This window comes from Phycodurus eques, chromosome 1, assembly GCF_024500275.1.
Source record: "Phycodurus eques isolate BA_2022a chromosome 1, UOR_Pequ_1.1, whole genome shotgun sequence".
In the NCBI taxonomy this organism is placed as follows: domain Eukaryota; kingdom Metazoa; phylum Chordata; class Actinopteri; order Syngnathiformes; family Syngnathidae; genus Phycodurus; species Phycodurus eques.
The window spans coordinates 26,330,977-26,403,065 of record NC_084525.1 but is presented as its reverse complement, the minus strand read 5'-3'; the positions used below and the strand labels follow the sequence as shown (position 1 = coordinate 26,403,065).

General features: G+C 42.7%; 2 protein-coding genes and 1 long non-coding RNA gene across 3 annotated transcripts in view; all 3 read right to left on the bottom strand.

Moving 5' to 3' along the window:
• sdcbp2 (syndecan binding protein (syntenin) 2) overlaps positions 1-9,605 on the bottom strand; it is a 19,684-nt gene extending 10,079 nt beyond the window's left edge. The window contains exons 1-3 of the mRNA XM_061685407.1: positions 9,445-9,605; positions 1,481-1,532; positions 1-22 (exon numbers count right to left, since the gene is read on the bottom strand). The exon at positions 1-22 is cut by the window's left edge and continues 105 nt beyond it. Of these exons, the coding sequence (XP_061541391.1) occupies positions 1-22; positions 1,481-1,531 (73 nt within the window). The 5' untranslated portion in view covers position 1,532; positions 9,445-9,605. The remainder of the gene's footprint in view (positions 23-1,480; positions 1,533-9,444) is intronic.
• A 6,223-nt stretch (positions 9,606-15,828) lies between these two features.
• On the bottom strand, positions 15,829-36,616 carry nsfl1c (NSFL1 (p97) cofactor (p47)). The gene is made up of 9 exons (XM_061685394.1): positions 36,502-36,616; positions 32,916-33,016; positions 31,855-31,932; positions 28,340-28,505; positions 28,157-28,252; positions 27,078-27,187; positions 26,827-26,964; positions 16,882-17,052; positions 15,829-16,739 (listed from the first exon to the last, which is right to left on the bottom strand). Exons 1-9 carry the CDS (start codon positions 36,601-36,603, stop codon positions 16,577-16,579), a joined length of 1,125 nt encoding a protein of 374 aa, XP_061541378.1. The 5' UTR covers positions 36,604-36,616; the 3' UTR covers positions 15,829-16,576.
• Positions 36,617-51,694: 15,078 nt separating this feature from the next.
• On the bottom strand, positions 51,695-53,577 carry LOC133412700 (uncharacterized). The gene is made up of 2 exons (XR_009769798.1): positions 53,342-53,577; positions 51,695-51,902 (listed from the first exon to the last, which is right to left on the bottom strand). It is a non-coding gene; the product is annotated as an uncharacterized LOC133412700 (long non-coding RNA).
• Positions 53,578-72,089: the final 18,512 nt, after the last annotated feature.

Below are 72,089 nucleotides of genomic sequence, written 5' to 3'. Positions count from 1 at the left end.
TCTGGGCGAACTGGGCCTGGGCCTGCGCGGCAATCAGAGTGAGCATTTAAGTGAAGGAATCCATCTGACCTTTGAGTTGATACTGTCGCTGTCCAATGTAGTGGTGTCACGATACCAAAATTCTGACTTTGATACTATCCAGTACTGCAACGATACCATGGCAAAAATAAAACACATCAGTAAAAGCGGTGGAATGAAAATTGACAAAACTAAAATTTCAAATACGATTAGAATACTAGAATAATCTGAAAAAAATAATGTAATAAAGTAATTACCCCAATCATTTTTGAAAAATAATGTAATAAAGTAATTACCCCAATCATTTTCTAAAAAACAATTAGATCTATGCCTGCATTATCATATAAATAATATAACAAGTGTGTGTGTGTGTGGGGCGCCACAGTGGCCGACTCGTTAGCACATCTGCCTCACAGTTCTGAGATCCTGGGTTCTAATCCGGCCTCGGCTGTGTAGAGTCTCCGGGTACTACGGTTTCCTCCCAGATTCCAAAAACATGCATAGTAGGTTAATTGCAGACTAAATTGCCTGGAGATAAACCCTAAAAATGTTTCAAATGCCTATATTAGTAGTTAACCACAAATATACCCCAAACACTTTTATCACTTTATAATTTCACACTCACCTAAAAAATTACCCTTTAAAGGAAATGGCCTAGAGCTAAGCACATACAAAGACAAAATATTAATTTTGCCATGAAAGGAAAATGGTATATTTTTTGTTAAAGTTTTGGGAAATAGGTGTGTTTTTATCCAATAGTTTTAGTTGTGTTCTACAGAAGAAGAAAAAATTGTGTATGAGTTTGTGAATGGCAAATCAAGTACCTAATTATCCAAGGTTGTCAGGACTTTTTTTTTTTTTTTAAACAGTCAGGGTGATCAGCTGATGTCTTTGCCCTTTAGAAAACAATGTGAACAGAGGATGATGGAGTTTGTTGGATTGCTATATTAACCATGCAATACACTATGAACAAAACAGGTTTTCACTCGGTGTTAAGCTCCACAGTGTCAATAGAGGAGGTATTCTAATCTATCTAAATGGTGGCGCTAAGGAGTTCATGGAGGTCGCATTATATTAAAAGTCTAAATAATCACATGATTGGCTTCAGACAGTAAGGCTATATATACAAAACAATTATGGGTCAATTAGATTCAGTGCAATGTGCAGAGAGATGGGGAAATGAGAGTCGGAAAGCAGGAAAACTGTGAGGACCTCTTAAAAACAAAAAACAAGTTGTACATTATTAAAGAGGCTTGAGTGCACATTATTGGCTTCAACCTGATGTCTGCATCAGAAGATTCACATTAGGACTGCTTGGCAAGCACAGAGCATGACATTGAGCCATCTACTGGAATCATCGTTCAGTCACGTTTTAGAGTAACAAATATTCAGCATAACCCTTTTAGTCCATTTTTACTCAGGTCACACACAAAACAAGATAACATGAGGCTGCACATCTTACCGTCATCACCTTGTCAACCTTTAGGTCCTCCAGGGATGGATACAGAGACATCCTGTGTGGGGAAAACACAGTACAGGTGACATGCTATGGTAAAACAAAGAAGCAAGAGAACAAACCAGATGTAACCGTTTAATGACTCTTTGATGTAACAAAGAGTAGGAATAAAGTAACAATACTGTGACATTGCATTGTTTTCTGTCAAGGTACAGAAAAAAAAAAAAAAAAAATATATATATATATATATATATATATATATATATAGACTGTTGCTGTCTGATTTGTGCACTTAAGGAGAGGTAAGACTGTCCTAATACAAACCATACTTAGACAACCAAGTAAAACATGTTTTTAACAATTGGCTGGCACTGGTACTCAATAATGTTTATTCTGTTAACAAAGTTCAAAGAATAATGACAACCTTTTGTTGCCTTAATAACCCAAATGGAGATAACACTTATACTGTTCAGGTTTGCGCAGAGCTGGAGCCTATCCCACCTGACTTCAAGCAAAAGGCGACATTGGATAATGAACGTAATGTTTTGAGCAAATAGTTTATGACAATTGCTGGACTGGTTGAAGAACACAGATTAAATTCAAAATCAGGTAAGTAAATTAAGCGATCAACTCTGAATTCTAGTATTTTTGAAATGTTAATTGGCCTCTTTTAATTATGTTACACATTTGTTTAACGTGTAAAGAAATGACAAGATCAATGTTTAATCACCAGTATGGAAAAACTATCATCAAATGTTGTTACTTTATAGTTAGTTATATTACCTAACTCAAAGTGCAGCATTACATAAACTGATGGATTGATGATCTACAGCTATAAATATGACATTAGTCCAAGATACAGAAATCACATACAGTATCTCAAATTATCTCAGATGATGCAATTCCTACCCTCACCTATGGTCACGAGCTGTGTGTCTTGACCGAAAGAACAAGATCCCGGATACAAGCGGCCGAAATGAGTTTCCTCCGCAGGATGTCCGGGCTCTCCCTTAGAGATAGGGTGAGAAGCTCGGTCACCTGGGAGGGGCTCACAGTAGAGCTGCTGCTCCTCAACATTGAGAGGAGCCAGATGAGGTGGCTGGGGCATCTGATTAGGATCTCGCCACCCTTTGCAAAATGGTCATTGAACCGGACTATTGCGAGATTAGTCATTCGAACTGCTCTAAGTACTACAAATTAGTACAACTACAAATTCCTTGTGTTTTTTGGACATACTTTGCAAATAAAGATGATTTTGATGATTCTGCCCGACGCCTCCCTGGTGAGGTGTTACGGGCACGTCCCACCGGGAGAATACCTCGGGGACGACACAAGACACACTGGAGAGAATAATGTCTCACAGCTGGCCTCGGAACACCCCGGGATGCCCTCGGAAGACCTGGATGAAGGGTCTGGGGAGAGGGAAATCTGGGCATCACTGCTAAAGCGACTGCCCCCGTAACCCGACCTCGGATAAGCGGAAGAAAAATGGATGTATGGAAGGATGATGCAATTTAGCATTGGGAAAGTGTCAGTGTATGAACATCAATGTGCTGTACATACAGTGGGGCAAAAAAGTATTTTGTCAGCCACCAATTGAGCAAGTTCTCCCACTTAAAAAGATGGGAGGCCTGTAATTTTCATCATAGGTATACCTCACCTATGAGAGATAAAATGAGAAAACAAAAAAAAATTCTGAAAATCACCGGCTGATTTTTAAACAATTTATTAGAAAATTATGGTGGGAAATTAGTATTTTGTTAAAAACAAAAGTTCATCTCAACACTTTATTATATACCCTTTGTTGGCAATGACAGAGGTCAAACGCTTTCTGTCAATCTTCACAAGGTTTTCACACACTGTTGCTGGTATTTTGGCCCATTCCTCCATGCAGATCTCTTCTAGAGCAGTGATGTTTTGGGGCTGGCAACACAGAGTTTCAACTCCCTCCAAAGATTTTCTATGGGATTGAGATCTGGAGACTGGCTAGGCTACTCCAGGGGCCTCATGTACAAAAGGTGCGTACGCAAAAAAACGTGGAGTATATTATTTTTCAACGGCAAAGTTCAGAAGTATCAAGAGTGAAATGACCGTGGAAATGTGCAGTCATGGCAACTTTATGCCTGGCGTACGCATGTTTCTACACCATTTGCTGCTTTGGCGACACTTAGGGGTGATGCTGGGAAACTGTTATAATAAATCTGCACATCAGAGACACATGAACAATTAATACCCGGCAACATTTGATCTCAACAATGTAAAAGAGGCAAGGACTGAGAATTTGTTAACTAGTGTATTTAATGAATCACTGATATTTCTGAGGACACCTATTAATTGATCCAGGCTATCATTTATGCTGCCTGTTGCCCTCACAATCATTTCTTGTGATTCCACTGGGGGAAAAAAAATTAACAAAAACGGGTCCTTTGAATTTACTTTATGTGAACATTTACATCGGTTGCACGTGATTAAAATGTGTTAAAATTACATTGAGGAGAAAACGGGTAAATTATGTAATTTTTAACACATTTTAATCATGTGCAACCGATGTACATGTTCACATTAAAGTAAATTCAAAGGACTATCAGTGTGCACGGGTGAGGACACGGCTCGTCGGGCGGGCAGCGGCAGCCTGTTGTTGGAGCGTCAGAGACGCTGGGGATGCCGGAGGAGAGGGCAAGAACGGTGGACGAATCCTCCGCGTCTGTGACACTATATAGACACCGGGGAATGTTGACGAATCCCCTGAACATGTGCGCTCATTTCCACGTTGATTGGGATGTACGAAGGAAATGTGCTTGGATTCATGCGTACGCACAGATTCATACATCTGGATATTTTTGTGCGCATGACGTTTTCTGGATTTGAGCGTACGCCATGTTTCAATAGGGAATCCACGCAAGTCTTTGTACATGTGGCCCCAGGACCTTGAAATGCTTCTTATGAAGACACTCCTTCTTTTCCCGGGCGGTGTGTTTAGGATCATTGTTATGCTGAAAGACCCAGCCACGTTTCATCTTCCATGCCTTTGCTGATGGAGGAGGTTTTCACTCAAAATCTCCCGATACATGGCCCAATTAATTATTTCCTTTACACGGACGGATCAGTCGTTCTGGTCCCTTTACAGAAAAACAGCCCCAAAGCATGATGTTTCCACCCCCATGCTTCACAGTAGGTATGGTGTTCATTGGATGCAACTCATCATTCTTTCTCCTCCAAACACAAGTTGAGATTTTACCAAAAAGTTCTATTTTGGTTTCATCTGAACATATGACATTCTCCCAATCCTCTACTGGATCATCCAAATGCTCTCTACCAAACTTCAGACGGGCCTAGACATGTACTGGCTTAAGCAGGGGCACACGTCTGGCACTGCAGGATTTGAGTCACTGGCGGTGTAGTGTGTTACTGATGGTAGCCTTTGTTACTTTGGTCCCAGCTCTCTGCAGGTCATTCCCTAGGTCCCCCCATGTGGTTCTGGGATTGTTGCTCACCGTTCTTTTGATCATTTTGACCCCACAGGTTGAGATCTTGCGAGGAGCCATCGTGCTCTCTACCAAACTTCAGACGGGCCTAGACATGTACTGGCTTAAGCAGGGGCACACGTCTGGCACTGCAGGATTTGAGTCACTGGCGGTGTAGTGTGTTACTGATGGTAGCCTTTGTTACTTTGGTCCCAGCTCTCTGCAGGTCATTCCCTAGGTCCCCCCATGTGGTTCTGGGATTGTTGCTCACCGTTCTTTTGATCATTTTGACCCCACAGGTTGAGATCTTGCGAGGAGCCACAGATCGATGGAGATTATCAGTGGTCTTGTATGTCTTCCATTTTTTAACAAATGCTCCCACAGTTGATTTCTTCGCACCAAGCTGCAGATTCAGTCTTCCCAGCCTGGTGCAGGTCTACAATTGTGTTTCTGGTGTCCTTTGACAGCTCTTTGGTCTTGGCCGTAGTGGAGTTTGTCGTGTGACTGAGGTTGTGGACAGGTGTCTTTTATACTGATGAGTTCAAACAGATGCCATTAATACAGGTAACGAGTGGAGTACAGAGAAGCCTTTTAAAGAAGAAGTTACAGGTCTGGGAGAGCCAGAAATCTTGTTTGTAGGTGACCAAATACTTATTTTCCACCACACTTTGCTAATAAATTCCTTAAAAATCAGACAATGTGATTTTCTTGATTTTTTTCCCCTCATAGGTGAGGTATACCTATGATGAAAATGACAGGTCTCTCCCATCTTTTTAAGTGCGAGAACTTGCACAATTGGTGGCTGACTAAATACTTTTTTGCCCCACTGTACACGTTAAAGTGAATGTCAGCTGTCATGTTATCTAAAATGGCTCCAACATTAGAAGAACAAAATTTTAATTTGTGTGTCACATGTTTGAAAATAAGTTGTTGAGAAAGCAATAAACAACACATTGAAGCAATTGTATTTGAATTCTGTCAAAATGTCAGCTTATGGAGAAGAATGTAGGAACAATGGTGACGGGGCAAACACGCAACATAAAAAAAGCACCCATGTGTACGAAAGAGGAAATGAAAGCCGACAGTCAGCTGACTGACATTAAATGCAGTACAACAGGCACGTATTGTAGCAACAAGTAGTGGTAACGTGGGTCCCCCTTCCCATGTGCTCACCACCTGTGGGAGAGGCCATAGGGGTTGGGTGTAGTGTGAGCTGGGCGGTGGCCGAAGGCGGGAACCTTGGCGATCCGATCCCTGGCTACAGAAGCATGGACGTGGAATGTAACCTCTCTGGCAGGGAAGGAGCCCGAGCTGGTGTGTGAGGTCGAGAAGTTCCGACTAGATATAGTCGTGCTCGCCCCCACACACAGCTTGTGCTCTGGTACCAGGCCTCTTGAGAGGGGTTGGAGTCTCTTCCACTCTGGAGATGCCCACGGTGAGAGGCGCCGAGCAGGTGTGGGTATACTTATTGCCCCCCGGCTCGGCGCCTGTACGTTGGGGTTCACCCCAGTGGACGAGAGGATAGCCTCCCTCCGCCTACGGGTGGGGGGGACGGGTCCTGACTGAACTGCTGTTTGGTACAAACAGGCACAAACAACAGAGTACCCACTCTTTTTGGAGTACTTAGATGGGGTACTGGAGAGCTCTCCCGCGGAGGACTCCATCGTTCTGCTAGGGGGCCTCAATGCTCACCTGGGCAATGACAGTGAGACCTGGAAGGGCGTGATTGGGAAGAACGCCCCCCCGATCAGAAGAGTGGTGTTCTGTTATTGGATTTCTGTGCTCACTCTGACTGTGCACGGCAGTAAGTCGGACAAAAGCCAGACAAAAAAAAGCAAGCATCACTAATTCCTCACCATCAAAGCATCACAATCACAAAATTTGATGTGACAAAATCACTCCTCCGGGGAACAACAAAACAAGAGTGGGAGAAATGGAGAGATTTTATTTTCATGTTCATTTCAAATGAATTATGTCACTTTAACCATATAGTGCAAATCCAGCCTACTGTATGCTGTATGCCCATGTATAAGCAGCATACTTATCGCATTGTAATATAATTATAAACCCATATCAACCACCCATCCATACTGAGCACAAATATCCCCACCACTATGTCATTTTCTTTGCTACCTGCTTACGTCCTCCTGACTTTTGACACCCAATAAATGTGCATTGAGTTCCTATAAGTGCATCATTTTGACCACAATCACCAGTGTCTGACATGTAGCACTCACAGACTCTACTCACTTTTGTCCTCTTAAACACTACACCATTGTGTTGGCCGACACAGCGGCCCATTTGAGGACAGCTCGCTGTTTATTTTCCGGGAGCCATGTTATATTTGTTAACATTAAATCCACCTCCATTAAGAATGAGTGTGTCAGCAACATACGGGAAAATGCATTTTGGCTGCTTGTTTTTATGATTACATAATACATACACTCCTTGTATTACCAAGCAATATTAGTTGAATGCTTCAGGATGACCACCTATCTTTGAGTATGCATTAAAACACACATGGATATGAAGCATACAACAAAAATACACATTTATCCTGATTATTAATAGGAGTATTAAACAGTAGTCCATGAATTTTTGTATGTCTTTATATGCTAGTATTACCACTACTTGTACAAGTATCATTAAGAGCATTGTTCTCACAGCCTCATGAATGTATCCTTCATCTCTGCCTCTCTAGATAGACAGCCCATTCCGAGGCCATCTGGTATTGATGAAAACATACTTTTTTCCTCAAATAGTTGCGAGCTGCGGCGGGAGTTTATCAGTCCATTTGCTGAGAATACTAGGCTTTCTTTTTAGGGATGCCTTTATTTACACTAAGGCTTGGTTATGGTGGAGCTGGACAAGCTGATGTCCACTGATTGCTCATCAGAGAATTCCAACATCTGTACTACAATGAGAACGGAACGTGTAACTGCCTCACATTAAGTTTCGACTTCCATCTAGAGGCACAACATTACTTCCCTGTTTGAGATTAAAGACATTTATTTTGTTGTGTCTTACTGTAGTGTGTGTGTGTGTGTGTGTGTGTGTGTGTGTGTTTGCTTCTACTTTGTTGAATTCACTGGTGAGTTACACCCCATCCTCACGCTATGTCATGCTACGGTCTATTTGAGGAGGGAAATTTAAGTGGACAACACACCCAGCGATTTATTAACTACACTGCATCTATCAGAACGTAGGGGTACACAGTATATGTTCTTTTATGTCCTTTTGCCTAGTGTCCACAAAATTGAAACATATTTGAGGTGATCACGTTTTTTTGCTGTTGTTTTTTTTTTTTTTTTTTTGTACATCCCAGGTGATAATTTGCAAAATCTTTCAGCATTCGGAGAAATAAACAGGTGTCAATTACTGTTTTTCAGGCAACGACAAACAAATAAAACACACACAAAAACTTCTTTAAATATTCTCGAAGGATTTTAGCATGTGTACAAGTAACTAACTGTACATTTCTCACTAATTTGTCAGGGGTCCGGATTTTGAGCAAGCGTTTAATGCAGGAGAACCTGCAGAGTATAGGCCATTTACAGCTCGGTGTGCATTTGATCCAGGAACTAAAACTAAAATTGATTGATCGTTGCACCATTTTTGTTCTTAAAATTGTGTACATATGTACTTTACAAAAACCGAAATGGCACCTTGTAGGAACAGCAAGAAAGGGGAAGATAGCTCTCAACCTGCTCCATCTAGGAATATGCCTTAAGATAACTTTTTGGCCTCTACAGCAATAAACCGGATTGGGTCAGGGGGAAACAACATGAAATTTAGCAAAAGAGAAGGTTTTGCATTACCGTTTCACCACAAGAAAAATGCTAAAAGAAGCTTAACGTGTCCAACCCCAAACATACTGTGGGTCGTTACAAAACTGAGGCCTTCTTAGAGCTTTGCTGGGGGAAAAACAGGTGGGGGAGAATAGAGTTGTGACTGTAATTCGGGAAAAAAATAAACCATGCCAGAGTCAGTGACGCTATTTTGCAAACTATTTTACACATTAATTTACATCCACAGGATGTCAAGGACTCGGTAAACGAGGAGCCAGCGTTGATGTGACAATCCAAAACCTAAACAGGAAGTCTTTAGGTTCATAAGAAATACTGTCTGCATACATGGCAGCAATTTCTTTAAAGCAACCAAATGGCAATAAAGGCGTTTAAGGTTTATTAGGGTTTGGGTTACGTCATGGGGAAGAATAGTCATATGATAACAAGTTACGACATCTTTCAACTGCAAATCAAGTGTAGCGAACATTTAATGACTTTATTTTAGTACATTCGTTAAACTGCAAACGCCGCGGGTATGTTATAATGTGGCAAGGGTTAAGGTCAGTACGTTTGCCTACAAAAAATCGCACGTCTTTCTTTGTTCCTAAATAGTGACGCACAAACATAGCAGCTAGCATTTACCGTTAGCCAAAGGAAGCCAAGGTGGATGGAAGGTATAGAGCTTCTCAACATCAAACGTGAAACCCAACAGACTCACCTGTAAAGTATTGGCTTGAAAGTCGGCTTGTTGTTTGAATTTTTTTTAAAGTCTCCGAAAGAGGTGTGGACCAGACTGTAAATACTGTACGTCGTTTTTCTTGGTCTCTCGTCTCGTCGTTGAGGTCTGAAGGGGGAATTCTGGAAAGTGACGTCACCTCAGCAACCCCACCCACACCATCCGTGTCACATGATTTATTTATTTTTTATTATTTTTTTACATCTCGTTTGCCTGATTGCATAAGAAGTCATTTTTGAACGTTTTTGTAATAACGAGGGGGGGGGGGGGGGGGATACAAATTCAACAAGAGTCCAGTTGCTTCGATTCGATCTACACAGACATCAAGAAAAAAACAATTTAGAGCAAGAACATGGGTATTTTTTGTATTGATATTCTGACAATAAATGAAAACAACTCAGGCTTTTATGCTATTAGGCTAACGATATGACGACTCACACTCACCAAACTCGTGCATAAAGACCTCTCACCACTCACACTCACCCCAATTAAATCTCACACACCAAAAAACCTCACTCACCCCCCCAAAAAAACACACATTTATACTCACACTCACCTAAAAAAAAAACACTAATTCAAAAAAATCAGACACAAAAGATACTCATCAAAAAATCCACGCATAAAAAAACTCACATCACCTAAAAAAAAAACACACACACACACACACAGACCAAAAAACTCCCTCACTCAATAACTGCTCAGATTCATCAAATCAATCAATCAAACAAACTTGATTTCTAAGTCTTTTTCATACAATAAATATCCAACACAACCCACTGTAATTATGTAAAATATAAAAATACATCAAACCCGCCCGTCGCTTCTCAACGAGGACACAGACATGCACACACATACAGGTTAAGAAAATATAATGTAGTGACCTAATACCCTGAGGCTGAATGCAGAGCATCCAGGTGAGGAAACATCATCTCAGGGAGCCTTCTGCACCAGGAGCAGACCATAGGCTGCAGCCACAGGGCATCTGCATCTACGGATATGGGAATCCAAGAAGCAGGACCACAACCACGGCCCATCAGAACTCGCAGTGCAAGCAGAAGGTTACCCCTGAGGAAACACTGGAAACAAAAAAATATTACTGAAGTTATTACTCAAGCCTAAAAATGTATTGGCCAATCTTTTTATATGTATGTATATATATATATATATATACAGTAATCCCTCATTTTTCAGTTAATATCCCTCATTTTTCAGTTAATATATAGATATATATACAGTAATCCATCGTTTTTCAGTTAATATATATATATATATATATATATATATACAGTAATCCCTCGTTTTTCACGGTTAATGGGGACCAGAACCCCCCACAAAAGGTGAAAACCCGCGAAGTAGGATTTGACCACCCCCTAGGATTTTTGTGTGTGTGTGTGTGTGTGTGTGTACCAGAATGTTTAAAATATGTAAACAGTATTTATACTTTACATATTTGAGACAAAGGTTACAACAGTACACATATTTACTTAATTCTTGAATTATAAAACCTTATACAGTAATTAAAATTCATCAACATTGCTTTCTGAGAGAGGCGAAGAGGCTCTCACTTGACTCGTAGAGACTTTAGGTTCATTCGGAGACTCTTCTGCTGGAGGCGCTGATGGTGTAGCTGGGATTTTACCTTGGAGAAAAACATGGTGATGCGTAGTTGTTGTCTTTGTTTTTTCTTTTGCTTCAAAATTCCCCTGTACAAGGACATAACCCCGTCTCTTATTACGCGGAGTTACCACACATTTTGCTTCTTTATTGAAGCAGTTTTGCGGATGTTTGCTTCCTCTTTCTTGATGTAGCGCACTGTAGCTTCCTTCATGCCATAATGGCGTGCCACAGATGCATAACTTCTGCCCTCTTTGATCATATCTAAAAGTTTCACTTTTTCGCTGATGGTCATCATCATCTTCTTCCTCTTGGGCGCCCCAAGAGGAAGAAGGCGGCATTGTAAGTAATCAAAAAAAGTTATCGCTTAAACAAAATAAGTTATCACGAACACAATACAGTCTGGGAGACAGTCAACAGCGTGGACGAGACTGGCGAGACACAACAAGGGAAGATTCCGGGTGAGGCTGCGATGAGCAATCAGTCAGCCAATCAGCTGACGGGATAAATCCACTCGTGCTCTCACCGGGAACCAATCACACGCTTTGTATGAGGGCCCGTGGCATGTACAAAGCCTGTGAGTGATATATATATATATATATATATATATATATATATATATATATATATATATAAATAAAACAGGACAAATTATATAAAAAAAAAACTAATAACAAATATAAAAAGAGTGTAAGGGACACACCGTCAACCAGCAACCCCCAATCTCATGCTGTTCCGCATACCTGCCTCGGCTGCCCCGCTGAGCCCATCTGCGTACACAAGACATCTAAGGAAAACCGGGTCCACTTATCAAGGGAGAAGCACGGGAGACTTAGCTTCTCACACAGACGCTAAATTCATTGCCAGCCAGTCTGAGGAATCTAATCATCAAAGCAGAGACACGGACATTTGGTTTCTCACTTGGAGGCTAAGTTAATTAACTTTCACCCCCAGCCAGCCTGAAAAGTCTCACCAACAGACTTCTTTTTTTGATGACCAAGGTGAGAAACCAGCTGATTGGTGGTTCCCCATGAAGCCACGGGGCCATTTGTTCCTTTTGTCTGGGACAATTGATGGAGCACGAGTGACACCCACAGGCGGTAGAGAGTTACTACAACTCCAGGGGAACTCATCACAATTTTCACCGAATGTGAATGATGCATGATATTTTAAGAACTTTGCATGAACGCTCCCAGTGTTACCCTCACAACAACGCCACAAGTGATTGTATTTCTTCATATTTGAATGTCTGATGTCAAATGTGTTTGTAAACTGAACCGGATGAGACGTTTCAACCGACACAACACAAATGCCACATTGCAAATATTACAGTGTTCTCAACAACCACATACAATTGAAACATTGCGCGGGACAATGCAAAGGTGGAAACTGGTCTTGTTATCTTAAATCCAATAATTAATGTTTTATCCCACTGGTTTTAAACCACTAAATAATCATAGGATGGAAAAGTAACATTAAGAGGCGGTCTATCTCCCCTTTTGGGCCCCAGGTGGGACTACTCGCTTTTTGGCTGGGCATAAAGGCCGCAGCCCCCTTTGTTGTGCGCGCTCGTTTAACCAATTTGTCGAAGGCTGGCTCAGCCAGGTGGCACGGTGGACGACTGGTTAGAGCGTCAGCCTTACAGTTCTGAGGACCCGGGTTCAATCCCCGGCCCCGCCTGTGTGGAGTTTGCATGTTCTCCCTGTGCCTGCGTGGGTTTTCTCCAGGCACTCCGGTTTCCTCCCACATCCCAAAAACATGGATTAATTGGAGACTCTAAATTGCCCGTAGGCATGACTGTGAGTGCGAATGGTTGTTTGTTTGTATGTGGCCTGCGATTGGCTGGCAACCAGTTCAGGGTGTACCCTGCCCCCTACCCGATGACAGCTGGGGTAGGCAACAGCACGCCCGCGACCCTAGTGAGGAGAAGCGGCTCAGAAAATGGATGGATGGATGGCTCAGCCAGGAAGCCCCACCTCTCACCACTAGGTGGCGAGGACACATCGGACCTTTCCCTGGTGCAGGGCACCCTGCCAGCGCCCTAAGCTACCCAGGTTTTTATCCAGGATAACCCTGTACTTGGTCGCAGGCATCTTTCCTTTGATTGCAACCAGTCATCCTGTGCCTGCAGCTGAAAAAAAAAAAAAAAACACAGCATGATAGCGGCACCACCATGCTTCACTGTTGGACTGTATTGGACAGTTGATGAGCAGTGCCTTGATTTCTCCATACATACTGCTTAGAATTAAGTCCAAAAAGTTCTATCTTGGTCTCATCAGACCAGAAAATCTTATTTCTCACCATCGTGGAGTCCTTCAGGTGTTTTTTTTTTTTTTTTTTAGCAAACTCCACATGGGTGTTCTGAGGAGAGGATTCCGTCGGGCCACTTTGCCATAAAGCCCGGGCCGGTGGAGGGCTGCAGTAATGGTTGACTTTCTAGAACTTTCTCCCATCTCCCGACTGCATCTCTGGAGCTCAGCCACAGTGCTCTTTGGGTTCTTCTGAATCTTTCTCACCAAGGCTCTTCTCCCCAGATTGCGCAGTTTGGCCAGACGGCCAGCTCTAGAAAGGGGTTCTGGTCGTCCCAAACATCTTCCATTTAAGGATTATAGATGCCACTGTGCTCTTAGCAACCTTAAGTGCAGCAGAATCTTTTTTGCAACCTTGGCCAGATCCCTGCCTTGCCAGATTTCTGTTTCTGAGCTCTTCTGGCAGTTCCTTTGAACTCATGATTCAAAAACCTGCATTCACCAAAAAAATACACACAGGAAAAAAACTCACTCACCAAAGAAACCTCACACACCCAAAAACACAAAAAAAACGAGGCTGTAACATAAACTGTGAAAAAAGTGAAGCGCTGTGAATACTCGCCGGATGCACTGCATGTAATAATATGAGGTTATTAAACATTTATATAGTTTCAGTCATAATGGGCCTGTGAGGGAATCAATAACTACAATGTGGCCTGCGACGGAAAGGAGTTTGACTCCCCTGCTCTACACCCTCCCCAGGTTGCGCCAATTTCACTTCAGCAAATCACACAAGACTTCAGCTCAATAAAAAACATCTGAAGGATTTTTGTGACGCCCTAGTAGAAGAGTACCAGTGATTGCAAAGAGGGGAAAAAAATATGCCAATCACACAAGAAGAAATGAAAAGCTGCAATCCATTGCCCTCATTAATACAGTATTTATATAGAAGTTCTGACAATACTCTAGACAAAACTAAACAGAAACAAACCCTTCTTGGTGGGGGTAAAAAGTAGATTTTGGCCAGGTCATTAAAAGGTGGGGAACATTCTAGCTTACCAATCACCGTGTGGGCTGACAGTGAACATACGTAACAATGGAATGTTATTAGTAAAAGATAATGCAACTGTGGAACAGTTGGAATGTTAACACTGTGCTTAAATATAGAAACTATAAAAAACTACTTACTGATTCAAATCAAATCTATTGCACATATAGTTAAATAAAAATTGTACCTAAATGTTGGGAAAAAAAAATCACCTCCATACTGAATTTTAAAGGAGGCACAATTATCCTGTCAACACAGCTTATGGTCATGACATCGGCTCCGAGAATGCTTCTCTGCAACCAGTAAAGCGTGCCATCTCTGTCGCTGCAAAGGAGCCGTGACAGAAGGAAGGTGGTACATGTATTTGACTGACAGGAAAGGTGGGATTTTCAGAGTTTCAGCAACACGCCCACAGCGTCTGCCAGCTGAACCGATGTCTCATTTTGAAGCCTGATTTCACATACTTTTTTTTTTTTTTAATCTAGTCATTCACTATCCGGCTTGTTAACAAGACTTTTTCTCCTGTTTGGTTGCACTTTAAATTCTGTGGCTACCTGCCTGTCTACTGTGGGTAAGCTGTATGTTCTTCCCTTTTCATTTACATGGCATGACAATTGCACTTCAGTAAACAATTTGAAATCACAGATTTCATCAGCACAAGACCTTGTATAGGTTTCATGAAACGCACATAAGATAAGCATTATACTAGCTCGCATAGATGCCCAACGAATGTAGTCTGACACATGACCACCCAGGGCAAAAGGGCCAATGCTGGCGCACCAGTAGGGGTTAATCTCCGCACACCCCTGGTAAGAACACTCAAGAGGAAGTGACCGAGGATTTAACATTTGTCACCTGTGGAAAATGATGAATCAACAGCCAGGTGCAGAAGGTATTATTCCACTCCAGTGCTGTAGGAGGCAGTAACAGGCATTGCATAACTGGTTGCAAATGTAGAAGAAACATCTGCAGTATCTGCCCTGACATCAAGAGTTTGCGCAAGAACTCATAATCGAATTGTCTTAGTTGGAACATATCCTTACACAATGGTTTTGTTTATAGAAATTGGGCAAAATGTTTTGCCTCAGCCTGCACACAAAGAAAAGATAAACAAGCAACCAAACCCAGACAATACTTCCAAAATGGTTGATTGATTATGCCACCTTCCAGCCAAGTAAATTGTGTAATCACATTTGTCATAGAAACAAAGCATAAGAGACAAAAATAAGCAAAGACGGTTTTTAACTCGTTTGGCTTTTCATATAAAAATGAGGCCAGTTGTAGCTCTTAAATGGCCGCAAGGAATCCTCATTACAATACAAAACGACATATCTGGACCGGCACTGAAATTGAATAGACTGCATCATACTGCATACAAACCGAGCAGGAAGTTGCATGTTTCCCTGTGGTAATTACATTCCCCCCATTTTACAGACTGACATATCGAGATGAATAGAAAATACAGTATCGAATTTATTTCTATAATCAGACTGACAATTTCCAGATATCACCAGGTATTTCCCAAAAATATGGAAAACACAACCCTCACTTCTTTGTACATTGACCATAAAATGGATTTATTTTCTCAGAGGTCCAAACATATTCCCATATTGCCCCAGGATGCATAGAACATGTCCACCTTCCACAGCTACAAACAAGTTTACAAACTACATTATGTTCTCTTGTAATCATCAGTTTGTATTAATAATAAAACAATAACTATTGGTGATGCCACACGAAAACAAAACCCTGCAGTCTCGCTAGGATAATCATCATATATGGTAATTCAAACAAGGAGGACTGTGGGTGTGTGGGGGAGACGGGGGGCATTGTTGTGGTTAAGTGCAGGGGGTCTTGAAAGTATGAGGCTACACATATTTATTGGTTTGTTCCAGATAAGCAATGGGAACCACAATACAGTCCTATCTAGAACTGAGAACCAAATGAGACTGTGGACTCTGCTACTTTACTGATGAGCATGTAGATGTCAAGGCTTGAAAAACAGCAGAATCTCTTCTTCTGCTGTCAGTGTGGATGAGGGATCAATGCTTGGGATATTTTGTTTTAGAAAACAAAAATGAAAAATTAGAGGTCCAAACAGAAGTCTGTGTCTCCTCCTCCTCAAGGAGGCAGGGGGGGACAGCAGGTTTCAAGGGGAGAAAGGTGGCCGCTCAGTGTTGAGCGGGTGTCTTCGCCTCCACCCTCATTGTAGCCGCTGCACAATGACGGCGTTAAGGAGGTTGGCTTGCTGAAGTGTCTGGCTCTCATCCGACAGCTCCTTGTTGGGGAAGGTGGTCATCAGGATGAACGCCCTGGCAGCCATGGTGGGCCGGGCCGCCACCACAAACTGCCGCAGGTCAGACACCCTGGTAGGTGCAGAGAAGGCACATTAGGCTAACATTAGAACAAGTAGACCTAAAGCCTGAGGCCTGCTGCATTAGTTAGCAATCAGTTCTGATAGCTGCATGCTCTCTGAAGCAGCCAAATCTGTTTTTATGTCTATGGTACCTGTGGGTATGGTTAAACATTTGAACCAGCCTGCCGCCATCTGCAAGTCGGATCTGAATGTTAGTGACGGGCTGGGAGGTGTCCAGGCTCACAGAAGCACTGGCTTGAGCTTCGTTCGCCGCCTGGTCCTGTTGAGAGGTGGCAGGGGCTGAAACCAACTCTGGGGCGGCACTGGGAGAAGACAATATGGAAACAAATAATCAGCACCAAGCTATATTAAACTTGTTCAATAAACTTCAATAAATTCACATATCATTGATTCTTTCCATTTTAAATTGGCAATGAAAAACTGGATAAGTGACACTATTTTTTAAGTAATGCAAAAAATTTTTTTAATTTTTTTTAAAAACGCCTGGCTTATTTATATATGGGAGGGACAAAAAAAAAACATGCCATTGGGCTGAATTTAATTTCAATATTTAATTGGTCGAGTTTATGTGACCTGAAAGGGGATTGAGTATGGCTGTCTCCGATCACAATTGTCCACTCGAATTTCTTGTCTTTCTAATCTGAACCAAAGGAAACGCATGAGATTCAGTCAGAACCGTTTGTAAATGTTTTCCTTCTGCTGTCTATTTACATAATAGTGACTGAGTGTGAAGGGCCACTCCCCCAAACCAAGATATATATACACACACGATTCTTTGTGAATCACTGTACAATGACTGAAATAAGAAGAATGCAAATAACTGTGTGCCCTAAGTCCAATATTTGATGGCTCGTGGTCCAGACTGATTGTGTTGGTTAACAACCAAACTTATCTTTACGAATGGCAGTTGCCAAACTTCTGGCATTAAAACCAGACCAATTGAATATGAAAACCAAATTTAGCCCCGTGGCACTTTTTTTCCACTTGATTTATTGATCTACTTCTTTTCCTTTAGGCTTGTCCCTTTTGGGGTCGCCACAGCGCGTAATCCTTTTCCATATAAGCCTATCTCCTGCATCCTCCTCTCGAACACCAACTGCCCTCATGTCTTCCCTTACTACATTTATCGCCTTCTCTTTGGTCTTCCTCGAGTACTCGTGCCTAGCAGCTCCATCCTCATCATCATCCTTCTACCAATATACTCACTATTTCTGGACGTGTCCAAACCATCAAAGTCTGCTCTCTCTAACTGTCTCCAAAATATCGAACCTTGGCTGTCCCTCTGATGAGCTCATTTCTAATTTTATCCAACCTGGTCACTCCGAGAGCGAACCTCAACATCTTCATTTACGAAACCTCCAGCTCTGCTTCCTGTTGTCTCTTCAGTGCCACTGTCTCGAATCCGTACATCATGACTGGCCTCACCACTGTTTTATAAACTTTGCCCTTCATCCAAGCAGAGACTCTTCTGTCACATAACACACCTGACACCTTCCTCCACCCGTTCCAACCTGGTTGGACCCGTTTCTTCACTTCCGGACCACACTCACCATTGCTCTGGACGGTTTTCCTGTCATAGTTCCAACAGTCAAAGTCCCCACATTCAGTTCTAGGCTCTGTGCTTTCCTCTTCTCTTTCTGCCGAAGAACCCACTTTCCATATCTTCTTCTTCGACTTCGACTCACAGTAGCTGAATTTCCACTGGCGCCGGTGGCGGACGTTGTTAACCCGGGCCACGACCGATCCAATATGGAATTCTTTGGTTGAGCACTCATATTTGTTTGGAAAAGTTTTAAGCCAGATGCCCTTCCTGACGCAACCCTCTGCATTTATCCGGGCTTGGGACCGGCCTACAGTTTGCACTGGCTTGTGGCCCCCATAGGGCTGCATTATTTGATATTATTGATCTGCGCCTAATAATTAAATATAAAAAAATATAGCATTTTTTCATTTTGTGTGTGTGCACGGGGCTGTGTGTGTTAAGTTAAAAAAAAAAAATTAGCCACTTTTTCATTTTCGATTGCCAATTGAAAATGAAAAAAAATGATGAATCGAATTTACTACCTAAAACGTATGTCAGTTCAACAGTATTTTGTGTGAGTGGGTGCAGGTTACTGATGATTTATGCAAACATTTTGTGTGTCAACCTGGGCCAAAAATGGCATTGCATAAGTCGAGGAGGAAACCGAAATGTAAAACCTCCCCACTATATGGAGCAACAACACTCCCGGTAGCTATATTTTATAAAAGTGTAAATAGTTGCACACAAACGAACAAACAACCTGAGATGCTTCGCAAGGCCTTCACTGCAGTCACTTTCACTTGCTGCTTGTTTGTGGGTCTTGAGATCAGAACTCACCCATTCAACAATATTCCAATTATTTATTTCAAAAACATTTTGATTTATTTTTTGCAGTAACTCACAGGACTAGAATTGAGGCAGATGATGGCTGAATGCTTTTGTTGTTGAATGAATACAATAATAAAAGAAAAATTTTCTGAAGAATGTTGGTGTAGCACTTGCAAAATCTACTATGAAGAGACGCTTCCATAATTGTGAATACAGACTCTTACTAACAAGGTGCAAACTACTGCTAACATTCAAGACAAAAGCAAAGGATTCAACGGTAACCTTTCGCTAACAAGTTGTTCTCTCGCACGGCGTTATATCATATCATATCATATCATATATCTATTTCTCCTGCGTCCGTGTGACAGCATTGGACGACAGATTTTTTATACCGCCACTTCACAGAGCACATCTCCATAGTTTAAAAAATATTTAAAATATGTTGAAAAAAAATGTTGAGTAAAAGAACACCTTTTGAAGAAAACAAAGTCAACCTGAAGTCCGGCACACCAAAAACTAAAGTGTGGAACACAATCGGCCCGTAGTTCTGTAGGGGAAGTCGGTCAACCCACCACAGTACTTTAATTCCGGTATGTTATGGAATGTCTTACAGTGGGGCAAGAAAGTATTTAGTCAGCCACCAATTGTGCAAGTTCTGCCACTTACAAAGATGAGAGAGGCCTGTAATTTTCATCATCGGTATACCTCACCTATGAGAGACAAAATGAGAAGAAAAAAAAATAAATCCAGCAAATCACATTGATTTTTAAATAATTAATTTGAAAATTATGATGGAAAGTAAGTATTTGATCAGCCTTCAAACAAGCAAGATTTCTGGGTCTCACAGACCTGTAACTTTGACTGTGAGTGCGAGATGGCGCCTACCAGTGTGGTCGCCTCGGTAACGCGCTCTCTAGTATTGTCTTTTGTTTTTGTGTTTTTCGTCCGTCTTTGGAGACCTTACACGACTCACTTACAACAAGGGGAGACCTGCTAACCATCAAGGAGGCTACTCCGGACCTTCTGTCACCAACTTTCGAAAATCCGCTCAGTTTTTTCCCCCCGAGTTACTCACCGGAGCGGCGTCCGCGGTTTTCGGCGCATGGAGGCGGAAGCGGCGCCACAGAGGAAAACGAGCCGGCATTCAGGTGAAACTCCGCAAGAGAGGACACAGATTGGCGTTCCCGTCGATCCACCTCGCGAATGTACGCTTCCTACCCGACAAAATGGACGAGCTTCATCTTCTGTTAAAGACCAGTAAAGACTTCGGACGTTCCGCGGCCATGTGCTTCACGGAGACCTGGCTTTGCGACGCTGTACCCGATGGCGCCGTCGCGCTTCCCGGCTTCAACATTCATCGAGCGGACCGCGACATGGAATCATTGGGCAAAACGAAGGGCGGCGGGATATGCCTCCATATAAACGAAAAATGGTGTACGGACGTCACGGTGCTCAGCACACACTGCAGCCCGCATTTGGAGTCGCTGTTTTTGAACTGTAAACCATTCTACTCGCCACGTGAGTTTGCATCGTTTATACTGGCTGGAGTCTATATTACACCGCAAGCTAAAACGAACGCCGCATTGCTAATGCTCGCCGAACAAGTCAACGAAATTGAAAAAAAAAACACCCGGACTCACCCCTCATTATTCTCGGGGACTTTAACAAAGCTAAACTCAACCACGAACTCCCGAAATACAAGCAGCACATCGACTGTCCTACCAGGGAAAATAATACTTTAGACCACTGCTACACTACGGTAAAAAACGCATACCGTGCTATACCTCGTGCAGCCCTGGGCTCGTCTGATCACTGCTTAATTCACTTAATACCGACGTACAAGCAAGAACTTAAATGTGCGAAGCCTACAGTGAAAACAGTCAAAAAGTGGACCAATGAAGCCAAGATGGAACTTCAAAGGTTTGTGTACCAACAAAATCATTTCGAACATTCAACAACAACAAGCCGTGGTTCACTGCTAAACTTAAGCAGCTTCGCCAAGCTAAGGAAGATGCATATCAGAGCGGGGACAGGGCCCTGTATAATCGAGCTAGAAACCAGCTTACTAAAGAAATTAACATTCCAAAGAGGATCTATGCAGCAAAGTTGGAAAAACAGTTTAGCGCGAACGACTCAAAATCAGTCTGGCATGCATTCCAATCGCTGACTAATTACAAGCGACGATCCCCCCAGGCTGAGAACAATAGCACACTAGCCAACGACTTGAACAGCTTCTATTGCAGATTTGAAAAGGACAGTTTCACTCCACACACCCACCCGGCCGCACCCGCGACCACAACCACACCTCTGACTTCTGCGTTAACCATCCATGAACAGGATGTGAGACACATCTTCAAACAACAGAAGATTAACAAAGCGGCAGGACCGGACCATGTGTCCCCATCCTGCCTCAAAGTCTGTGCGGACCAGCTCGCTCCAGTCTTCACTCAGATCTTCAACAGATCTTTGGAAATGTGCGAAGTTCCATCCTGTTTCAAACGCTCCACCATCATTCCAGTCCCCAAGAAACCTGCAAGCTCTGGTCTGAATGACTACAGGCCTGTCGCTTTGACATATATGGTCATGAAGTCCTTTGAACGTCTCGTGCTGGACCACCTCAAGAGTGTCACAGGTCCCCTGCTGGACCCCCTGCAGTTTGCCTACCAAGCGAACAGGTCTGCGGATGATGCAGTCAACATGGGACTGCACTTCATCCTAGAACACCTCGACAGTGCGGGGACCTACGCGAGGATCCTGTTCGTGGACTTCAGCTCAGCGTTGAACACCATCATCCCTGAACTCCTTTCAACCAAGCTTCTCCAGCTCAGCGTCTCACCTGCCATCTGCCAGTGGATTTACAGCTTTCTGACGGGCAGGACACAACAGGTCAGGCTGGGGGAGGCCACCTCATCCACACGCAGCATCAGCACTGGGGCGCCCCAAGGTTGTGTCCTCTCTCCGCTGCTCTTCTCTCTCTACACGAACGACTGCACCTCAGCGAACCCGACTGTCAAGCTCCTGAAGTTTGCAGATGACACCACTGTCATCGGCCTCATCGAGGACGGTGACGAGTCTGCATATCGACAGGAAGCGGAGCGGCTGGAGCTGTGGTGCGGCCGACACAACCTGGAGCTGAACACGCTCAAGACGGTAGAGATGATCGTGGACTTCAGGAGGCATCCTTCGCCACAGCTGCCCCTCACGTTGTCCAGCTGCCTTGTGTCAACCGTCGAGACCTTCAAGTTCCTGGGAATTACAATCTCTCAGGACCTGAAGTGGGCGACCAACATCAACTCCGTCCTCAAAAAGGCCCAGCAGAGGATGTACTTCCTGCGGCTTCTGAGAAAGCACGGCCTGCCACCGGAGCTGCTGAGACAGTTCTACACAGTGGTCATCGAATCAGTCCTGTGTTCTTCCATCACAGTCTGGTTTGGTGCTGCTACAAAAAAGGACAAACTCCGACTGCAACGGACAATCAAAACTGCTGAAAGGATTGTCGGTACCCCCCTACCCACCATTGAGGACTTGCACGCTGCCAGAACTAAGACAAGGGCGTGCAAAATCCTCTCGGACCGTCTGCACCCCGGTCACCAGCTCTTCCAGCTCCTTCCCTCAGGTAGGTGCTACCGATCAACGCAAACTAGAACTAGTAGACATTCCAACAGCTTCTTCCCTCTTGCGATCAACTTCTTAAACACCTAACCTATAATTCCATTACAACTAGCTGGAATTTTTTTGACTTGAGTTCGTTGTCACATTTCTGTGGGGCCAATTATGTATTACTCGTGCACTCACTGTAGTTGTCTCGCCATGCTGCACTATTTGCATATACTGGCCACTCATGCCAGAGTAGCATCTGCTCCATTTGCACACTGATTGAGGAGTATCTGTAACATTTGCACAACCATCATTGTCCCAGATGATCGCACTACTCGTCACTTTAAACCGCATACACTCCTTGAAGTCTCGGCGCCCTTTGCACAATGGTCATTGCACCGGACTATTGCAATATTAGTCATTCGAACTGCTCTAAGTGCTAGAGGACTCTGCATCTTTTTGCACAATTGTTTTTGTCAATGTCTTTATGTCTCCAAAGTGTTCTGTAAATTGACTGTCTGTTGTACTAGAGCGGCTCCAACTACCGGAGACAAATTCCTTGTGTGTTTTGGACATACTTGGCAAATAAAGATGATTCTGATTCTGATTTAAGAGGCACCTCTGTCCTCCGCTCATTACCTGTATTAATGGCACCTGTTTGAAGCCATCAGAAGACACCTGTCCACAACCTCAAACAGTCACACTCCAAACTCCACTATGGCCAAGACCAAAGAGCTGTAAAAGGACAGCAGAAACAAAATTGTAGACCTGCGCTAGGCTGGGAAGACTGAATCTGCAATTGGTAACCAGCTTGGTATGAAGAAATCAACTGTTGGACCAATTATTAGAAAATGGAAGACATATAAGACCACTGATAATCTCCCTCGATCTGGAACTCCACGCAATATCTGAGCAAAAATCCCGGAACCACACGGGGGGGACCTGGTGAAGGACTTGCATAGAGCTGGGAACACACTGCGCCACCAGGGACTCAAATCCTGCAGTGCCAGACATGTCCCCCTGCTTAAGCCAGTACATGTCCAGGCCCGTCTCAAGTTTGCTATAGAGCATTTGGATGAGGATTGGGAGAATGTCGTATGGTCAGATTTTTGGTAAAAACTCAACTTGTCTTGTTTGGAGGAAAAAGAATGCTGAGCTGTATCCAAGGAACACCATACCTACTGTGAAGCATGGGGATGCAAAAATCATGCTTTGGGGCTGTTTTTCTGCAAAGGCACCAGGACGACTGATCCGTGTAAAGGAAAGAATGAATGGGGCCATGTATTGTGAGATTTTGAGTGAAAACCTCCTTCAATCAGCAAGGCCATTGAAGATGAAATGTGGCTGGGTCTTGCAACATAACAATGATCCCAAACACACCGCCCGGGCAATGAAGAGAGAAGCATTCATAAGAAGCATTTCAAGGTCCTGGAGTGGCCTAGCCAGTCTCCAGATCTCAACCCCATAGAAAATATTTGGAGGGAGTTGAAAGTCTGTGTTGCCCAGCGACAGCCCCTAAACATCACTGCTACAGAGGAGATCTGCATGGAGGAATGGGCCAAAATACCAGCAACAGCGTGTGAAAACCTAGTGAAGAGTTACAGAAAGCGTTTGACCTCTGTCATTGCCAAAAAAGGGTATATAACAATGTATTGAGATTAACTTTTGTTATTGACCAAATGCTTCTTTTCCACCATAATTTGAGAATAAATTCTTTAAAAATCAGACAGCGATATTCTAGATGTTTTTTCTCATTTTGTCTCTCATAGGTGAGGTATACCTATAATGGAAAATACAGGCCTCTCATGTTTTTAAGAGGGAGAACTTGCACAATTGGTGGCTGACTAAATACTTTTTCACCCCACTGTATGTTACAAATCGCTGACGTAGGGTTATGACAAAATTTAATCAATTTTATATTTTTCTACAATCAAAACTGTTGTTCAGTCCGCAAATGGATGTTTTTTTCCCAATTATTGACAAAGATAAAGTGTTGAAAATGGCTCGCTCTCTTTGACGATGGAATCTTAATGGCTCAACAAACTGAAAAGTGATGGTTTTGTGAGGATTCCGGCCGACATGTATGTATAATATGGTAAATTCTCGCTGCTCACCCAAGAATCATGACATCCTCGTTGGTGCCGCCATATCATAGCCATCATCCGGATGGACTTCCAGTTGACCAATTTATGTGTGTTATGTCGGCACAAGGCCACTCGCGTTCTACTTTTTTTCTATATATCTGGTAAATTACCGCTTACTTTCCACCGCAACGCGGTCTCAAGCTAGCAACCTAAAGGGGCCATATTTTGGCTATTTAGACCTCCATAGAGTGACTCTCGAACATGGCTTTACTATAAAAGTGTCAATTTAATAAAAAAAAAATACTTTGGTTTTGTCATATGAGTGTCCAGAAAAGGCCGCTCTGATAGCTTTGTCCATATTGGGTGGCTGTGGCTTAGTAGGTAGAACGGGTCGTCCAGTGACCGAAGGGTAGCTGGTTCGAATCCCTGCTCCAACCGTCCGCATGTCAAAGTGTCCTTGGGGAAGACACTGAACCCTAATTTGCTCTCAGTGGGCCTGGCAGCGCCTTGGATGGCGGCAGTCGCCCAGTGGTGTGTGAATGTGAGGCTTTGTAAAGCGCTTTGGGCACTGTGATAGTGTAGATAAAGCGCTATATAAGTGCAGTCCATTTACCATATTTGGCTTTCCTTTGATTGGTTGCCTCCGTGTACAAGACCCACTTGTGAGAACACACATTTGTTATGTTGACAGCGCTAGCTCGGGAGCGGAGAGGTAGGCGGAGATCTTCGCTAGTGATGTAAATAAGATCAAGAAATTCGAATGACCTGACAGAAAAACGTCTGGAACTCAAGAATGCATGGACGATTTAAATTCATATTTCATGTTTACTGAGGCACCGTATAGTCAATATTACATCGCAAGTACTAGAAAAAGTTGCTAAAATATGGCACCTTTAAGACATCTCACTCTTAACTTACTCCTCCTGAGATCGCTACTTCCAATCGCTACAGAAGCTAGATAGCTTCTGCCGCTAGCTTCCGTGGCTAACTTCTGTAGTCGCTAGCTACCTGCTAGCATCTTTGTTGTGCTCTCTGAACAGCACAACAACTGCCGGCAAACACACAACGCCAGGTGCACTGTACACTAATTATTAACCAACAACTTTATTCATCCAATTCTGTGGACTCTGAGGAAGCACTTGTGCGGGAAACAAACAGAGCAAAGACAAGGCCGCTCTTCAGCCATCGCAACATGCTGACTGGCTCCTTTGGCACCCATTCGCGACGTACCCGTTAAGACTGTACTATTTTCAACAGTACTATTAAATCGTTATACTTACCGTACCATTCAGCATTAATTTGAGTCAATCATCATCTTTGTACTTTGCTAATATGAGAACTTGAGTAGAAATGCGTGGTGAGGTGGTGACACAAATGTCAGCGCATGTACACAGAGCAGAAAACTTCTCTGACAAACCTAATAAAATGCATATAATACTTCATGTTTTGAGCATGGACACCTGAAAATAAATGGTGCCTATTATACATGGGTAGAAGGGAATTTCTGATTTTGGGGGTGTGCATTATACTTCAGAGCATATTATACATGAGAAAATACAGAATGTCTAATGTCCAAATACTTTTGAGTCCCAAAAAAATGTAAATGCCATATTTTTATGAAGCTCAGTCTCTAAAAACAGAAGTTCATTACTGATAAAAGCACACAAAAACATTTAATGTTTTGGGGGAAAAAAAGGTCAACGTGTCCCACGGCAACTATGTTTTGGTCTCTGAGTGGCCTTGGAAGGACAACATCTAGTGGGTTTCAGCTTTAGAGCCTGAAGTAATTATTTTCTTCTTCTCTGATCACATGGGATCAACATTCAGAAATATTGCAAGCTCTTTATCAGCAGAGTGGAAGGAAAAGTAAATTCTTTTAATACGAGGACACTAGGTAAATCACCTTTCTAAATGCAGATCACTGCAGTATGGCTCGAGCTACTTTTGTCATTTAAATAAGTTTCTGCTCCACTGACAAATAAAAAAAAAATAAAATAAAAAAAAAAAAAAAAAAAAAAAAAAAGAGAACTGCCCATCCATCTCACCTTCCTAGTTTTTGACCCTCTCCTCCAAAGGCTCTGAAGGCCATTCTGGGTTTGGTGAAGTCCTCATCTCTGTGGTCCTCCATGTCCAGATTGACCTGGCCCCCCCGAGAACGCTGCCTTAGCTCTAAAGGAATCTCCCTGCAGTATGACAATGACGGTCAAAGAGGAGCAGTGTGCTGTGCTTGAAACAATGTGTCACAACCAAAACATGTCACTTTCATTAAAGTCATGTCATTAAAGTGCATATTTACCCTCTACGGATTGCCTCGAGGAAGTGAGCGTTGCTAGGATCACTGTAGTTTCGGAGTTCACCATCATCTAGACTGAAACCACTCTTCCACAGTTTTAGCACCACGTGTACCTAACGTAAAAAACCCAAAAACATTAAGGAATAGAGCTGCACAGGAGGATGATTCTGCAGATGATCAGAAGAAATGGACAGCATCAGAGTTAAATATGAGTGTCACACCAAAGGGTCTGAATACTTATGGCTCTGTGATATTTCAGTTTTTCTTTTTTTAATAAATCAAAAATTTCAACAATTAAGTTTTTTTCTTTCAGTATGGGGTGCTGTGTGTACATTAATGAGGAAAAAATGAACTAAATGATTTTAATAAATGGCTGCAATATAACAAAGAGTTTATTTATTATTATTTATTTATAATTGGGTTTACGCTTCTCTTTCAATTCCATACCTTAGTCCTCGGTTTTTCACGGTCACGAGAACGAAGGGGTGTCCCAATTCTCCGTAAGGCTAGGGTTAGGGATAAGATAAAGGACTACATACCCCTTCAAACAAAGTGTGGTCTGGAACTCATTAGGAGGCGAGGGGTATGAGACTGTCCTCGCTGACTGACAAAGAGCTTGCTTACAAGACGACGGCGGAATGGACAAAGAAATGCAAGTAATCAAGCGAAGTATTAGGGGTGTAACGGTTCACAGAAGTCTCGGTTTAGTACGTGCCTCGGTTTCAGGGTCATGGTTCGGTAAGAGTTTGATACAACAGGGAAAAAAAAGAAAAAAAGAGCCCCAAATGCATAGTTCTAGGTTTCTTTTAGTTTATTTTCAGCAGAAAAAACGTCGAACTCAGGAATGCGTGGGCCATTTTAATTCATATTTCACGTTTACTGAGGCACCATAGAGACAACATTACATCCCAAATACTTGAAAAAGTTGATTTGGCAAAATACCGGCCCTTTAAATAAACTGTGGGTGTTTGGTGGTAATTACAGTGCAATGGGTAATGAGCATTAAAAAACAAAAACATTTTAATAATTTATTTTTTTTATTTTTTTTAATTTTTTTTTTTATTACTGTGATGCCGACTTACATCCTGTTGGGCATTGGGGTCACGTCTCCCAGCAGAAACGTATGTTGACTCCTCCTCAGGAGCTGCTCCAAGCCTGTATCCACCTCCGTCGAAGGCCTAAGACATGAGGAGACAATGCAACAATAAAACATCAAAACTGAAAAACATTTGAAGTACTGGACAAAACTTGTTTTCTTCATTTACTTTCGCTCTGCTGGATTCTCCTGCCCCCTTCCCACTGCGCTCCAAAGGCACAGCCCCGTGTTCTCTGGCCCCTTTGAACAGATCTTCCACCACATCATTGGGACTCTTTTTTTTAGGAGGCCCAACGATTTGCTGGCCACTGCGCTCTGATCCCCCTGCAAAGAACCTGAAGAGAGGCACAATACGGGGGATAGATGAGCCAACCAAAGGCTAACAGTCTTAATTAGTACACAAAGAACAAATTACTCAACAAATAATAATGTTCTCAGCTATTTTGTTCAGTTTTGTTGTTTCTAACTAATAGTTTCTAACTATTTTTTTAACCAAAAAATTAATAATTATATTTTAGTAAAAAGTAAAAGTATCCTGCGTGCTAAAGAGCTTCTACATAATAGTGTAATGACCATTACAGAACTAAATCTTACATTGGGTGGTGGTCAGGGGTGAGTCTAGGTCGAGTACTTTGGGGGGTCTGAACCCACGACCTAATTTTGGAAAGTACCCTTCTGAAATGTGATCGAACTCTTTAGCCTTGAAAAAGACCATTTGGTGGACGATGCAAAATAGGGCTAGCCACGCCACTAATAGATAAAAATAATAATTACTTATTATTATTATTATGTCTATTTATATCTTTATCCAATACATTATAAGTCTGGTTTATTGTATATTAAAAAAAAAGCAGACTTTTTGTAACAGTATGAATACAATGAGTATGCTCAGAGGAAAGGAATATTAAAAACATTTTGGCTAGTCTCTAGCTCTATTAAAGAAGAAATCATTTATTTTTAAGGTCACCTTTTGATTTGAGTAATAGACAACACTGTTGGAAATGTAGTATATACAGTATAACAACTACACATTAAAGAACGAAGACAAACTCATTAACCATGTAATTTTTTTTTTTTTTTTTTAACAGTCCCTCACCTGCACCTGGCTGACTTCTTTAAAAAGCGCATGTCTATCTATTGTAAAGCAGACTTTTGTAAATAGTGTTACATAAGGTGTCCTTTCGTAAACTAGCATTTAACTAGATTTGTAGTTATGCAGTGAAAGCGACCTGATGCTGCCAGCATTTTTTTTTTAAACTGAAAATAAACACCCACACTACAAAAACTCAATCTTAGAAAAATAACACTCATCACCTTGTTTTTAAACAATTTTCACTTGTTTCAAGCTAATTTATACTTGCAATAAGCAGACAAAACGTGGGAGTAAGTATCTTTTTATATATATAACCCACTGGCAATTTGTTATGTTTTTATTTAGTTTTGACTCGAAATAAGATATTCGTGGTAATATTTCACTGAGACTTTTCATAACGTATCAGATACACTGGTCAAAAACTCTTTGCTTTTCCATTAGCTAGTGATAGCTCTAAGTGCCTAATAAGTGCCCATTCCACACTATTACAAGCATTACAGTGCCAACACATAACATACAGCAATTCAAGAGGAGGAACTGAAGCATCGCAGTGTGGTCACTGTAATTTCATAGAATGTGTCAGGGTTGTAAATCAAGCATTACCTGGTTATTAGCGTTAACACAGTTGGAAATGTGTGTAGCGGTTCTGATCATAGATATGAAGACTATATGAGAGGGAGTGTAGCAGCCCAGCTAAGCGAGATGCCTATGTGGCGGCCATGTTGGGAACGTCAATGATCACTTCATAATTAAAGTCATGAAGTCATAATTTGGGCGGCACGGTGGCCGACTGGTTAGAGCGTCAGCCTCACAGTTCTGAGGACCCGGGTTCAATCCCCGGCCACGCCTGTGTGGAGTTTGCATGTTCTCCCCGTGCCTGCGTGGGTTTTCTCCGGGCACTCCGGTTTCCTCCCACATCCCCAAAACATGCATTAATTGGAGATTCCAAATTGCCCGTAGGCATGACTGTAAGTGCGAATGGTTGTTTGTTTCTATGTGCCCTGCGATTGGCTGGCAACCAGTTGAGGGTGTACCCCGCCTCCTGCCTGATGACAGCTTGGATAGGCTCCAACACGCCCGTGACCCTAGTGAGGAGAAGCGGCTCAGAAAATGGATGGATGGAAGTCATAATTTGCTCATTTCTCAACCAGTTTTCACAAGGTTTACTTTTTTTGGCAATGCCAAAATGTGTGTTATCACCACAGAACACCCCCACCCCTTTTGTATTAACTCATAGGATGGAATAAGGCAAATTTTAATTTTGGGTGGGCTGGTCTGGTCACTGGTGGTGGTCTCACAAATTTATTCAGCACTGTACATTGAACCCCTACAATTCCTGGGAAATAGGGAGCAAGCTCTGCCGCTAATAGGGGAAACCCACAAATATATGACACCTCCTCTAAGGGATTTGTATTGCGTACAGATGCCACAAAATGGCGGCAATGCAAAATAAAAAAATAATCTAGATCTGGCAAATTGTATTAAGCTATTAACTCACCTTTTGGCATTTACACACAATAATAAATGTTCCGGAATATGAGCAAGTTGTAACGGAAAAGAAGACTACACAGGCTATTAGTAGCTGCATTGGGAATGAAGCAGAAGCACTTTCAGTTTCACTTTTGACGGTGCAAGAGATGCAATCAACTCAAACACAGATGGAAAAAAAAACTATCAATGAATTAAACCTAACAATAACACCAAGATACCACAAGATAGTACCAAAGTAATAATTTTATTATTTTTGGTCTGTGAGGAAAAAAACAGTTTTTCAGCAAGTAATGGAGAATAGAACATGCAAAGTTGCAAATGCTGAACCGTAAATGTGCGGAGGGTTGTTGTGAAGATATTGTCACTGATACTATAGACATTTGCCTGACTTCCACGCAGCGTGGGTTCAGATCACAGTGTGTAAATCGGAGTTTGAAAGGTTGTCATGTAATGGCACAATTTTCTTGCTGTCATACACCATTAAAGGTGCCCAGCCCACATGGACGTATAATAGACAAAAATTAACAGGAGGCAGACATCCAAAACTATATTTAAAAAAGACTGTCCTCTTCCATTGCAGATAAGCACTTAACAAAAATTGAGCCAAATAAAATGGCTTATACTTGAATACTTGTCTTTCTTGATCTGACATTGCAAACAAATATACAGTCACATCAGACAATTTACAAATCGTGATACAAAGGACAGTAAAACAAAAAAATCCCGTTCATTTTCAATATTAATTAGGTGACACAAATAACATGTCCGTTCCCCCTCTGGGACGGAGTGGAAGCGCCCCATCTCCAGAGCCAGAGGCAGAGCTCAATTGAGCACACACTGATCTCTGGTCAGGTTCAGTGTGACATATGGCTCAGGACCAAAATCATCTTGTACCATCATTAGTACCTTTACCCAGCATTGAATCAGTCTCATGATAGCTAGAGCTTTCATGATGATAGGTGGAGCTGATCACCAGTAGTCTTGATGTCTGAGCATGTTTAGAGGCATCACCGTTTCTTTTTTTTAATTTTGCAAAGTTTACTTTCCTATTTTAGGAATGTTTATCATCCTACCTTGTTGTTATTGATTTACTGACTGACCTTTGACCTTCTTCTTCATCACTCTCTTCTTCCGCCTCGTGCATCAAGTCTCTGAATGACGTCACTCGGTGTTGAGAGCTGGTTATGAAGAAAAAAAAAAACCGGATTGTTACGTCGAGCTACCACTAAACATTAAGTAGACTTGCACAATCAAAGGCTGGATTTACACTGCAGGTTCAAGTGCCCAACTCCGATTCAATGCCTGTAACCGACTTTCTTGGACAACCCATTTCCATGTACAATTCAAGTCACGCATATATCCGATATGGTTGTGTTTAAACTTACAGACTATACAAAACATCCCACATTGCATAGACGCCCATACATCATGTAAATAACGCTACCTACGACTATCAACAAAAGTAAACAATAGTAGATCAAAAAAGGTCCGAATCTTTGACTGGTAGTGTAAATACAAATATTTAACGTTACATATCTTTCAGTGGGCCTGGGCCGACTCGTCCCTCATTTATTTAAATGAGGAAAACTTCTGCCTTACTCCACTGCCGAAGTCTGCAATTATTTTGCTCATCTAATGATCGATGCACTGCTAATGTAACGTATTTAGACAGTATTTGTCTATTTTATAGTTTAGATTTAAATCAGATGTTTTTTAACATGCTTATTTGTGTTGTTTGGGCAGTCGTACATTTACATGGCTCAACAATTTGTGCATTATGATGACATCAAGCTCGCATTGACTGGATATATCTGATCTGAAATGTTTATGTTGCAATAACATTGGCACATATCTAACACAGGTTGGATTTGTATCCACATAAGAGGCCCGATTCCGATCTAAAGACGTGTTTTTTTGTTTCCTAAACACTACCATGATGACATAACTGAATTGTACCACTTCAGAACAGAAAATTGGAATTGTGTCACTTTAACCATGCAGTTTACATCCAGCAAAACAAAAACAATCAGACCTGGAATTATTATTGTTGTAACAATATTTGATACAGCTCTCACCTCATGCAGGTGTGTCTGACATCATGGCCCAATCAACAATGAGGAAAAAAAATTTATGTTGCAAGAAATGAGTGTGTAAATACAACCTTGGGCCCGTGGATCTGGACACTGAGGATCCTCCTTCAAGGTGAGGCAGTGACACGATGTCATCATCAGCTCCATCTTCAAAGAAACTACCAAGTGCAAGCTGTGACAAAGCAAGAGAGACAGTCATTCAGTTGTAGAAATATACTTGCCTCTAGGATTGTCACGATCCAATTGAGTCTATGACAAAGTTTGTAAAAAGTTTTTTGTTCTTTTAGTAATTCCACTATAGCTATAGCTATGTGTTTTGGACACGCTGAAAAGGCTACAGCTAACACTGTACACTGTAAATGCTCACCACCAAACACCCTCCTGTAACAGTTATATTATAAAATAAAATTTAAAAAAATAAAAAATAAAAAAAAATAAAAAAGAGGACCCATTGACGTCGACTGTGCAGAGGCGCTATAATAAAGCCGGTAAAGCAGCAAATCGGTGCTTTGTGCCTTCATTGTTGCCGCCACAAAGCTCAGCTGTGCAGCGAGAGAAGGGAGCTAACCCCTGCGTTTCCCGACCACGGTCAGGTGACCGTAGCAGGAAAGGTTAACACTTCGTATAAAGAAACTAAAATACATTAAAATAAAAAAATAAGATGATGTACTTACCATTACTGGTGAGAGTGTGAAAAAAGGAGGGCGAAAAAGGCAAAGATACTCCCACCGCACAAACACAGACACACACTTTGCACTAGCTAAGCAGAAACACTATAGTGCTGGGACAAAATGGCGGACCAGGTATGGGCATCGCAAAATCTAAACGTTGTAGGTCAAGTGTGTCGTAACTCGAGGACTTCCTGTATAGTGTGCCATTTGCTTACACAATGACGTGGAGGCAAGCCATGGTTGATTAATAATCTCTTTATTGTCAAGATGAAGGCTTAATGTGTCAAAAAAAGTTTGTCCTCCCGTATTTCCTCACTGCCAGGGTGCGTGCGTGTGTGTCTCCTCACTGCTCCACTAGGACCAACCCCTGATACATTCAGGTTAGGGCAGAATGATCAATCGAATTCAAACCGAAATGGGACTGTAGGAGAATGCAATAATAATAATAAAAAAAGAGGGCCGTAACCACGCCAAAACAACAATCATAATCTGTCACAATCTTCTCTTCCATCTCCAATCACTTCCCCCAAACCGCTCATCAACTCACAAAGTAGTTTCACGCCTTCACGCACCTGGGGAAAAAACAACACTGGCTCCATGGCTCCAGCAGAAGAACAGAAACAAAACAAAACTTTGCGCTACAATATCTCTGAAAATGGCCCCTGCAGATCAGAGAGGATAACCTCTTGGTAAATGGGCTGCACTTATATAGCGCTTTATCTACACCATCACAGTGCCCAAAGCGCTTTACAAAGCCTCACATTCACCGACTCACACACACATTCATACAGTTAAGTGTATTGCCCAAGGACACTTTGACATGCAGACAGTCGGGATTCGAACCAATGACCTACCCCCTCTACCTACTGAGCCACAGCCGCCCTAAGTTTGGTGTCAAGGAGTAGTAGTACTTTGGTAGCCTGGGACTCTTTTGGATCTAGGAAAGATGATGCGTCAGAGTAAGGACTTGTTGCCCTACTAGTTGCTACCATAGCTATAACAAGGGGTAGCATGACAAACTTATTTCAGTATCTATGAAAGTATCACAAGGCTATATATGAAAACTTGATGGCTAAAAAATAAAAAGACCAGTGTGTCAAGTGGGTCAAACACCACCCGAAAAGGATTAGTTACTGACATGTTCGAGAGTATATATCTATATGACTTTAGTATGTGCGATGTTACTCACTGCATTGGAGATCAGTGGGCTTTGATGTTTATTTTGTTTACTTACAGACTGTCTAGATAAGTTCAGTGTTTAAGAAGTGCAGTCCACATGTTAATATATGTTTCATGAACCATGAAAAGGTGAACATGCTGAAGTGGTAAAGCCACAGGTTTGTTTGCATTATTGTTGTAATCTGATACACCACCCTTGTTTGGCAGAATGTTTTACAAAATTCCATGTCAAAATGTTTAGTAAATTTACAACTGCAATTGAAGTAAATATATTAATTTATATTAATTCATGGTTCATTTGCCTTTATTTTAGTGTAATACTAACCAATAAGACCAAAAAATATGTATAATAAATCTGATATTGTTTATTGTAATACAGATTAATTTATATTTTCTGTTTGTTAAAAAATACGTGTGACGAGAACATTGAAAAAATAATTGCATATTAAATCGCAATATTGAGTGGGGGGGGGTTTGAGTAGATGATTAGATTTTCCAAAATTGTTCAACCCTAATTCAGGGACTGTCAAAGAAAGTGGGATTTTATTAAGTTCTTGCAACAACAATCCCTGTAACACAACTGAAGTTTCGATAAAATATATTGTTGAAAACCATTGCCTCCTCTTTTATTTCGTTTGAAACTTCATACTATTCTTATATACTGTAGCAAGTAGTGTCTTCAGTGATGTTCTTGACAAAATTTTACTACGATGGAAATTCAAACAAATGGGTTTGGAAGTGAATTTCTATAGGTTGGTTAAGTCTACAGTGAAAGCCATAAATGCAATTTTACAAATAATTGGCATACTAATTTCTTTTGATGTTTCAGCATTCTGTTTTTCCTCATTTTTGGGTTTTAGTCAAGAATTATTCATTTTGGTGCATCATTAGTATGTGTATAAGTAGCTACACGGTATAGTTATTTATTGTGTATGTATTAAATGTTCTTGCATATTTACTCTTTTAATGTGATACTTATACAAAAAAAATTATGATTAACTTTTTCCCTTTTTAAAGCATTGCAAAGGTATCGGATTGGGACTCAAAATCAGGTGTCTGGCACTGGGGTCCATAAAAATATCATCGGGACATCCCTTCTCAAAATCCTTTTAGTATTATTTTGGGAGTATATTTATTTTGTGTGTGTCAGAGTGACTTCCTGTTCCTGCCACCTCTCCCTGTCCTTTCAAATTCAGGTCTCCGCTTCAAGTTTCTGAGGAAACAGCACTGCTTCCTAATTGGCCCATGAGGCAGTTATGATTGAGCCCCTTTCAACTTAGCCTAGCAACAAGTCGCTACACAAACTGGATGAGACCAGTTACAATACACTACAGCACACTTATATGAAACTCGGTCACTGCCTTGTTGGATGAGTTCACGTGTGCACGATTGCCTCAGTTGTATGACGTCACCTGCACTTTAAATGCTCTCATTAAATGGTCAAAGTAACAACAACGATTTTGTCCCCATCACTCCAGGCTAACTCCAGCTAGGTAGACAGGTTCGTGGTAAACCGGTGCCACTATTTCACGTGTAGTTGCAAATAATAATAATAATAATAAAATAAAGTGGCATTTTGAGACTATGTGTGCGTTGCAGCTACATTCACTATCTGTACCTTCAATATCCGCGGCTCAGATGACAGAGAAATACTGGCGGCTATTGTCAGTGAGTGACTTGCATAAATTACCGGCAACACATGCTAACATTAGCTGGGCAGCTAACTCGCTGGTCGCAGGCATTCCTCTGACCTGTTTAGATCTCGCAGAACATCGCTAACGTGAGCCCAATAGCGTAAAACCCGTACCTGCAAATTCCAACCGGCGGACTCCAAGAAGAAGCGGGCCCTCTCCTCGTCGACATCAGTAACAGCTACGAACTCCCGCACAGACTCCTCTTGGCTCGCCATTTTGGTTTGTCCACTCGGCTCCAATTAACTTCCGCTTCCTGCCCGGAAACAAGGAACAAGCGTCGTTTCCTTTTTCGTTCCTATCCACGAGTTTCAATGTAAACAAACTTTAATAATTGACTGCCACGCAGTAAAATGTTAAAAAAATTTATTAACAGGACTCATAGCACTGTTTATAACAATCTCACTTTTTGTGTTTTCTGTTCTGCAAGCATACGTTTTGACCACGAGATGGTAATGTGTCCTCACATGAAAGGAGACCAACGTCCCTCTTCTGAAAGTATCGTCATAGAGAATTACTTTTTTTAACAAAGGGTTGTGATTAATAGAGTCACTACCCTGGATTAGTATGTTAATTTTATTGTGAGTCTTGCCCTGCTCAATGCCTTAATTCGTTTTGTGTCTTCCAGTCATCCACAATCCGCTTTATGTGGAACATCACGTGCCCAGAAGGAAATAGCTGACTTCCTGTTTATGCTACGCTAACGAGCACTATCAAGTATGACTACGGTTTGATTAAATGTTTTAAAGCCATATTTGCTGAAAAAAACAAACAAACAAAAAACATTATGGCTGGTGTCTTCAGACATAAGTTAAATACATTAACATTATCAGAATCATCTTTATTTGCCAAGTATGTCCAAAACACACAAGGAATTTGCCTCCGGTAGTTCGAGCCGCTCTGGTACAACAGACAGTCAATTTACAGAACACTTAGGAGACATAAAGACATTGACAAAAAACAATTGTGCAAAAAGATGCAGAGTCCTCTACCACTTAGAGCTGTTCGAATGACTAATATTGCAATAGTCCGGTGCAATGCCCATTGTGCGAAGGGCGCCGCATACACTTCAAGGAGTGTATGCGGTTTAAAGTGACGAGTAGTGCGATCATCTGGGACAATGTTGGTTGTGCAAATGTTACAGATACTCCTCAATCAGTGTGCAAATGGAGCAGCTGCTAATCTGGCATGAGTGGCCAGTATATGCAAATAGTGCAGCATGGCGAGACAACTACAGTGAGTGCACGAGTAATACATAATCAGAATCAGAATCATCTTTATTTGCCAAGTATGTCCAAACACACAACGAATTTGTCTCCGGTAGTTGGAGCCGCTCTAGTACAACAAACAGTCAATTTACAGAACACTTTGGGGACATAAAGACATTGACAAAAAACAATTGTGCAAAAAGATGCAGAGTCCTCTAGCACTTAGAGCAGTTCGAACGACTAATATTGCAATAGTCCGGTGCAATGACCATTGTGCAAAGGGCGCTGAGACTTCAAGGAGTGTATGCGGTTTAAAGTGACGAGTAGTGCGATCATCTGGGACAATGTCGGTTGTGCAAATGTTACAGATTTTTGCACAATTGTTTTTTGTCAATGTCTTTATGTCCCCAAAGTGTTCTGTAAATTGACTGTTTGTTGTACTAGAGCGGCTCCAACTACCGGAGACAAATTCCTTGTGTGTTTTGGACATACTTGGCAAATAAAGATGATTCTGATTCTGATTCTGATTCTGATCGGTAGTGCCTACCTGAGGGAAGGAGCTGGAAGAGCTGGTGAATTATACAATTGTAATGTATGTACACACTAACAAAACCTAAACATCTATAGGTTACGCTGCAGGTCAATTCCAATTTCTTTTATTTATTTTTTATTTTTGCCCAATGTGACGTGTCAAATTCTTTTATGTCAATGTGAACAATAAAATTTCGAATTTTTCATTTCCAGGCTGTGGATATTAAGCGGATATGTAGCCGACACGAGTGTAGTATGAACGCTCATGGGGCACTCATGCGACCTGTACGTCATCAAAAGGCTGCACGTCACGATTGTTGAACAAAACAGACGTGAGAGTAAAGCAAATGGCAGACAAAGCAGCAGAAAATAGTCAATGGGGAAAAGCTGATGCTTTAGAACTGATAAATATCAGAAAATGTTGGCTCAGGTTGCATAAAATTACCACAAATGCATCATGACGAGACCTATGCGAGGGACGTATTTACTTCCGTCAACACGGCGTCCTGTTTTGTGCGCATGCATGTGATGTCTTCAGCAAAAAGCCGCATTTGTTTTTGCATTGTGAACGACTACATAACAAGATCGGATTTAACAAAAAAATAAAAAATACAAAATCTCAATTGGGTATCTTTCCCTGCAGTGTGGCCCTAGCCTAATATTGTCATCTTTGGTGGGTCTTGTGTTGAAAAAATAATGTAGATGTGTTAGAGGTTGAAAAAGAGAACAAAGAAAAGTCACGGTCCGGGTTGAGCCTGCCGGCCATTGAAACCTCTGTTACTGGGTTCTTTTATTCTGGTCGAGGGGATTCTTCAATGATTAGGCCGGGTATTAAGTTTAACAATTTATTGGAAAATACAGAGTCAAACAATAAGGTTGGTGAAAGTTCAGCACTGGGCACTCCCGCACGTGGCTCAGAACAGCGTCCGTACGAAAGAGCGTGGACGCTTTCGTCCGCTTGTTTTGTGGCCAAAGCTGCTTACTGTCATGACGTCATGCAGTCTCGGACCAGTCCGAGCTTCGCCTCGGTTTCTGGGTGTGTTCAGAAACTCAGTCTGACGCTCTCACCGCCCCCTGACTTCGCAGAGCCAGAGCATGCTTCTTTTTTTATAACTTTACTAATGAATGTGTTGGCTTTTGGCTGGGATACGTCGTACATCCGCCATGGTGAATGTGTCAGTTCTGCTCATTTCAAATGGCACACATGCTCTGAGTTACCTAAGGTTCCGGGGTGCAGAGAGCGTGCCTGGAGTCAACTTCCCAGTGCACCCTGTGTTGACATTTTGTGCGTTTGTTGTGGCGGTGCGACTAAGTGTAATGCAACTATGTTGATAAGGAGATCTGTGTGTGTATCTGTAATGTATCTTCTTCTTCTTTTCCTTTCGGCTTGTCCCGTTAGGGGTCGCCACAGCGTGTCATCCTTTTCCATGTAAGCCTATCTCCTGCATCCTCCTCTTGAACACCAACTGCCATCATGTCTTCCCTCATGACATCCATCAACCTTCTCTTTTATCTTCCTCTAGCTCTCTGGCCTGGGAGCTCCATCCTCATCATCCTTCTACCAATATACTCACTATTTCTCCTCTGGGCGTGTCCAAACCATTGAAGTCTGCTCTCTCTAACTTTGTCTCCAAAACATCGAACCTTGGCTGTCCCTCTGATGAGCTCATTTCTAATTTTATCCAACCTGGTCACTCCAAGCGCGAACCTCAACATCTTCATTTTCGCCACCTCCAGCTCTGCTTCCTGTTGTCTCTTCAGTGCCACTGTCTCTAATCCATACATCATGGCTGGCCTCACCACTGTTTTATAAACTTTGCCCTTCATCCTAGCAGAGACTCTTCTGTCACATAACACACCTGACACCTTCCTCCACCCGTTCTAACCCGCTTGGACCCGTTTCTTCACTTCCTGACCACACTCACCATTGCTCTGGACGGTTGACCCCAAGTATTTGAAGTCCTCCACCCTTGCTATCTCTTCTCCCTGTAGCCTCATTCTTCCCCCACCACCACTCTCATTCATGCACATATATTCTGTTTTACTTCGGCTAATCTTCATTCCTCTTCTTTCCAGTGCATGCCTCCATCTTTCTAACTGTTCCTCCAACTGCTCCCTTCTTTCACTGCAGATCACAATGTCATCTGCAAACATCATGGTCCACGGGGATTCCAGTCTAACCTCATCTGTCAGCCTATCCATCACCACTGCAAAAAGGAAGGGGCTCAGGGCTGATCCCTGATGCAGTGGTCCAGTCTTCTGGAAGCTCCTCCCGTCCACCGAGAGCCTGTATCACCTCTTCCCGAAAAGCTGCACAACACTCGTCCTGTCTCAGCTTCCACCACATGGTTCTCTTCTCTGACTTTGTCTTCCTAATTTTCCTCCCCACCACCAGAGTCATCTTACACACCACCATCCTATGCTGTCTAGCCACACTCTCCCCTACCAATACCTTACAGTTGGTAACCTCCTTCAGATTACATCGTCTGCACAAGATGTAATCCACCTGTGTGCTTCTACCTCCGCTCTTGTAGGTCACCCTATGTTCGTGCCTCTTCTGGAAAAAAGTGTTCACTACAGCCATTTGCATCCTTGTTGCAAAGTCTACCACCATCTGTCCCTCCAAGTTCCTTTCCTGGATGCTGTACTTACCCATCACTTCTTCATCACCCCTATTACCTTCACCAACATGTCCATTACAATCTGCACCAATTACAACTCTCTCTCTCTGTCTGGGATGCTCAGAACTACATCATCTAGCGCCTTCCAGAATTTCTCTTTCACCTCGAGGTCACATCCTACCTGTGGGGCATAGCCACTAATCACATTACACATAACACCTTCAATTTCAAATTTCAGCCTCATCACTCGATCTGATACTCTTTTCACCTCCAAGACATTCTGAGCCAACTCTTCTTTTAAAATAACCCCGACTCCATTTCTCTTCCCATGTACACCATGGTAAAATAATTTAAACCCTGCCCCTAAACTTCTAGCCTTACTGCCTTTCCACCTGGTCTCCTGGACACACAACATATCAACCTTTCTCCTAATCATCATGTCAACCAACTCCCGAGATTTTCCTGTCATAGTCCCAACATTCAAAGTCCCCACATTCAGTTCTAGGCTCTGTGTTTTCCTCTTCTCTTTCTGCCATTCAAACACCGATCTTTACGTTTTCCCACTGAGCCGCACTTGGTGGACAAGCTAGCAGGCTGGACAAACTCTGTGCTTGGTGAGCTTACGTCGCTGCTTCGGCCTGGCAGTGAGCCACAGTGGCGGACTCGGTGGTGAAATCCGCCACCGGGACGGCCGCCACCAACACGGGATCAGCGGCGAGATCCGTTCCCGCCACCCGGCAAGGTCCACCGCTGGCCAACTCAGTCCCGCTAAGAAGCAGAGGTCCGAGCCCAAGTTGGCGTGTGCATCTTCCTCGGCTGGGCCAGAGGAGACGGAAAAGACATTTCCGTTCACAAATAAATATTTGCAATGTACTGTTTTTTTTTTTTTTTTTCATGCAAACACATTTACAGATACCAAATAGTTCACACTGCTGTATTTAAAAACTGACTAGGAGCTGTCCATGAGTCATGTAGTTTTTTATTTTAGCACAATGGAAACACAAACCACATGGGCCACAGGAACCTTTTGTTGCGAGGAACTTCTGCTAACAGGAACTTAAAATTCCTGGGCTGGTTGGTGGAAAACACACTGACAGTTTTTACAAATGTGACAAAAAAGTGTTGTTGTTTTTTTCATTTTATTTCAAACTCTAGCTTCAAATTAATGCAACATGTGGATGTTATTAGAGCTCATCCCTTCCATTAATCCTATGCCATCACATCTCATCTCCCTTATAGATTAGAGCTTCTCGAACAGCAATCCTCACACAGCAATCCCCACTAATTCCACATTTTATCACACTTTTTAATCCCCGATCACTTTTTAAGTGTGAAATTCACGTCTTTGACTCATCAAAGAGGATTAATGCCTGCTTGAAGTTGTTTTTAAAACTGCACAATCCAATGACAGAACACGAATAAAGACCTGAATAGACCTGAATGGGCCTTCAGTGTGACCACTGTGCCTCATAGTTGCAATAGTAATAACAATAATAATAATAATAATAATAGATCTATGCCTGCATTATCATATAAATTATATAACAAATGTGCATGTGTGGCGGCACTGTGGACAACTGGTTAGCACATCTGCCTCACAGTTCTGAGGACCCGGATTCAAATCTGGCCTCGCTGTCTGGAGTTTGCATGTTCTCCCCGTGCCTGCGTGGGTTTTCTCCGAGTACTCCTGTTTTCTCCCACATCCCAAAAATATGCATGGTAGGTTAATTGAAGACTAAATTGCCTGTAGGTGTGAATGTGAGCGCGAATGGGTGTACCCCGCCTCTCGCCCGAAGATGGCGGGGATAGGCTCCAGCACATCCGTGACCCTAGTGAGGATAAGCGGTAAGGAAAATGAATAAATGGATGAATAATAATATTTCATTTCCATTTATAGGCGCCTTTCAAGTCACTCAAAATCACCGTACAAACATAGTTAAAAGAAATCAAGCAATATAATAAAAATAACAACATAAACTATCAATGAAAATCAATTAAAATGTTAAAGTGAATAGGCAGTCTAGAATAGGTGTGTCTTGAGTTTGGATTAAACAGGGTTAATGAGTCTGTGTTTCTGAGGTCAGGTGATAGTGAGTTCCAAAGATGGGGAGCAGAATATCTTTAGGCTCTGTCCTCCACAGTAGACAAATGGGCAGAAAAGATGGTGAGGTGGATAGAGAACGAAGATCTGAGAGAACGGGGGGATGGCAATGTGAAAGAGGTCAGCAAGTTACGGTGGGGTGAGCTTATTGATGGCCTTGAAGGTGCAGATCAGTATTTTGTATTGGATGTGGTATTGGAGTTGTTGCAGGGCTGTAGTAATGTGAATAGAGGGGGTCCTTGTGATAATATGCACGCCTGAGTTCTGGAGAGGCTATAGTTTTTGTTGTGACTTGTGGGGGAGACCAAAGAGGAGAGAGTTGCAATAATCCAGGTGGGATGTGACGAGGCTATTAAAGGGGACAGCAGCAGTGTAGGAGGTGAGGGATATACAGTGGATTTTGACGTTTCGTAAGTGAAAGCATGCAGACCAAGTGATGTTTATGTCTGCTCGGAAGGAAAGTGCTGTCGAGGATGACACGCAGACTCTTAACTTGAAGGGAGGGGGAAACAGAGGAATTATCAAGTGTAATGGAAAAACTGCCAATTTTGGCTAGCTAGCATGGACTTGGTACCTTTGTGTAGGTTTTCAGTTTTATTGATATTGAGTTGTAGGAAGTTGTATAAGAATCAGTGTTTCAGTTCAGAGAAGCAGGCAGTAAGGGAGGAAGGAGGAAGAGTGGTGATGGGTTTGGTGGAGAGGGAGAGCTGGGTGTCATCCGTTTCACAGTGGAAGTGTTAGTTGAATTTATGTAAGATATTGTCAAGCGGTAGGATGAGGTGATAGAGGATGAGGCCCAAGACAAAGCCTGGGGGACACCAGAAGAAATGAGGGACAGATGGGATTTGAATGATTTCATTTGACACAACTGGGTGCTGCCAGACAGGTAAAAGCTGAACCACTCGAGGGGTGTGTGACTAATGTCTATTCAGGAGGATGGTGTGGGAAATGGTATCAGAAGCTGTAGTCAGATCATGGAGGATGAGGATAGTGAGTAGGCCAGAGTCAGCTGCCAGGAGGAGGTCGTTGGTGATCTTGATGCATGCTGTTTCAGTGCTATGAAGGGGCCGGAAACCAGACTGGAATTGTTCATAGAGATTACTGGAAGTGAGGTGGGAGTGGAGCTTGGAAGCCATGGTCTTTTCCAATATATTTGAGAGAAATGGGAGGTTGGACATGGGACGAAGGTTATTGAAATTATTTGGATCTAAACCTTTTTTTCCAGTATTGGGGTTATGGCTGCAGTTTTGAATGCTGTGGGAACAATACCAAGAGAGCGAGATGAGTGGATGATGTTAGTGTTGACGAGGACCAGTGACAGGAGGCAAGCTTTTACCAGAACAGTAGGGATGGGGCCCCATCATGGGGGTCAAGTTGGCAAGTGGAGGGCTTGGAGCGATGGATGATTTCTAAAATGTCCACGGCAGAAGGTACAGTAAAACCTGAAAGTGAATGGATAGGTAGGACAAGGGGAGGCAGTGAGCATATATTGAAAAATGACATTAGGGAATTACGGAAAACAGATGAGCACAAGTGGGAGGTGATGGAGTCCAGTGGTCGTGAAATATTGCCAAGCAGGGAGAAAATAGTGCCTTGGAGTTGCTTTTGTTTTTTTTGTTTTGTTGTTTTTTTGTTTAGGGTTGTGTAGAGGGTAGATTTGGCTCGAGTTAAACTGTCTTTGTAGTGGTTAAGATGATGGCTGTACATGCCCTTGTGTATAGAGAGTCTGTTTTTCTATGGAGGCGTTCTAATTGACGATCTTTGTATTTTATTTGTCACAGTGCAGGGCAAACCAGGGTGGAGAGGTGGTGAAAGCTACAAATCTATTTTTTACTGGAGCAAGAGTGTTGTGGAGATGATGGAGATTCTAATTGTAGTGAGTAACCAGTTCATCGGGGGTGGAGAGAGAGTCCGTGCTCAGGAGGCTTTTGATAAGAGTGGAGACTGTCTCGACTAATGTTGTTGATTTGATGAAAAGAGATGGCACGGGGTAGGTTGATTTTTTTTAAAAGTTAGGTTATTAGCATGTGGTCTTAAATGGGGAGTGACTCAGAACGGAAGTTGCTTGTAGTGACACCAGAACAGCATACCAGCCAGGATGTGTCCTTTGCAGTGAGCGGGAAAGTTAATTAATTGCTGAAGACCAAAGTTATTGAGACAAGATGAGAACTTGCTGAAAATTGTGATATTGGAGAATCCATGTGAATATTAAAATCGCCAAGCAGTATAATGTTAGGAAAAAGGTAGCAAAGTCAGTCAAAACAATTCTTGTTGTGTTTAGGTGACCGGTAAATAACACTGATAGTGGGAGTGAGTTCATAGTTGTATAGCTGTAGATTCAAAAATGGAGAAAATGGGAGTCCAGAGCAGTGATTCTCAGCCAGTGTGCCGGGCGGGGCACATTAGCGCTCTTCAGGTGTGCCGTGGGAAATTGTTCAACAATTCTATTTATGCCAGTGAGGCATAGTGGCAGACATAACAAATAAATGCTCTTCTATTAGATGGCAGGAAGTACATACAGTATTTAATGTATCCACTTTTTGTGACATTTTTGTTTGTTGGTGTGCCGTGAGATTTTTCAATTGTAAAATCGTAATTGGAAAATATATGTCCATGAAGGTTGGAAATCACTGGTCTAGAGCAGTAAGACTTTCCAATGCTCATGATAACTCCCCCATGAACAGAGTGTGCAGGCCTGCTCCAGAGTGCATCTTCCCCACCTGCACCTCGTTTACCCTAATTACCCAATGCATATTATCTCGTGTCTCATTCTCTCTGGTTGCCAGTTCATTGTAGCTCGTCATTGTGTTCCAGCATTCTTTATATTCAACGTCACTGACTCATGGTTAGCCGAGACCCCGTTTTAGTCATTGAACTTGCCTTTTGCCTCACGATTTTGATACGGTTGCCTTCGACCCCTGCCTGCTGTTTATTACACTGTGTATTTATGGAACTGACTTCTGCCTTTGAGTCCTGCTCATAACAAACTTAAGAGTTTTGTCGTGATTATTTTTCCACTCTAAATTTGTTCAGTAGAAAAGGGCCTAAAACAGTTAAAAGTTTAATTGTAAATGTTTGTTTTTGTATTATATATTTGTAGCACATATGGAAGAGCAGGGATCACCAACATGGTGCCCGCAGGCACGAGTAGCCAGCGGGTCTGTTCGAAAAATAGCTCACCACTGATGGACCATTGTGATTTATTGTTTTGTTTGTTTTAAATTTAAACTTAACTTTTTAAACAAAATATTTTGTTTAAAAAGTTCATGTTCAATGGGAAAAAAGTTTCCATTTCCCCAATGGATTTTACAATGTAAATACTGTGGTATTTTTGCTCAAGGCTATAGTACAGTCAGAATCTGCTACCGTCCCATGCCTTGTTGTGAATGACCAGCTGTTGAGAAGTCAAAACGTCACGGTGGTGTTGTCCGTTTGGTGTGATGTGTTAGCCGACCTAGCTAGGCCAGCCAACAGTGTGGTTGACTCTCCGGCCAGATTTACGTGGATTTTATTGTGGTGGTGTTATCAAGGTGGAAGTTTCGACGAGACCCACGTTGGATGTACCTTACACAGTGCCGGTGAGGGTGATTGTGGAGCACAAATGGCGGCGGCCAGGACAGCTGAAAATGGAGTCGCAGAAGCTCAGCAGCAGAGTACTTGTAACAGTGCAATCATCCGAGAGTGGACATGGATCAGGATGATCAAAACCAGTAAGCTTAATGCTTGCGCTCTGGTCGTCTCCATGGTTGTAAAAAAACAACAACTCTGGGACGAAAGCAAAGTGGAGCGAAGGCTGATGTCTTTCTCCAGGCTCCTTGAATCAACAGGTAAGGGCTCCTGTGTATGAACCAGTCAATCCCTTAAAATAAAGTGAGATTGTACTATAAAATATTAAAACGAGTTTAAAACCTTAAAGCAAACTAAAATAAATCTCTGAGCAGAGGCAACAAAGCGCACCAGTGTTCACTCAACCGGACATGTCTTTCCAATACAACAGTTAAGATAATTACACCCACCTAGTGGTGTCTACTTGAGGTTGGGTGTTAAGTTTTAATTGGGGCATGGCATCTGTCAGAGGTAGAGGTCACTTTTTTAAAGAAATATAGTACAATAAAATACTTAGCATAAAAACACAAAACAGCATGAATTTAAAAAAAAACTAAAGCATCACAGTGAGATTAACCAGCCGTGTTTATATTTTTCTCCCTTTTGGATCTTCAACCTTCAGCGTACATGTGGTGAGGCAATAGCACCCAGATGCCTGCCAATGAGGTAGAGAAGGAAAGCCATGAACAGTTCAAACAGAGGAACAATAACTAAAACCTAGCATGAAGACATGACCTAGGGGAGTAATAACATTGCGCAGTGACCACATGCTCTCTTTTCCCTGGGCACAAGTTTTTGCAGTTTTTCATTACCTTACTCTAACCTAATTGCAACCTCTACATATTGTTACTATAAAACCCAACGTGTGTGTGTACATATATGGACCAACGTCATATTGAACCCTTTGGATTAGGAATGGGATGTCACTTAAATTCATATGTGATTCAAGACAGGTGACCGAATACTTTTGGCAATTTAGTGTTTATATTTCTTGAGGTAAATTTTTGATTTTTGTTAGCTGTAACCTATAAGCAAAATAATAAAAAAGATCATGAAATATTTTGTGTTATGTTTTTTAACCAAAAGACTACAATAAATGCAATAGACGTGGACCCTACATCACAATGGTGTGCAGTGAAGGCCTTCAGAGCCTTCTCTGCTCACCTAAACAATCAAAAGCACAGACTTACATTTACACCTTAATTACATTAATAATTTATTAGAATATATACAATTCAATAAAATATATATTTTATTGAATTTGCTTCATTTCATAGCGTTTGTTTTAGCTGACTAGCTCTCAGTCATGTGTGTATTAATTTTTTGGGAGGGTCCAATCAGATTCCAGCTTCCATGTGTTGCCATGTCAATATAATCTGCCCAAGGCCTTCAATGTCGTAAATGCTGGCCCATGCCACATACACAATGATAACGGATGTTTATTTTTTTAAAGATTTCAGATTCAAAAAACAGTGCTACCTAGAAGGCCCAGAGTGATATCTGCATTTGCCAGTCCTCGACTGGTTGATTAGAGCAAAAGCCCAAAATGGCCAACAGGAGAAGAAATTGACTTGTTGACCGACATTATTAAAAAAATCATTTTCAAGATGTACTTTTCATCAAAAAGTGGACATTGTTAGGATAGATGGATCAAACACAGTTGTTGATTGTCTTGTTTTTACTCAGTAAAGGATTTGTTCGGTACTTTAAGAGCACTACACAATGAGCTCTATTCTTCAGCTAGTTTACAGGCATACGCAGGAGAAAAAGGGAGTGGATTTCATCCGTAAATCAGCATCTCTGGTGAATATGATATATTTTATTACAAGCTTTTATGGTTTTGTCATGTTATAAGACAAATATAATATTGATAGTGAGCTGCTCGGGCAAGTCAAATCCGCCACTACCTCAATTGTCTCCCCAGCAGCCGCTTCGTGGCGGTGGCTGTCTGAGTTCCTGCCTGCAGTGAGACTCTTCATGGCCACAAAGTCATTTATGTTCATCTTAATCATTAAAATTTTATTCATTTTGTATGCATTTGTGTAATGTTGTTTGAGAAGTTTAATTTACGTGATTTGCGCATATGTGACGTTCAAGTGAAAAGTGAAGCTTCTGGGCGATCGTCCAGTTAGAATCCGCCACAGACCAGAAGTGTAGTTTTTAGTTTCAAAATAAGAGTGTTGACTGGAAGTGCTGTGTTTGCTACTTAAATGTTGCTGTCTTAACATCGTTTTGATAGAATAGAACAGAATACAATAGAATGCCTTTTATAGTAACTATACAAAGATTTGCTTTGTAAAGTGTACTTTTCTTCCAAAGAAAACCACACCAACACAACTAAACATATATACACGAAGCTGTATTCAAGGGAAAAACTGAAGGAAAGGAAAAGTATTTTCATGGTGCCAAGGGTTAATCTATTAAATTTAAGTACCTTAAACATGCTGTTTTTGTTTCATGTTCATTTGTGTATTATTATTTGAATTGTCACGTGATTTGTGCATGGGTGGTACTGTCACAGTGGCTGGAGGAGAGAAAATGTCGATGCAGTTGGTAGAAGATAGTGTGTGTACAGGATTATACATTTGTTTGGCGTTATGCTTTAATGACAAGTGTGTAGCGACACAGAATTATACATGTACAAGTCCCCTGGTAACAATAGCCAGTACGTGTGTTATTAGTGTTTCATTCAACATTAAGTAGTGAAAGATGCCGTGTAGTAATTGCTAAGTTAGCGGCCAAATGAATAATGATAAATAATAGGAAAACAATCTCTCTCTCTCTCAGTAATGCCACGCATTGTTATATTGCGTTTTTGTACTTTATATTTTGTAAACATCCCAGTGTTGTACCTGAATGAGTTTAATGAACCAAAGTTCATAAACTAGTTCATATTCTGGGCGAATGTAAACTGAACTTAGTTCATTTCTGCCAGATCAATGTTATTGAAAATGCGCTCTCTGGTGTCTGAACGGTTTTCGAACAAAAGTTCATTTTCATTCAAGAGTGCCAAGTTTTGTTTGGGACAAACCCATCGGAATACATTAAATACGTGACTTCATCCTGTATGTCGGGGGATAAACCTTGTATTTGGCAAGCCCTTCTGTGCAGCAGGGGCGGAGCCAGAGGGGAGACCGGGGTAGCGCTGGACCCCCCGGAAATCTAATTGGACCCCCCATGAATGACATTCACACCTGTGTGGAGCTTGCATGTTCTCCCCGTGGCTGCATGGGTTTTCTCCTGGTGCTCCGGTTTCCTCCCACATCCCAAAAACATGCATGTTAGGTGGATTGAAAACACTAAATGGATAAAATATTTAGTAAATATAGTCAGCCAGAGCTCCGAGAAATTTAGTTATTGTCCTTTCACCATCGTTCCTGTGTTTAGCTTTTTTTTGGGCAGTGGGGGGTTTGCGCAGTAAGGACAAAAACCCTGTTTCTGTTTTAATGCCTCATTAAAAAAAAAAAAAAAAAAAAAAAGACAATTCAGTCACGTTTTTCCACATTTTTCAGATTGTAAGGTGAAAGTTCGTGTGGACTGAATGGGTGGTAACAATGGGGAAATGAAATGCCAGTATTGTGTGGGTAATGTCCCGTAGCATCACATTGTGGAAAAAAAGAACTATGGACTAGTTCATTTTTGGAATGGTGAACTTATTTAAAAATTTTGAATTACGAACTGAACTTTGAACTAGTTCGGGCAGAAAATGAATTTTCCCAACACTGAAAATTTAAACGTGATAGTGGTTGTGTTTAGGGCTGGATTGGGTCACTCAAATCTCCCCAGGTCCCAAATGCACCATCCGCCACTGCTCCATCCATAATAAATCATTCACTGCCAGCTTTGTGTATCAACCTTCTCTTCTTGCTATAAAGGTGTCAGTCAGCATCGTATATATTCTCGGTCTATAGTGACAATGCCATGTGGGGGGTCTAGGCCTCATTTTGAGTTAACAGCCTAACTAAAGGTCAGAAGAGTTACAGACCACTGGTTCTTTGGAGTTGAATGCCAACATATGGTTGAACAATGATTTAGGATGTTGGCTGCCACTGGCTTATGAAAAAAGGCAATGGTTCAACTCCGAATACAACTGCTTACCTGAGACCTTTAGCCTTATGCCTGGATCCGACTCCAAGACAGTGTAGGTCTTTCATGATTGCACTATGTCAGACTACTGCCATAGAATCTTGCCGCATCTCGATTAGACAGAGGCAATACTACACAGCGTATTCAGATACTACCGCATCTTGTCTTTTACGATCACTAGGCTAAATCTTGTCAAATCAAGCTGTCGGGGGAGGCGGGACTGGAAATCGTGTAAACGCTACCGGACATAACTGTGACCATAGCGGCAACAACAACAACAACCATGGAGGAAGATGCGCTACTTCTGATTGTGACAGTGTTTTGTGCTGAAAAAAGACAAAAAGAAAGAAAAAACATGTGTGGTGTCGTCTCAGGGTGTACCTCCATGTCTTGGCCTGATGGACCAGAAAAACACATAACACCAATACACCATTCATGTTCTACCACACATTGTAAGATTCCTCACGTGATAAATACCTCTCAATAAATTAGAATATGGTATAAAAGTCTATTTCGGTACTCATACATTATATACTGTACACTAATTAAACATTTTGGAAAATACTTTTCAATGGGGAAATTCCTGCTTACATAATTTCTACATTAAAAGTCATTTTCATTGTATCTTGATTGTTAAGTAACATTTAATTTCTAGAGAGTGAATTTTTGGTTTTAATTTACTGTAAACTATAATCCACATTATACAGACACATGAAAGAAAATCATGAAATATTTCACTCTGTGTAGTGCATTTCTATAATGTGTTTCACTTTTTGAATTTAACTACCTAATTAATTTATGCTGTTGACATAATTTTAATTTATTGAGATTTACTTGACAGCTCTGACAATATGGCCATCCGCTATCCTCAGAGTCCTCCAGGGCAGATCTTCTCTTGCCAGCTTGGCCCGTCCAGCCCATCCTCCTTTCTGACCACAGTTACTGGTATTCCTTCATGCCTTTGCCTGATGAATAAGAAACACACAGGCACCAAACACAGCAATACAATGTTTTGTGTATTGTTGACTGTCTCAATTTGTTGTAACTTGTCAGTGCCACACATTATCAGATGTCTCACAACATGATGAATACATGTTCGATGTGACAGAGCCATGATTGCTAAGTTTTAAGCACTAGTCTCATTAACAAACATATCCCTGATGCTGCAAGGTTGTTTAATAGCAGGAGTATGTCAAATGACACTTAGCACCCATAGTACTGTGGACCGCAAATAGAGTCTATTGTGTCCACCCCGTCCTCCTCATCTTGCTCCTGGGCCGAGGTTCCCTTGCCATCTTGCCCTGTCCAGTTGTCCGTCTTTCCATCGGACCACAGTAGCTGGTACCCCTCCATGATACCAAGGCCTGAAGGATCAGAAACATACAGATACCAATCCCATGAATACACCACACATTTTATGCCACACTGTATATGCCTCACAATATGATGAATACGTGGTCGCTATGACAGTGTGTCCACTCGTTCCTCCTCACTGTCCTCCAGGGCTGAGGTTTTCTGGTCTCTCCCCATCAATACAATGTTTTTGTATGGTTGACTGTCTCACTGTACTGTACTTGAATAATTGACAAAACTATGTCACACTGTGATCAGAAAGGACCACACCAAATAATGCAATTTCAGGGGCAGAGCTTATCACCGTTTCAAGTAGGAAATGTGGGAATGTACTCCCTCCATCCGCTAGGCGGCAGTGTTGCTGTCTCTTAGAGACGATCTTTCGTGCTCGCTGACACTAGTGATGGGCACGGCAGTTCTTTTGAGTGAAGTGAATCATTCGCCACCCGGGCTTCCTGCTTACTGTTATTGTCATCTGATTAGTGGAAAGCGTCTTTGAGTGTCTTGAGCAGGGCTATATAAGTTTAACATGTTATTATATTATTATGAAATAAAAAGCTTTAATAATTGCATTAGAGACACGGAGGGAATGATATGTATTTGTACGTAAAACATTTATTATTAATTTACATTAATTTTAAATAAGTGTGCTTGTTTTCATGTGCTTGACTGACTCAAAAATTTGCCGTTAGCTTGAAGCTGCGAGTGAAAGCTATTCCCGCGAGGACGTCAGGAATTGAGGTTAAAATCACTTATGAGTACGTTCACTGCGTAGTACGTCCTTCCTTGGTCAAAAGAATCACTCATTGTACTAGTACATCGCTCCTTAGCGGATCACAAACGAAGAAGTTCATCGAACGAATCACTTGTGTCTAACGGATCGCGAACGATAAGTTCGAGGAACGAATCACTCTTCAGTTCCCCAGTACACCAGTTCACTGAATGAATCACTCAGTTCACTTAAGTCCCTCCACCGCCTGCACGGCGCTGCCTGATGCTGGCTGCGCATTGGTCATTCGCCGAAGTGAGTAACAACGCTGGCGAATCGCAAATCACATGGCAGTACGTTTAATGAGGTCCCGTCCCCGCCTGCATGCTGGCTTCTCATTGGTCATTCACCAAAGATTCAGAAGTGAGTGACAGAACGCTTCAGCAGTTCCGTTTCCGGTCCCTGCCACGCTAAAAGAACAAATCATTTCATAAACTGATTCGATTAAGTTCGTTCACTAAAAAGCTTTGTTCGTCTGAACGAAACGTTCGCAAACAAAACAACACTAGCTGACACTCCTCGGTAAATTTTTCATCTCACAATAACGTGCGTTAGTACAGACGTTGTTAAAATCTGAAAATAAAATGCATGTAAAGCAAAAAAAAAAAGGCAGCTTCTTGTAGCACATCCACATAGCCCCTCTTTTCGATTGTACCACTCAGGTTGAAACAAGCGGGTTACCTTCTTTTTCCTACTCGTCTGAAGCAAATCCTTTAGCTGCGGAGCTGGTCTTCCTCTCTGTAATATGTCCTGTTTCGACCGAAAATCCAGTTTTGAAAAGTCCTGTAATCTTCCATTTTGTTGGAAATGTTATACAGGCTCTTTATGTTGCAATTTTCAGCGTTAGACAATCTCGATATGCCTAGTCGAACCATAAGCGGCCTAGTGGAAGAGCGCTGTGCTGCTTCTTCAACACATTGCACCAATGGAGCTCAGCACTGCCACCTGTCAAAGAGGCACGGCACTTTCCGGGCTCCTCGATGCAATTTTACTCGCATTTAGGGCTGATTAGAAAGACTAAATATGCCACAGACATTCATTAAATATTTTAGACTGTGGAGCGTCAGCATGTGAAGTACCTGCATGATAAAACATATATTGGCGATATAAAGAGAGACAGCAATGGGCATGTGTCAACTGCCTGCGTCAGTTTATGTGTATGTCGCCACTTTGAGTCACTTAGGCCGCACTGCCTCTCGCCTAGGGTTGGGCATCGTTTGAATTTGGGTGATTCCGGTTCCGATTCTGGTTCCTTAGTTCGATTCCGGTTCCAAACGTTTCTCGATACCGATTGTTTTAGGGAGCTTGGTCAAAAAACGTTCGCATGGTTTAAGTAAAGGGTGTCCAAATTATGAGCATCTATTTTCTTAGCAGCACACAGCCTAGACTAAAATGAACATTTGACTCGAGGTTCTTTATCACCAGTATCAAATATCAAACCAATGAACTAAAAGGCAATGTGTTTGGAACTAACCCAATTGACTTAATATTCATTTATTGTTTCAGCTAAAAGTTAAATATAGCATTGTTAAAATAACTATTTTACAATGCTATGGTATGAAGACTAAAATAAACGCTAAAAACCTTCAGTCCACAAGTGCAAGTAACCGTTTACCTTGTTAGCTGTCTCAATGTTGGCATAGCCATATTTTATTGTTTCACTCAGCCAGATGACTGAGAGTTGACTTGACTCAAGCTCCGCGCGGTGTCGGCTGAGGCTCGGAGCGCGTCCGACAGTACACATCGTGAAAGCCTCTTTTGCACAGTATAATCTTATTCCAAATGTTGCACTGAGGCGACTGGTCATTCATTTTAACAAAATTAAGACACACTTTTGTTTGCCGCTGCCGCCATTGGGCACAAGCACATCATCGTGCGCGTTCTTCTTGGTTAGTTTACGTCGCTTCGTCATTGCTTTTCGCCACTTCTTCTTCGCGGCTGGAGGACTAGGCATAGAAACTGGGAACCGAAATTTTAATGGTTCCGGGAGTCTCGATTCTAGATGCCCAACCCTACTCGCGCCTATGTATTTGAACAGAAAATACACAAATTAATCCATCCATTCATTATCTGTACCGCTTCATCCTCACAAGGGACGCGGGCGTGCTGGAGCCTATCCCAGCTATCTTCGGGCGAGAGGCAGGGTTCACCCTGAACTGGTCCCCAGCCAATCGCAGTACACAAATTCAGGTATTTAAATTATGATATCATGGATATTATTGAGTTGAAAAAGAAAATAAATATAAAGTGTGGACCAGAGAACTAAAATGGAATATAATTTCATGTAATTATTATGAGGGTTTAGTTGTTTTTTGGGGGAGGGGGGGTTTACCCTTTACATGCAGTGGATTTAATTTAGGGAGGGAGGGGAGGCTCTGGTTGGCCGGAACATCCACCGGCCAAGCATATTTTTTACCGCCCAAAATATTAAATCATTTTACATTGGGCTGCACAATATATCGAAAAAATATCATCATCATGATAATGGCCCATGCAATATGTGTATGTGTGTATATTTCTATTATACGGAATTACTGTATGTTGTCACAACATTAAATTATTATTATTATTATTATTATTATTAGGGATTCTTATTACCAAGAAGAAAATATGAATTATTGAGTATTATTATTATTAGGATCTGAACTGGCGGCACGGTGGCCGACTGGTTAGAGCGTCAGCCTCATAGTTCTGAGGACCGGGGTTCAATCCCCGGCCCCGCCTGTGTGGAGTTTGCATGTTCTCCCCGTGCCTGCGTGGGTTTTCTCTGGGCACTCTGGTTTCCTCCCACATCCCAAAAACATGCATGGTAGGTTAATTGAATTGCCCGTAGGCGTGAATGTGAGTGTGATTGGCTGGCAACCAGTTCAGGGTGTACCCTGCCTCCTGCCCGATGATAGCTGGGATAGGCTCCAACACGCCCGTGACCCTAGGGAGGAGAAGCGGCTCAGAAAATGGATGGATGGATGGATAGATGGATGGATCGGAACCAAGTATTGTGGTTATGGGTGCAGTTTTGATTGCTGTGGTGGACCAGGGACCAGGGAGTTAAGCTTTTACCAGGACAGGATCAGTTTGATTTTTGCATTGAAAAATGACATAAGGTAATTACAGAAAACAGATGAGCCGGTGGCTGTGAGGTATTGCCAAGCAAGGATAAAATAGTGCCTTGGAGTTGCTTTCGTTTTTAAGGATTAGGGTTGTACAGTAGTTAAATTTGTAGTGGTTAAGATGATGACTGTACATGTCCTTGTGCACAGAGAGTCCGTTTTATTATGGAGGCGTTCGAGCTGACGACCTTTGGATTTTAATTGTCGCATTGAAGGGGTGAACCAGGGTGCAGAGGTGGTGAAAGCTACAGATCCGGTTTTTAATGGGGCAAGGAGCTGATGGACATTATTATTGTAGTGAGTAACAAGTATATCAGGGGTGGAGAGAGAGTTTGTGCTGGGGAGGCTTGGCTAATGTTCTTGATTTGGCAAAAAGAGATGGCATGGGGGAGGTTCATTTTGGAAAAGATTCGGGTCGTAGAAAAGGTTATTAGCATGTGGTCTGAAAAGGGGAGTAAGTCGGATTTGATGTTGCTTGTCGTGATACCACAACAGCATACCAGTCATAATGTGTCCTTTGCAGTGAGTGGGAAAGTTAATTAATGGCTGAAGCTCAAAGTTAATGAGACAAGATGAGAACTCAGTGGAAATTGTATGGGAGAGTCCATGTGAATATTAAAATAACCAAGCAGTATAATGTTAGTAGATAGTGAAGACAGATGGAACAAATAAGCAGGAAAGTGAGTTTAAAACATCTTTGTTAGTCCTGTTTTTCAATTTAAATAAAGTGCAGTAGGAAAATATTTAAAATATACAGACAATATTTGTGAGCTAAAATACAGTAGAAACATTTCCTAATTTAGCCAGTAAATCTGGATGGTGTGAGGAAAAGACACTGCTGGTATCAACAGGAAAAGGGAAAGGAGGAAAGGCCTTATTATCTCTTATCCTAGCTCCACCGGTAGTTTGTGCACTTTTGCATCTCTTGGGCCAAATGGAACAGGCTGCATGTCCATGGCAGCAGACAATCACTCCACACAGTTGGCAGAGCCAGTGACGTTTTTACAGTGGGGGGTTGGTGGAGCACCAACAATTTAGGAAACCTATTGTGCGCTCTTTTATTATTTTCTGTGCCCATTTCCCCCCCCAATTTCTCTTAAGGCTGGCGTACATGGAGAGGCACAGCTGAAGCACACTGAACTGTTCTGCAGTGTGCGTTGTTTGGCTACCGTTTTCACGAATGGCGTATCAGTCTGCCATTGGTTTTACCGCGATTAAAAATTTTAATCGCCGGCACAAGTTGTTGCAATGTTGCAGCTTTAAGCCAATTAAAATGTACATAAACTTTAACTCATGGTAAAAACACATTTCACATATGAACAGAAAATACACAAATTCAGCTATTTCAATTATGATATCATGGATGATATTGGATTGAAAAAGTAAATCAATATTGTAAAGTATGGAACAGAGAACTAAAATGGAATATATTTGTATGTTATTATTATTATTTATGTTAAGTATTATTATTTTTTTAAAAAATGTTTACCCTTCACATGCAGTTGATTTAATTTAGGAATGGTTGGCAACTCTCATTTTTATGCGATGATCCGGCCCAATCGGGTCCGACAGTATTGTGCAGTGTGCAGCAGGCTTTAGAAGGAGTCTGAATTGAGCTGGTTTGTCACGAGACTGCATAGTTCACGTGACCCTAATGTACTTCTTTTCCCCCATCTGTGTAAATAACTACTGTAAGTGACCATTTGCTAAGCCACACAACGGAAACCCAGACTGGTAAAATAATAATAAATGTTCGACACTTTCCAAGCATCCCTCCTTTGAATTAATTTCATTTTGAAGTTACTTCGAGGTTACGAACTGCCTGCGATTTAAAAATATATTGTCACACAGCAACAAGAAGTTACACTCAGTTACCACCGCTCAGTGACAATGTTTTTTTGAAGTGTTCCTGAACCCACATGGAAACATCCTTTGCACAATGATGCAGTTTTTTTTTATTAAGTAGGGATCAAAGGTCACGATCATTCAGTCTTGGTTATCGGCCTTGCCACTTACAAGCAGAGATTTATCCAGATTCTGAACCTTTTGATGATATTATGGAGCATAGAAGATCCATCCAGCCATCACTTTTCCTCCGCTTATCTGAGGTCAGGTTGCGGGGGCAGCAGCCTCAGTAGGGAAGCCCAGACTTTCCTCTCCCCAGCAACTTCCTCCAGCTCTTCCATGAGGATCGCGAGGCGTTCCCAGGCCAGCCGAGAGACATCGTCTCTCCAGCGTGTCCTGGGTCATCCCCGGGGTCTCCTCCGGGTGGGACGTGCCCGGAACACCTCACCGGGGAGGCCTCCGGGAGGTATACTAATCAGATGCCCGAGCCACCTCATCTGGCTCCTCTCAATGTGGAGGAGCAGCAGCTCCTCCACATTGCAGCTCTGAGATCTGAGATCCTCCCGGATGACCGAGCTTCTCACCCTATCTCTAAGGGAGGGCCTGGACACCCTGTGGAGGAAACTCATTTCGGCTGCTTGTATCCGGGATCTTGTTCTTTCGGTCACGACCCACAACTCATGGCCATAGGTGAGGGTAGGAATTGCATCATCTGAAATAATTTGAGATACTGTATGTGATTTCTGTATCTTGGACTAATGTCATATTTATAGCTGCAGATCATCAAGCCATCAGTTTATGTAATGCTGAACTTTAAGTTAGGTAATATAACTATAAAGTAATAACATTTGATGATAGTTTTTCAATACTGGTGATTAAACATTGATCTTGTCATTTCTTTACACTTTAAACAAATGTGTAACATAATTAAAAGAGGCCAGTTAAAATTAGTAGGAACGTAGATCAACCGGTAAATCGAGAGCTTCGCTTTTCGGCTTAGCTCCTTCTTCACCACAACGGGCCGATACAAAGTCCGCATCACTGCAGACGTTACATCGATCAGCCTGTCGATCTCCCGTTCCATTCTTCCCTCACTCGTGAACAAGACCCCAAGATATTTGAACTCCTCCACTTTGGGAAGGATCTCATCCCCAACCTGGAGAGGGCACTCCACCCTTTTCCGACGGAGGACCATGGTCTCAGATTTGGAGGTGCTGATTCTCATCCCAGCCGCTTCACACTGCTCCAGTGAGAGTTGGAGATCACGGCTTGATGAAGCCAACAGAACCACATAGTCTGCAAAAAGCAGAGATGCAATACTGAGGCCACCAAACCGGACCCCCGCTACGCCTCGGCTGTGCCTAGAAATTCTGTCCATAAAAGTTATGAACAGAATCGGTGACAAAGGGCAGCCTTGGCGGAGTCAGGCCCTCACCGGAAACGAGTCCGACTTACTGCCGGCAATGCGGACCGTGGTCGTACAGGGACCCAAGAGCCCGTATCAGGGGGTTCGGTACCCCATACTCCCGAAGCACCCCCCACAGGTCTCCTCGAGGGACACGGTCGAAAGCCTTCTCCAAGTCCACAAAACACATGTAGACTGGTTGGGCGAACTCCCATGCACCCTCGTGGACCCTGCCAAGGGTGTAGAGCTGGTCCACTGTTCCACGGCCAGGACGAAAACCACACTGCTCCTCTTGAATCTGAGTTTCGACTTCCCCACGGACCCTCCTCTCCAGCACCCCTGAATAGACCTTACCAGGAAGGCTGAGGAGTGTGATCCCCTGTATTTGGAACACACCTTCCGGGGCCCCTTCTTAAAAAGGGGGGACCACCACCCCAGTTGGCCAATCTTGAGGCACTGTCCCCGATGTCGCAGAGACGTGTCAACCAGGACAGCCCCACAACATCCAGAGCCTTTAGGAAGTCTCTTTCAAGAGACATTTAAAGCACACGATGTAGCTTCATTCACTGTAAGCCACAATGTATTAAATAGCGTAGAGAATGATAGTGTGTATATGTCGCCGTAGAGCATCAAAATGCTTTATGTGATATTGACTGATTGAGTGCAGACACTAGAAAACAGTGAAGAGGGCAAGTGAATAGGCTCAAATCTGTTCTCTTAACTCACCCCCAAGCAGGCTGCCATAAATCTGATATCTGCCATAAATCCCCTCTCTCCATTCCCAAAGGGACATTTACTGCCACCATTCAGACCCAACACCCCCATCCATCCATCCCATCCTACCCTCTGATTTGACACCTTTTGTCTGTTCATGCACCCTTTTCCTCTTTCCTGTCCAGTTTACTTTGTGTATTTCCTAGTTTTCCCACTCAAGGTCACACAGGGCCAGGTGCCCACCATTCCATCATAGATGAGGGTCTGACACAATGGCAACAAGTTTGAATTAAACTTATATTGATTTACAACGGTCAAAGATCTACAGAGTAGCACAATGAAAGACAGCAAATACTGTAAATGGATAAAGTGTCCGACGTATTATTGTCATATTATTGTTGCAGAAAACATCACTGTTAAATTGTTTCGTTGACATTCGAAGGGTCTGGAGAGTGACCATTTTGCATAACAAACTGCTTAAACCCCTGCCCCTGTGTTTTCCCCAAAACCAAAAAGGCACCAGTCTACGTAGTGATACACTGTATATACAGTATCTATATATTAGGGCTATACATGAGTCAATGGTGACTCGCACATTGTTGTTGCACTGTTAAAGCAGTTCTGAATCAACCTTTTGTTCCCCTACCATGCCATATAGTGAGTGTGCGCCTGTGCGGGCCTACCGTAGCATACTCGTTCAACTCTAGTTTTTGTCTTGGTGCTCAGCCGCTCATATTGAAAATCCATCCATCCATTTTCTTTACCGCTTATCCTCACTAGGGTCACCGGCTGCTGGAGCCTATCCCAGCTATCTTTGGCCAAGAGGCAGGGTCCACCCCGAACCGGTCGCCAGCCAATTGCAGGGCAAATAGAAACAAACAACCATTCGCATTCACACCTATGGGCAATTTAGAGTCTTCAATTAACCTACCACAGATGTTTTTTGGGATGTGGGAGGAAACCGGAGTGCCCGGAGAAAACCCACCCAGGCACGGGGAGAACATGCAAATTCCACACAGGCGGGGCCGGGATTTGAACCCCGGTCCCCAGAACTGTGAGGCAGATGTGCTAACCAGTCGGTCACCATGCCGACCATATTGAAAATAACGGATGAATATTATTATTATTACTTTTTTTTTTACTCGTGCACGTGCTGCCCCCTCGAGATTGCCGCCCTGGGCGACTTCCCATGTTGCCCATATCAAAAACTGTCATTGACTCCGCCTGGCGCATGTCAAAGGACACAACCTTGATGCGCCGGAACGCCCAGCCTGGCGCCTGCACGAACAAGATACACCAGCATTTGCGCTTCACTGCAGATGGGCCGTCTATGAAACTAGAGCCCTTAAGGCCTCTTGATACTCCCACGCTTGCATGGTCGACAGTGCCTGCTTTGCATCACGTGACCGACGCATTGGGCCGCGTGGCCCCTATGCGGCACTTGACGCACACACGGCACAAATTGTCGCCGGACGCAGAATGCCGAGGAGATCATCTCTCGTGATTGGTCCGTTTTATTCACATGCTGTGATGGCGTACTCAGCGTTCCCCTTGGGTACACATACCGCCGCCGCCTTCTTGATTGATTTTGCTGCATAAATAAACGTATCATCTGGTCGCCGGAGTGGGGTCGGGAGACGGCCGCTGGACGAGCGCCGCTGGAGCCGGAACAGGAGCCTGGCGCAGCTGCCGAGGAGCCGGAACGGGAGCCTGGCGCGGCTGCCGAGGAGCCGGAACAGGAGCCTGGCGCGGCTGCCTTAGGAGCAGGAACGGGGCCTGCAGTCGCTTCCTCAGCCTGCCCGCCATTGAGGTTTGGGAGTAGAGGGTATGAGAAGGGCAGAGTGCACAGGGACTCGGGAAGATGAACTAGGAAAAACGGATGGTACTGATCGTGGTGGCAGGTTTGAATAGACATGACTTAATTGGAGCCGTGGAACAACGTGTGGGAACTGGTGAAAAAGTAAGTGACTTAGGAACAGGGGAACAAAAACGAGAGGGCAAAATTTGACATTTACTTGGGCGCCTCCGTTGGCCACCGCGCGGCGGTTCCGGGTAGATGGCCAAACGGGTGCCCAAGATAAGGTCAGAGGGAAAGGATTTGGACTCACTGGGGTTGGAAACAGGGAGACGTGACAAAAACTGACGAGGACGGGATAAACTAGGGAACGAACCAGAAAAATCTAAATCTGTGTCATAGTCAGAATCAGACAGGAGGTTAACTAAATCGGGGCCATCTTCACAATCAGAAAAATCTGAATTAAAAAAAACATGTGGATGTAAAGTCGTAGGGCATGGTTAATAACTAGGACAAGTGGGGGGCACAGATGAAAAGGACAGAAAAGACTGAACGATAGGGCTTACTGGAGGAGGGTAGGTATGGTTGACAGGCTGAGGACGGTGGGAGGCAGTTTGGTGGTCTCCAGGGTGACACCATGTTTTTCCCGCTGGGTCCTGTTCTGGTCGGTTCATTCTGTCAAGTTTGGGGCTTGGTCGAAGGAGAGGAAGGCAAGGCAAAAACATGGAGGACCCAAGTGCAGGGAAGCAGCTAGGCAGCGCAGTAGTGCAGGAGTATTTAAAAAATTATATTTAATTCCAAAAACAAAGGAAAACAAGGATCATGAAAAAGTCTAAATGCCAAATTAACAGAGTCCAAAATCTAAACACAAAGTAACAAAGAAACACTTGAGTAAACCCAAAACAAGAAACAAGACATGACTGGTGAAATAACTGAGCGACAGCTGGCGACTATGACATGGCACAGACAGAGACAATGACACCTGACTTCATTGTTTGTTGCCGCCCTTGTGCCAGAGGTGACTTAATCAGTTGTTGCCAGAAGTTGTGTTGCTATCGGAAGTGACATACGCGGATGTGACACCATCGGTTGTTGCCGGAAGTGCAGAAGGTGTGAAATGTTGTGACCGGAAATCACGTCCTAGACTTGTCTTGACCCCCAACCACCATAAATGCCACAACCCTCTTGCCTCCAAGCGGGCCCCTCAAGTGAGCCCCCAAGCGGGTCCCCTGCCCCCACACTTCCAGTCACAGCCTGAACGCAGTCTCAACATAGATCTGAAGATTCGTGTCAGAAAGATTAATTACCATATTTTTCAGACTGTAAAGCGCACCGGACTATAGGGCGCAATATCAATGAAAGGTTCTGTTTTCATACAAAAGGCGCACCTGATTATAGGGCGCAGTAAGAGAAACAAAATTCAAATTCAAGGATTTTAAGTGCACCTTTTCATTCATTCATTCATCTTCCATCTTACATGTTGTGATGGTACTTTACATATAAAACTCTTGAAGACCATATTCTTAAATTTTAAAAATACCCCACTTGATGGCTAATCCAGAGTATATGTATCTCGAAATTTCGTGATAATTTTTACATTCTATCAATTCGTTGGAAACTCACCCAAGGTCAAATGGCTAAACCAATACGTCAACAGGTTGTTTCCAGGTGTGATGACTGAGTGACGTTTTATACCTGTATTCCATGTTCTTATAAAGCATAGCAAATCGGTTGAAATTTTCTACAGGACCGCCCTCAAAGGCGTGTCTACGCATGCGCAGTCTTTAACCTAACACACTGCTGACACAATATTGAGACATATTTATTTTCACGTTCTTTAACAAATTACGGATGTTGCTTTTATTAATTTGCACAATGTCATATACATTCATCCTGAAGCAATTATTCTGCTCACTTTACTCCAGTACAATATTATTTTCATCCTTGTACTCTCAGTTCTTACAATCATAAATATAGTGCCTTAAATTCTCTGGAGACCTCCAAGGTTCACTTCTGACAAAAAGATCAATTATACGCCTGTGTGAAGCGTCCGATTTCCCAAGCCACCTGGGTGGTCAATAAGCAGACAAACAAGACAAGGTCTAGTCACACACTTGATTCAGGGTAAGGGATCCATTGAGTTCGGTCTGGACGTTTTGGGATAAGGCTGGACATCAGTGAGGCTCCGGTCCTCAGAACTGTGAGGCAGATGTGCTAACCAGTCGTCCACTGTGCCGCTGCAATTAACTAGATTTTTTATTTATTATCAACATCAATATCATGTTTCAAAATGAGTAGGTTAATACAGTACTTATAAGTAGTCAATTTAGCCTTAACCTTAGCGTAACTAAAGGGGATAGGATGAGACAGTATGATCAAAAAGTTGTATTACGTTACGCTAATAGTATTACGCTAATTTTCCTGATTTTTTCTATGAAAAATAAATAAAATAAAACTCAATCAGTAATTAACAGTTTACCTTTAGTTTTAAACCCACACTATAAAACAACAAATGAGGGTTTGAATCATCGTATTTATTAATGCAATTAGTACACATATGCTGACTTACTAACATCCATCCATCCATTTTCTGTACAGCTTATGCTCACTCCATTATTCAATTATCAGTAATGCGATCATTACACATCGGCTGTCTTACTAACATCCACGATTGAAGTTTTTCTGAGATATTTCCACCTAAACTTTAAAAACAACAATGGTATTGTCTGCACAGTCCATCGTTTTTTTTTTTACCTACATACAGCTAGTGTACGTTGTGTACGTGCATGCTCAGCTCTAAAAGCATTTCCCGCCTTTTTAAGGGTACAACAATGTTCGTAAACATTTGAAATATTATCATCAATATCATCATAGTTTTTGGTATATTTTTGGTTTAAACTATCAATACATTGAGGCCTTGAGAAATGAATGACCTGACTTTCAAGTTTTTCAAGATACAAACCGTTTTTAGGGCTATTTTATGGGATGACTTATACACAAAAAATGTAGCTATGACGACATGATCAGATTGATTACAACAACCAGTGGTTTGGCAGATACTAAACAATTCTTCTTAAAAAAAAAAAAGAGGCTTCGAGATTTTTATTACCACTCTCAGTTGAAGTTTACTGTGACACTAAACATAAAACAAGAGAGTATTACATGTTGAGTATTTAAAACAACCACGCAGCTTTGCCTTACAAAAGGTGAGGTTATTGCTGTCAAACTAAGCAAAATGCCATAAACAGGCGCATTGAGTGGGAAATAGATAAATTGTTGCACTTTCCTTTGACCTAAATCTAACTGCAATCTATAACTATAATATGGAAATGTGGATGATGGAAATCCTCTGTTTACTCTGCAGTACTTAAACTATGCTGATTGCAGGGTCTCTAATGGCAAGAAAGGAGATGAGAGTATTTCTAAAAATATCTCGTCACATGGAGAGAAGAGAAGGAAACTAAAGAACAAAAGCATCATTTTAAGTACTGCAGTGGTGCAAATGAAAAGAATACTTATTTGCATCATGTAAAAGGGAGTGTAGTGTTTAATTTCAAGAGCATACACAGTAAGTAGCATGCGGGCCGCATGTGTTCAAGCCTTCACGATGGACGTGTCAATGAGTCAGTGAGCTTGTGCGGTCATCAGTGCAATAAGGTCCCCAGGCACTGTATGCTGCTGTTAATCGCCACTAAAGGCAAAATCAAGCACTGATAAAAGGGCTCATAAACGGGTGTTAAACAATCTTGCCTCTTTGTGTGTGTTTTTTATGGCAACACAAGAGACTCCAGACCACCTCCAAGGCCTTTTCAAACCTTTTCAATGAGTCCACTGTGACATGGTATGCACACTAAACAACACAAGTGCCCTATGTGTTTGGGGTAATACCACATGACATTCCGCTAAATGCCCCCCGGACACCCACCCCTCCCTCCTCGATAGTATTCCAGCTTCTTTTTTATTGGTGGTGCTGTAGACAGACAAGGGTCGCCGTGGAAGCCATACGCTCAGCTAGATGCAGGACCTCATCAGCCCACGAGGAAATTGCCCCACATCTCAGTTGACATTTGGCAGCATTTGTTGTGTACAGTACGTTTGCGGATGGGGGGCAAGGGCAACCTATGCTATGACGAGTAAATTCACTTTTTCTGCCTTTAGCCCAATGGGAGCGTTAGGATTCATCAAAGCTTGCGCCACAGAATGAGATTATAAGTAGCATCAAAGTCTGAGCCTCAGTTTTCTTTTTAACATTCCACTCCAACAGACTCAGTTAACAATTCTCTTTTCATTTTGCTTCCTTTTTTTATCCTCCCACTGTTTTGCATCTTTCAATTCTAGCTCATCGTCATAAAAAAAGATGTTTTTACTCTTCTCTCACACTTGATACATTACATTGTTGCAGCAATGGAGAAGTAAGTTTGATCCTGAGACAAAGCTCAGAATTGCCAAAGTTGAGGGTGGTTCACTGGATTGTACATACGCATGGTTGTTGCTAACGCTGTGCCAATTCCTGTCTTAAAACAAATCTGTTAGCTTCATCACTACATTGATGGAGAATACTAACTTGAAGTAGATCAGTGGCTGTGATTTACATGGAAGAAAAGCATGCAGAGAAATGTACTGTATGTGTCGGTCTGACAGCCCCCTATACACGTCTTGTTCAAGCCGATTTTTTTCCCACCATGGAATGGGGTGACCGACATTCCACCAACATCCAACCTTTGGAGGTAGTAAAGGAGCTGAGACAGTGGTGAATGCTGGGAAGGGTGCCCGGGATGTGAAGTTTCGCTGGCCAGATATGTCAGTACATGCCTAATTGATCGGTTATTGGACCTGTGCAGTAGTGAGAAGTAACTGAGAACAAATCCTTCCTTACTGGACTTAAATAGTTTTTTCAAGTATCTGTACTTGGAGGCACGGTGGACGACTGGTTAGCACATCTGTCTCACAGTTCTGAGGACTTGGGTTAAAATCTGATCTCGGCTGTGTGGAGTTTGCATGTTCTCCCTATGGCTACGTGGGTTTTCTCCGGGGACTCCAGTTTCCTCCCATATCCCCAAAACATCAGAATCAGAATCATCTTTATTTGCCAACTATGTCCAAATATCACACAAGGAATCTGTCTCCGGTAGTTGGAGCCGCTCTTGTATGACAACAGACAGTCAATTGACAGAGAAAACTTTTGAGACATAAAGACATTGAGAAAAACAGTCACTGAGCAATAAAGGGTTGCTAGTTATCTGGTAATGCCGGTACAATTTCCCATCCATCCATCCATTTTCTGAGCCGCTTCTCCTCACTAGAGTCGCAGGCGTGCTGGAGCCTATCCCAGCTGTCATCGGGTAGGAGGCGGGGTACACCCTGAACTTGTTGCCAGCCAATCGCAGGGCACATACAAACAAACAACCATTTGCACTCACAGTCACACCTACGGGCAATTTAGAGTCTGCAATTAATGCATGTTTTTGGGATGTGGGAGGAAACCGGAGTGCCCGGAGAAAACCCACGCAGGCACGGGGAGAACATGCAAACTCCACACAGGCGGGGCCGGGATTGAACCCGGGTCCTCAGAACTGTGACGCTGACGCTCTAACCAGTCGCCCACCGTGCCGCCCGGTACAATTTTTTTCATTTTATTTAAAACAGATTTTTAAAATTGTGCAAAACGATGCAGAGTCCTCTAGCACTTAGAGCAGTTTGAATGACTAATATAGCAATAGTCTGGTGCAATGACCATTGTGCAAAGGGCGCCAAGACTTCAAGGAGTGTATGCAGTTTAAAGTGACTAGTAGCGCGATAATCTGGGACAATGTTGATTGTGCAAATGTTGCAGATACTCAGTCAGTGTGCAAGTGGGGCAGATGGTACTCTGGCATGAGTGGCCAGTATTGGTCAACAACAGATATACAGGTAGTGCAGCGTGGCGAGACTACTACAGTGAGTGCACGAGTAATGTACAATTGGCCTGACAGAAATGTGACAACAAACTCAAGACAAAAAAATAAGCAGCATGTTGCAATGGAATTGTAGGTTAGCTGTTTAAGAAGTTGATTGCAAGATGGAAGAAGCTGTTGGAATGTCTGCTAGTTCTAGTTTGCATTGATCGGTAGCGCCTACCTGAAGAAAGGAGCTGGAAGAGCTGGTGACCAGGATGTGGAGGGTCCAAGAAGATATTGCACACTTCTGGCAGCATGCAAGTCCTCAAGGGTGGGTACGGGGGTACCGACAATCTTTTCAGCAGTTTTGATTGTCCGTTGCAGTCGGAGTTTGTCCTTTTTTGTAGCAGCACCAAACCAGACTGTGATGGAAGAACACAGGAGTGATTCGATGACCGCTGTGTAGAACTGGCTCAACAGCTCTTGTGACAGGCCGTGCTTCCTCAGAAATCGCAGAAAGAACATCCGCTGCCTTTTTGAGGACGGAGTTGATCTTGATCGCCCACTTCAGGTCCTGAGAGACTGTAATTTCCAGGAACTTGAAGGTCTCAACGGTTGACACAAGGCAGTTGGACAGCGTGAGGGGCAGCTGTGGCGAAAGATCCCTCCTGAAGTTCACGATCATCTCTACAGTCTTGAGTGTGTTCAGCTCCAGGTTGTGTCAGCCGCACCACAGCTCCAGCCGCCCCACTTCCTATGCAGACTCGTCACCCACTGTCTTTGATGAGGCCGAAGACAGTGGTGTCATCTGCAAACTTCAGGAGTTTGACAGCCGGGTGCAGTTGTCCGTGTAGAGAGAGAAGAGCAGGACAGAGGACAGATTCTTGGGGTGCCCCAGTGCTGGTGGTGCATGTAGATGAGGTGGTGTCCCCCAGCCTCACCTGCTGTGTCCTGCCCGTCAGAAAGCTGTAAATCCACTGGGAGATGGCAGGCCAGACGCCGAGTTGGAGAAGCTTGGAGGAAAGGAGTTCAGGGATTATGACAAACTTTCTGGTAATTCTAAAAGTGTGTTTGCACAAATAAAGGTTGCCCCTAATATACGCTCCCCCTCCCCCATCTGCAGTTGTGTGGCCAAAAGTGAAAATCCTTCTCAGCAATCAACTAGTCGCACTTTTTTAAGGCAGGGATAGCTGCGATTAAAGGTCTTGGTGCATAGGCACACATTGCATGTCACCACGTCTGCGATGGTGACGTAGTGCTGGGTGTTGGTTACACAGTCAGAACTATGCCGAGACAACGATACCAGCATCCCGTGTGGGGAGATAAGCGGCAGACAGAAAGAAGCAGCTCCAGTCACACATGAAAAGGATTTTTGTATGCTGATTTGAGCTGCTTTTTTTCGCCCTGGAGGCCCTCGAATCAATCACGCACACATGCTTCTTGTCTGTCCTGTCTTTTAATCATGTTCTCTTTTCCACCTCACACACCAAGTTATAAAAACTACTCCCAAAGGATCTTTTTTTTTTCAAGCAAAAAAATGCCCCAGTCAGAGCAATACAGTGTTTTCTATTGATTGCATTGCTCATAGGATAATAGTTTGCGTGTCTGCCTCACAGTCCAGAGGTCCTCGGGTCCTCCTGTGTGGGGTTTGCATGTTCTCCCTGTGCTTGCGTGGTTTCCCCCCCCCCCCCCCCCCCCCCATCCCATTAACATGCATGATAGGCTCATTGACTCTAAAGTGTCCATAGGTGTGAATATGACTGAATGGTTGTTTGCGCTGTGATTGCTGACCAGTCCAGGGCGTTTGGGGTACTCTGGTGCTGGGCTCCAGCTCACCAGCAACCCTAATGGGGACCAGCGCTATGGAAAATGGATGGATGGATGCATAGGTCATGCATCTAAGTTCCAGATTCTAGTGGTGGACCCCAAAGGGTGAACCAAATGCCAGGTTTTTGGATCCAGCGAGACACACCCGCATACAGAAGGACAACATTGTGTGTCCTGTCTTTTAATCACACGACCTTTCACACACACACACGCACACACGCATGCACACGCGCACACATGCACACACACACACAAACACACACACACACACACTCTTGGCTCCTCTCAAAGACAAAACACATCCTTGGGTCCAACGCTATCTTTCAATGTTGTTGCTGTCTGGGTCTCACTGTCTTCTCACTACAGAATGTCTCTAAACTCTTTTTACACCCTCTTCTCCTATTTTCCACCAATTATTCTGTTTCTTTGGAGGGAGGATATATTTTATCACCTGACAGTCAATGTACAACCCCACCTCGCCTTAATCTCATCCCCTAGTGGAGTTTCCTCCCACTCTACCGGAGGTCGGCGTTATCAGAGCGGAAGTAGCAGAGGTCGGATTCCTGTCCCACATAGCCACGGCAACATCAAGGTGCTAATGTAAAAAGAGTCAGATTGTTGATGAAATATTCAGTGGAGACAGCAAAGGATCATAACATACATTTTTCATTGAAACCCCCAAGAGGTGTCCAAAACCGTTGTGTATTTTACTCGAATGTGTGTGTTGGGTGTGTGTGTGCGTGTGTGTGTGCCCACCCATGTCTTTTTTTGTGTGTGTGCTTGGATTAGCAGCTGTAATTGGGCACAGTTTGCTGAGTGCATTTAGCTCCACATGAGCATGTAGCATCGGTCCAATCATAATGAAGCGGTTTTTTTTTTTATTTCATTAAACATGCAGGCAGGCACAAGCAGAGCAGCCATGAGGCAAATTCATCATAGGCGCAAATAGCACAGTTTTCACTACTCAGACAAAACCTAAATACTGTATGTAGCAAAGCACAATTGAAACATAAATGTTATCTTTGTTTTACACTGAGGTAAATATGTAACTAAATATGTCACTGTTGATTGAACACTGTGTTGTGGCTTTAAAATTAAAGTAAAATGCATATACAGGTCCATCTAAAGAAATTTGAATATCATAAGTTCATGTCTTTCGATTGTTAAATTCAAAAGTTAAACTCATATATTACAGACATTTTTAAAACATACGAAAAGACTATGTCAAATAAAGACCACAGAAATAAAGTAAATAGACCAAACCTCAGAATTGTGCTAACGTGCTAACCACAAGATTACCATGCTGCACACTCTAGTTTCCCTTGGCATTAATTATAACTGTCGTAACGACTATTCTTTAAGGTTGTTCCAGAGTAACGCCAATGCCACCAATGGACATCCCTCCCTACCTGTTTCTTCTTTTCCTTTCGGTTGTCCCGTTAGGGGTCGCCACTGCGTGTCATCTTTTTCCATGTAAGCCTATCTGCTGCATCCTCTTCTCAAACACCAACTGCCCTCATGTCTTCCCTCACTACATTTATCAGCCTTCTCTTTGGTCTTCCTCTAGCTCTCTTGCCTGGCAGCTCCATCCTCATCATCCTTCTACCAATATGCTCACAATCTCTCCTCTGGACGTGTCCAAACCATCAAAGTCTGCTCTCTCTAACTTTGTCTCCAAAACATTTATCCTTGGCTGTCCCTCTGATGAGCTCTTTTATAATCCTATCCAACCTGGTTACTCGTAGAGAGAACCTCAACGTCTTCATTTCCGCCACCTCCAGCTCTGCTTCCTGTTGTCTCTTCAGTTCCACTGTCTCTAATTCGTACATCATGGCTGGCCTCACCACTGTCTTATAAACTTTGCCCTTCATCCGAGCAGAGAGTCTTCTATCACATAACACACCTGACACCTTCCTCCACCCGTTCCAACCTGCTTGGACCTGTTTCATCGCTTCCTTACCACACTCACCATTGCTCTGGACTGTTGACATCAGTATTTGAAGTCCTCCACCCTTGCTATCTCTTCTCCCTGTAGCCTCACTCTTGCCCCTCCATCCCTCTCATTCATGCAAATATATTCCCTCTAACTTCGGCTAATCTTCATTCCTCTCCTTTCCAGTGCATGCCTTCACCTTTCAAACTGTTCCTCCACCTGCTCCCTGCTTTCACTGCAGATTACAATGTCATCTGCGAACAGCACGGTCCACGGGGATTCCAGTCTAACCTCATCTGTCAGCCTATCCATCACCACTGTAAACTGGAAGGGGCTGTGGGCTAATCCCTGATGCAGTCCTACCTCCAATTTAAATTATTCTGTCACACCTAGAGCACACCTCACCGCTATTCTGCTGCCCTCGTACATGTCCTGTATTATTCTAACATACTTCTCTACCCCTCCAGACGTCCGCATGCAGTACCACAGTTCCTCTCTGGGTACTCTGTCATAGGCTTTCTCTCTATCTACACAGACACAATGTAGCGCCTTCTGACCTTCTCTGTACTTTTCCATCAACATCCTCAAGACAAATAATGCATCTGTGGTACTCTTTCTAGGCATGAAACGATACTGTTGCTTGCAAATACTCAAATCTGTCCTGAGTCTAGCCTCCACTACTCTTTCCCATAACTTTATTGTGTGGCTCATCAACTTTATTCCTCTATAGTTCCCACAGCTCTGCACATCACCCATGTTCTTAAAAATGGGCACCAGCACACTTTTCCTCCATTTCTTAGGCATCTTTTCACCCGTTAGAATTCTGTTGAACAAGCTGGTCAAAAACCCCACAGCCACCTAGATGCTTCCATACCGCCACAGGTTTATCATCAGGACAAACTGCCTTTCCATTTTTCGATTTTC

Coding starts and splice junctions, on each gene's coding strand:
- nsfl1c (XM_061685394.1), bottom strand. CDS start 36,603: ATGGCGAGCCAAGAGGAGTCTGTGCGGGAGTTCGTAGCTGTTACTGAT. Junction 33,017..36,501: donor CCGCCGGTTGGAATTTGCAG/GTACGGGTTTTA, acceptor GCTTTGTCACAG/CTTGCACTTGGTAGTTTCTT. Junction 28,253..28,339: donor GAGAATCCAGCAGAGCGAAA/GTAAATGAAGAA, acceptor CTCATGTCTTAG/GCCTTCGACGGAGGTGGATA.